We start from the raw sequence: 72,089 nt of genomic DNA, 5'->3' as shown, positions 1-72,089 counted from the left end.
GTCAACTCTTTGACCTCTTCATTGTGTTTTTGAGACCATTCCTAAACAAAGGCAAATTATCCTGTTAAAGAGGCTAATACCATTAGGGAATATATTTGGTCTGCAACAATTGTTCAGGAAGCTAGTGCACGTCATAAGAATATCCACATACCATCCGCATGGTTGCTCAGAGCATCACACTGCCCATGCATGCATGCCTTTTTCTCATAGTTATAATGATGAAATCTCATCATCTATGATGTAAAAAAATGTGATTTATCAGACCATGCAATCTCCTTCCAATGCTCTATGCTCCAGGTTTATCGTTCACAAGCTCATGGTAGGTTCTTTTACCTGTAAAAAGGGGTCAGCATACGCACTCTGACCAGTCTGCAGCCATGCAGTCCTCATGACTTGTGTGTTCTGAGCATTGGGCACCTAAAACCATATCACTAGTATACTGAATGTCCTTTTTTTGTCCCCCTTTTGGGGGTACTAACCACTTTACTGGGAATGCCCCATAAGACCTGTTACTTTGTAAATGCTCTGAACCAGAATCCTCTATCACCATATGGTGCTTGTCAAAGTTGCATTGATCCTGACACTTTACTATTTTTCCTATTTCCAACACATTTTCTTCAACATTATCTGACTGTTCATTTAATGTCTAATATATTTAACCACTTGACAGGAGACATTACTTATAATCACTTTAACACTCTGCTTATAATGTTCTAACTGATCAATGTATTTCTGCTATACTCTTCCCCCTTTTAAAGTGCATATATTGGAGATTACTGTATATACAATCATATAAACACAATTACAGAAGGGGATGGTATGTTGCTAAAATATGGACCCCCATCAATCCTGAAAATAAACCCATACTCTGAGATGCTGATAAAGATGGGGCGCAGTTCTGGTCAAGTGATGCAGCTGTTCTAATTTTTTTCTTAGTCACAGTGGCATGGTGCTTCTGGCCCCCTGCTCTGCAGGTACCTGCAACATTACATTTTAAATGGTCTCAGGAACACCTTACATTACAGAAACACATTAAAGGGGTACTCTGCCCCTAGACATTTTTTCCTCTCTACTAAGCGGAAAAGATGTCTGATTGGTGGGGTCCTGCCGCTGGGACCCCTGCGATCTCTGTGCAGCATCCTTCATTCTAAACAGTATGTTTAGAATGCTGGGTTCCCGAGGCAGGGGTCGTGATGTCACACCATGCCCCTCGTGATGTCACGCCGTGCCCCCTCCATTCATGCCTATGGGAGGGGACGTGACGGCCACCACACCCCCTCCCATAGATATGAATGGAGGGGGCATGGTGTGAAATCACGAGGTTGTTTAAACATACTGTTTAGATCTCCAGAACGGCCATCACTCCCATAGACATAAATGGAGGGGGCGTGATGTGACGTCACAAGGTGGTGTAAACATACTGTTTAGAACGCTGGGTGCTGTGCGAAGATCACAGGGGTCTAGGCGGTGGGACTCCCCCGATCAGAAATCTTATCCTATGGATAGGGGATAAGATGTCAAGGGGCGGAGTACCCCTTTAACCCCTTAACGACAATGGACGTAAATGTACGTCATGGTGACGTGGTACTTAAGGCATCATGACGTACATTTACGCGCCGGCATGATCGCGAGCCCCGGAGCGGTGCTCGCGTCATGCACGGCAGGTCCCGGCTGCTATCAGCAGCCAGGGACCCGCCAGTAATGGCGGACATCTGCGATCGCGTGGATGTCCGCCATTAACCCCTCAGCTGCCGTGATCAAAACAGATCACGGCATCTGCGGCAGTGCGGTACTTTTTAATGGATGATTTTAAAGTCCAAAATTGCTGCTTTTTGGTCACATTTTATTCCAAAATTTTTTAATAAAAAAATTCATAAAAAGTTAAACCTAAGCAAAAGTGGTACTAATAAAAACTACAGATCATGGCACAAAAAAATTAGCTCTCATATCGACTCATATGCAGAAAAATTAGAAAGTTATAGGTGGTCAAAATAGGGCAATTTCAAACACTAATTTTGTTAAAATGGTTTGAGATTTTTTTTAAGCGGTACAGTTATAGAAAAGCATATAACATGAGTATCATTTTAATTGCATTGACCCATAGAATAAAGAAAAAATGTCATTTTTACCGGAAAGTGTACAGCGTGAAAACAAAACCTTCCAAAATTTGCTAAATTGCGGTTTTCTTTTCAATTTTCCCACAAAAATAATATTTATTTGGTTGTGCAGTACATTTTATGGTAAAATAAGTGATGTAATTACAAAGTACAATTGGTGACGCAAAAAACAAGCCCTCATGTGGGTCTCTGGATGGAAATATAAGAGTTATGATTTTTAGAAAGCGAGGAGGAAAAGACGAAAATGCTAAAATAAAATTGGTCTGGTCCTTAAGGCCAAAATGGGCCTGGTCCTTAAAGGGTTAATGTACTAGTGAAGTAAGTAATAGCAGAAACAATGTAGGTAGTGTATGCTGGTCCATGATTATAAGTAGAGATGAGCGAATCGAAGCAGATAAACCTGAATTCGTTACAAATTTCAGGATTTATTCGATTCGCCACAAATGCGAATATCGTCACGATTCTATTGCGCAAATCGCTTCATTAAACTCCATTTTACAGCGTTCCAGGCTCAGGACACCTAAAATTGCTGATCCACATGTAAGTACATTGGGCAGGGGATGCTGGGAAAGTGGGAATGCGAGGCAGGAAGGGAGGTAGGCGGGATGACCCTGAATCACATGCAGGATGCAGCCTACCAGCAGTCATTGATCCCTGTGATGTCACAGCCCTATATAATCGGCAGACATTTTGCGGCTGCTCATTTCATGCCATTCACTGCAAAGAGAGAGAGGACGGCTGTGTGTCTCTGTGTATTACACAGAAACGCTGAATTGATCATACCACAGCGTTCCACTTCCAACTGCTTGTCACATCAACGTTGTGGACAGAGAGCAGTGGAGTGCTTTGCTTGTTCTCACTGAGAAGGATTTTTACACTAGCCATTAACCTCCCAGTCACTTTATTCAGCTTTTTATCAGAGAGGGGCAGATAGCTTTTCGTTGCCTCCTACATATCAACAAGCTTCCTTAACTTCATGAACCATATCACATGAATGATTTTTCAGCGCAATTCTGTGTATTTTTTCCACAAGAAATCATCAGATGCTTATACTAGTCTGTAGACAGTATAAAAACCAGCAGTTCACACCATTCTTAATACTCTGTGACAGAGTGCAATTTATTTATTTTTTGTGATGCTGCACTGTTGTGTACTGCTGCTGTGCAAAAAGAGTTTTTTTTCTTTGGACTGTAGCGCAATTTTCTGCCCTCATATGTGCATAGCACATACCTACATCAAAGCAGTTTACTATTTTGTACCTGTAAATCTGTAACAAGTCCAGATACTGGGAAAGTCGAGGCAAAAGTAAACACCGGCTGGTGTTTTACGAAAATAAGTTTTCCAAGTGTACTGTAGCAAATTTTTTTGCCCTCATACGTGCCTACCACAAAGTAGTGCACTTTTTTGTACCGGTTAATCTGTAACAAGCCTACATACAGTGAAACTCCAGGGAAAACTAATCACTGGCTGTTGTTTCATTAAAATATGCTTTCCAAGTGTACTGTAGCGCATTTTTTTGCCCTCATAAGTGCATACCACATGCCTACATCTCAGTAGGGTACCATATTTTTCCTGTTAATCTGTCAAGGGCCTACATACTGTGAAAGTCTAAGCAATAGTACTCACCGGCTGGTGTTTTACAAAAATACTGAGTTTTTAGGCGCATTGTAGCACATTTTTCTGCCTTCATTAGTGCATACCGCATACGTACATCTAAGTAGTGTACTATATTGTACCTCTTAATTTGTCAAAGGCCTACATACTGTGAAAGGACAGCCAAAAGTAATCACCAGCTGGTGTTTTAAAAAAATTACAGAGTTTTTAGGCTCATTGTAGTCCATTTTTCTGCCCTCATAAGTGCATACAACATACCTACATCAAAGCAGTCTACTATTTTGTATCTATAAATCTGTAACAAGTCTAGATACTGGGAAAGTCCAGGTCGTAATCGAAAAAGTAATCTCCGGCTGTTGTTTTACGAAAATACGTTTTCCAAGTGTACTGTAGCACATTTTTTTCCTCATATGTGCATACCACATGCCTACATCTAAGTAGTGAACTTTTGTGTACCTGTTAATCTGTAACAAGCCTACATACAGTGAAAGGCGAGGGAAAACTAATCACTGGCTGTTGTTTCATAAAAATACGTTTTCCAAGTGTACTGTACCACATTTTTTTTTCCCTCATACGTGCAAACCACATACCTACATCTAATTAGTGCACTTTTTTGTACTTGTTAATCTGTAACAAGCCTACATACAGTGAAAGGTCAGGAAAAACTAATCAATGGCTGTTGTTTTGTGAAAATACGTTTTCCAAGTGTACTGTAGCACACTATTTTTGCCCTCATACGTACATAACAGATAACTACATCTAAGCAGTGTACTATTTTGTACCTGTTAATCTGTCAAAGGCCTACATACTATGAAAGTCCAGCCAAAAGTACTCATCGGCTGGTGTTGTACTCAGATACTTTTTTAAGTGTACTGTAGAGCATTTTTCTGCCCTTATCAGTGCATACCACATAACTACATTTAAGTAGTGTACTATTTGTTCCTGTTAATCTGTCAGGGGCCTACATACTGTGAAAGGACAGCCAAAAGTAATCACCTGCTGCTGTTCTATACAAATACTGTTTTAAGAGAAGTGAAGTGTATTATAATACCCTCATATACACACTAAATATGTCAGGCAGAGAACTGCCAGGACATGCACAGAGGAGTGGCAGAGGCCTAAATCCTTCAGGCAGAGGTCGCAGTAGACTAAGGGCGAGTGGCAGCAGCAGTCGCAGCAAGAGGCCTGAGCTCCCGTCATCAGCTATCGGTCGTGTCTCGACCATCTGCCGTCGTCGATTGGTTAACACGATCATCCACTTCATCACAAGTGACATCTGACACTGCTCAGTTGGCATTGCCCGGGAGCAGTCCCTGTCCTCCCATTGCCTGTGTCCTATGCTGTTCCCTCTCCTACAGAGATATCTTATGCTGTGGTTTCCGCTCCACTATTCCCTGGGGCCGATCTAGTAGAGGACAGTAAGCAGCTACTGCCCAGCCAAGAAGGGGAGGAGACATGCACCGCTTCCTCCACTAGGTGGCCAAGCAGTGATGAGGAGATTGACGTTGGAGGCGGTGTTGCCAGGGTTCAGGGTCCTGAAGCTGACACTGTTGAGGAACCTGAGGAGGACATCATTGACGAGATGACACTTGTTGATGATGATGAAGCTGATCGCAATTGGGAGCCGGGTGCAGAAGGGGCTTCATCATCATCAGGAGAAGAGAGTTGCAGGTTGCCCTTGAGGCAGCAGCTGAGCCAGAAAGGTAGTAGCATGGTTAGCAGTCAGCGTGGTGGCAGAAGAGAAATTCTGGAGCCAAACATGCCTGGGGAGACCACCTGCTTCGCGGCAGCCTACCTTTCTGGGATTTAGTGGAACAGGGGTTCCTGGAGACGGCAGCAGTAGTAGACCATTAGTGCGGACTGTTGGTGGGAAAATCAGCTACTTGGTGGTGTGGCAGTTTTTTTTATCAAGCATCCGGAAGAGGTTCACATAGCCACATGCAGTATGTCGGCAGAAGGTGAAACGTGGCCAGGGCCCCAATGTTTGCACCATGGCCCTGCATCAGCACATGCTTCGCCACCATAAAGTGGCTTGGGAGAACCGTGACTCCGATATAGTGGTCCAGCCTACTGCATCACCCAGTGGCCAGCTGCTTTCTCCTTCAGCCAGCCAATGCTCTACCACCTCAGCCGAAGGGAGCTGTGTCTCATACCCTCCTTCTGTCGCTCCAGATTCTCCTGCTACTCCCACTTTTAGTCAGCCATCCTGCCAACAATCCATCCACAAAGCCATGTCCAAGGGACAACAGTATGTTCCCACTCATCCAATGGCACTGAATGTGCTCCTGTCTAAGTTGTTGGTGCTGCAGTCCCTCCCTTTTCAAATGGTGGACTCTGCACCTTTCAGAGAACTGATTGCTTGTGCCGAGCCGAGGTGGAGAGTACAAAGCCATCATTTCTTTGCAAAGAAGGCATTACCAGCACTGAACAATTTTGTGGAAGAGAAGGTGGGCCAGTTCTTGAGCCTGTCGGTGTGTACCAAAGTGCACGGCAGCGCCGACGTCTGGAGCTGTACCTATGGTCAGGGACTATACATGTCCTTTACGGCTCACTGGGTGAATGTGGTTCCTGCACAGCCACAACCCCAACTTGGACAGGTCACACTACTTTCTCCTCCACGCTGTCAGCCCATTGGTCCTGTGACAGTGTGCGACTCCGCCTCCTCATCCTCCCCCATGTCCTCAGCCTCCACTGCCCAGACAAGACTCAGTGGCCCTTCAGCATAGCATATGTGGAGGGCGCGGCGGTGTCATGCTGTTCTTCACATAGTTTGCCTTGGTGAAAAGATTCACACAGGGGAGGAATTGCTAAAAGTCATTCATAAAGAAATCGGAGCATGGCTTACTCCACGAATTCTGGAAATGGGAACCAAGGTGACCAACAACGGGAAGAACATCTTGGCCAGGCTGCGACAAGGAAGGATGAAACATATGCCCTGCATGGCACACGTGTTAAATCTGCTTGTCAAGCAGTTCCTGAAGTTTTCCCCCCCATTTGCAAGACATCCTAAGAATGGGAAGGAAACTTTGCATGCACTTCAGCCACTCGTATACCGCAAAGCACACCCTCCTTGAGCTGCAGCATCAGAATGTTATCCCCCAACTTAGTCTGATTTGTGACGTTGCCACACGTTGGAATTCAACCCTGCATATGTTGGACTGTCTTTACGAAAAGAGAAAAACCATCACTGATTTCTTGATGATCCAAGCGGATAGGGGTAATCTCGCATGTAACTTCAATGTGAACCAGTGGCAGCTCATTTGTGACACCTGCCGTTTGCTCAGGCCCTTTGAGAAAGCCACAATATACATAAGTCACCAGGATTACGGGATGAACAACATCATTCCACTGCTTCATATCCTACAACAAGTGTTGGAAACAATGGCTGGTCAGGGCAATGGAGACGTTGCACCTACATCTCACGGCCACATGATCCCTGTGGGGGCTGAACTGGAGGAGGAGAAAGAGGATGAGGGGCACAGTGGAGCACAGTTTAGGTTTGAGGAGATGGGCAGTGTTTCTAGTCATCTGACAGGAGAGGAGGAGCATGATGAACTAGAGGAGCTAGAGGGTTATGAGGAAGGCGAGACAGAGGACCCAGACACGCCGTGGCAGTATGCAGTGGAGATGGAGGCAGGGAGTTCCTCTGAGTCACTTGCACAAATGGCACGATGCATGCTCACTTGCTTGCGTAGTGACAGCCGAATTGTCACCATTCTGCAGCAGGATGACTTCTGGGTCTCCCCCCTATTGGACCCTTACTACCGGCACAAAGTTTTACCCCCACTGAGAGGAAGGACAAACTGACCTACTACAAAGAGATCCTATGTAGTCAGTTGGCTGATGACTATCGGTGCCATCGTCCATCCACTTGCAGGTCTTACTTGGGGGGCCCTCTGCGCTCACCTTCCAATGCCATGGCTGCTGGGGAGGGGTGGGGTGGCAGGAGCAGTGCCAGCTCCATCAGCAGCAGCCTAAGTCTACAGTGGTTGATGAGTACCTTTCTTCACCCGCATAGTGAAGCAGCTCATCAGCAGCAGGTAGACATGGAGCAGGACCTGAACCAGCAGGTGGTGGCATACCTTGACATGCCCATGCCAACACACCTTGAACCTTCTGGGCAGCAAAACTTGATTTGTGGCCACAACTTGCAGAGTTTGCACTGGAAAAGCTTTCCTGTACAGCCTGTAGTCTGGAATTAGAGCTGGTGTTTAGTGTGGCGGGGACCATAGTCACCCCAGAGAGAAACATTCCAGCCTCCTTCATCACCGGGTACTGGTATTGCTACCCACCACGCCACTCTGTCACCGGGTCACTTTCAGGACTCCTGATGCTGCTGCTGCTGCCACCTCCAAGCTTTTACATTCAGCCACTATTTTGTCTCCTTATGCTTCTGCCAACTCCAGGCTGTTCCATTCACCCACTATATGTTCTCCTCATGCTTCGGCCAACTCCAAGCTGTACCATCCAGACACTATATGGGCTCCTTAGGCTTACCCCATCTCCAGGCTGTGTCATTCAGACAACATATTGATTTCTGATGCTGCTGGGACTGTCTTGGATATTACAATTTTTTTTATGTTAGCACTAGCAAACATACATGCTCTGTCGAGATTTCAACATTGATCTTTTAATGTTAGGGGTTGTGAAGCCTTCTTATGTATGAATCTTGCTGCCTGCTCCAGGCTGTGTGTTTCAGCAATTATATGGTTTAGTGATGCTGCTGGGCCTGTGCCTACATTTTTTTTTGAGGTTAGCACAAGCTAACATACATCTTGTATACAGATTTCAACATTAATATTTTAATGTTAGGGGTTGTGAAGCCCTCTTGTAAACTTATTCTGATGCCACCTCCAGGCTCTGTCCTTGTGCTTCCATGTAACATGTGACTCCTTGTTAGATTTTGGCCCTTTGTACCCACATGCCGGGGCCCGGGACACTATAACTTGGGAGTTAAAAGTTAAATTTAAACTTAATTAAAATTTCAAAATCTGAAATTTAAATGAAAAAATCATACATTTCAATAGTCTCCTCATGCTTATGCCAACTCTAGGCTGTGTCATTCAGACAATATATGGTTTACTGATACTGCTGCTGGGCCTGGGAATAAAAATTGTTATGGTAGGTAGCCCTAGCTATCCAAAATCTTCTTTTTAAATTTCAAAAATCATGTTTTTTCTTTGGGATTGTGAAGCCCTGGGGTCTCCTCATGCTTCAGCCAACTCCAGGCTGTCATTCAGGCAATATATACTCTCCCAGCATTATTGCCATGTTGAGACCAGACCAGTAATAAAAGGAATATTACTTCCATCAAATTCTCAATTTCAATTTCAAAATCTTACATTTCTATTTAAAATTCTTGTATTTCAATGGTCTCCTCATGCTTCAGCCACCTTCAGGCTGTACCATTCAGACACTACATGGGCTCCTTATACTTTCCCCACCTCCAGGCTGTGCCATTCAGCCAGTATATAGTTTTCTGATGCTACCGGGACTGGGATATTAACTCCAAATATGTTCTGGTAGCACTAGCTAACATAACTGCTTAATTGAGATTTCAAGATTGATCTTTCAATGTAAGGGGTTATGAAACCATCTGGTGTACTGCTGATGCCTGCTCCTGACTGCTTCTGTGTCTTTCAGGAATTACTCTGCTTACTGATGCTTCTGGGCTTGGGCCTTACATTTTTGGATGTTTAGCACGAGCTAAATACATGCTTAATAGAAATTTCAACATATGTGAAGTTCGATTTGTCCCCTATACTTTAACATTGCGGTAAACTTTGACCCTGTGAGTCAGAGTCAGCAGACACATTACAGCCAATCACCAGCAGTCCCTCCCTTCCAGACCCTCCTACCTCCTGCACGGACACTGCATGCTGCAGGCTTAGAAAGTGGAGAGACAGAGAAGCTGCTCCTTCTGTAATAGGGAAAGCGATAGCTAGGTTGCTGCTAGGTGGTGTATTCAGGGTCCACTTTACTCCTAAAGCACTAGTCTAACATCTGCTTTAAGGACAGCACCCATAAAAGCCCTTTTTAGGGCTCAAATATCAGTCCTTGTGCCTTGCAACAGCTGGAGGCACCCTGGTTGGGAGGGAACCGCTGGTTAAAAGGGGTACTCCAGTGTAAAACTTAATTTCCTTCAAGCAACTAACTACAGTATTAAAAGGGCTATAAGTTCAGTTCATGTGTCTTGCAACTGCTGGAGGCACCCTGGTTGGGGACCTCTTAAAAGAGGATTTCTGCTGGCAACTAGTGCAACTTATTGTCACACTAGTGCAAATCACATTTGGTGTGACAGTTGTTCAAATAAAAAAAATACCTTTTTTGGCTGTGAAATAAAACCAGTGCTGCCTAAACGGGGGCTCTAACTATGTGCTGCCTAATATGGGGGAATCTATGTGCTGCCTAAAGGGGGGCTCTATGTGCTGCCTAAAGGGAGGCTCTAACTATGTGCTGCCTAATATGGGGGAATCTATGTGCTGCCTAAAGGGGGCTCTATGTGCTGCCTAAAGGGGGGCTCTAACTATGTGCTGCCTAACATGGGGGAATATATGTGATGCCTAAAGGGGGGATCTAACTATGTGATGCCTAAAAGGTGCTATATGTGCTGCCTAAAGGGAGGCTGTACCTATGTGCTGCCTAAAGGGGGGATCTAACTATGTGATGCCTAAAGGGGGGGGGGGCTCTATGTGCTGCCTAAAGGGGGCTAAAGCACGTTATTCCAAAGAATTTAGGAATAATAGGTGATTTATTCCCTTTATGGATTAAAACCAAACTCTGCATCAACTGTGTAATTTTCCATGGGAGTTTTGCCATGGATCCCCCTCCAGCACGCCACAGTCCAGGTATTAGTCCCCTTGAAACAACTTGTTTCAATTGTAGCTAGAAAGACTCCCTGTGGGTTTTAAAATTCGCCCGCCCATTGAAGTCAATGGCAGTTCGCACGGTTTGCCGAAAATTTTATGTTCGCAACATCACTACTCCTGTGTCTTTCAGGAATTATTTGGCTTACTGATGCTTCTGGGTTTGGGCCTTAAATTTTGGGATGTTTAGCACGAGCTAAATACATGCTGAATAGAAATTTCAACATTGATCTTTCAATGTAAGGGGTTATGAAACCCTCTCATGTACTGCTGATCCCTGCTCCTGACTGTATGTTTCAGGAACTACTTGGCTTATTGATGCTTCTGGGCTTGGGCCTTAAATTTTTGGATGTTTAGCAGAAGCTAAATACATGCTTAATAGAAATTTCAACATTGATCTTTCATGTAAGGGGTTATGAAACCCTCGGGTGTACTACTGGTGTTTGCTCCTGACTGCTCAGGAATTACTTGGCTTACTGATTCTTCTGGGCTTGGTTCTTACATTTTTGGATGGTAGCACTAGCTAACATGCAACTTCAATAGAGATTTCAACATTCACCTTTTAATGTTAGGGGTTGTGAATCCCTCTTGTGTACTCATGCTGCTGCCTGCTCCTGTATGTGTCATATAGCAACTTCATGGTTTAGTGATGCTGCTGAGCCTAGGACATTACCTATATATGTTTATGGTAGCACTAGGTACCATACATCTTCAATTGAAATTTAAAAATTCATATTTTATTATTAGAAATTGTGAGGCCCTATTGTCTCGTCATCTGCCGCCAACTCCAGGCTGTGCCATTCAGACCCTATATGGTCTCCTCATGCTTCAGTCTCATTCAAGCTGTGTCATCCAGCCACTATACGGTCTCCTCATGCTTCCACCACCTCCACGCTGTGTCATTTAGCCACTATATGGTCTTCTCATGCTGCCAACACCTCCATACTGCGTCATTCATCCACTATATGGTCTCCTCATGCTGCCAAAACCTACACGCTGTGTCATTTAGCCACTATATGGTCTCCTTATGCTTCAGCCTCCTCCAAGCTGTGTCATTCAGCCACTATATGGTCTCCTCATGCTGCCAAACCCTCCACACTGTGTCATTCAGCCACTTTATGGTCTCATCATGCTGCCAACACCTCCACGCTGTGTCATTCAGCACCTATATGGTCACCTCATGCTGCAAATACCTCCATGCTGTTCCATTAAGCCACTATATGGTCTCCTCATGCTGCAGCTTCATCCAAGCTGTGTCATTCAGCACTATATGGTCTCCTCATGCTTCCACCACCTCCACTCTGTGTCATTCAGCCACTATATGGTCTCCTCATACTGATGCCACCTCCAGACTCTGTCACTATGCTGCTCTGCGGCAGTGATTCTAAAAGCGATGCTGGTAATCTGCATGTTTTTCTGAATAACAGTATTATTTCACTACCCCAGCGTACTCCATTTGCTTGTTAGAACACAGCAAAATGTTCTACACCCCTATTGAGGCTCTCTGTAGGCCAGAAATAGCCGCTTTTAATATAGATTCACCGCAAATAAATTTGGATCGAAACACATTTTTTCGAAAAATATATTCTATGTAAAAAAAACTGTAAGACAGGACTAGAAATATAGCTATTATCAGAAAGGCAGGCCGAACAATACAATAAGACCATAGCAGTGGACATATCCAGAAGTGTAGCAAGTCTTAGGAGGTCTAAAATACTTGGGATGAATGAATCAGGAACAGGAATCATAGTCCAGTGGCCAAGTAAATTCATTCTACCACACAAAATTTTTATTCTTTAGTAATAGGTAAAACAAATAAGCTTTATTTGTACCTCAAGATACAATGGCTTCACTATTTCTAAAGCATATCCAGCTACTTACACATTATCTAGTAGGCACTGGATCCAGGTATAATAGTAAAAGGGTATAAAGAGATTTAGCAAAGTTAACAACAACAGTCATGGCACAATATACGGATACTGGGGCACACCATATAATTAAAGCAGCCTGTTTTTCTGATAACACCACTAGAATTACACACGGCATCATGCAATTGCAATCCAAGAGTGACTGACAATGAGCAGGCTATAGGTTGTCTGATTATAGAAGAAAACCAATTATGTGAAAATAAAATTCTTTGTCGGCATTGATCTCTACAAACATTTTACATCTTTTATGGTTTTGCTTTAAATATTTAAACTGTGGTTAAAATAAATGTGTATGCAGCAATACTGCATCCCTGAGTCTTTCATCTAGATATTGAACCATGAATATTGCCCTTCCAACAGAAGTAATTCTCCTGTAACCCATAATATTCATGAGGTGTATAACCAGTGGTATCTTGTTTAGTATTGTTAATCTAAAGTTTCTGCCATACTGGATGTTATCTCCATGACAGTTTTACATTTATATGAAGTTCCAGATGAGCCAATTTCCCCTTTTTAAGTCAAATCCTACTGGTCAATTAGTTTCAGTGTGTGGTTTATAAGTTTCAGAATAACAACGTTTTAGTCAGGGTTAAAAAAAATATATATATCTAACCATGGTAGAATTTTTCTCAATGGAATTACGGTAGTCATGGTGACCAATGATGCTTGACTTTAGACTAACTGTACCCTATAGGGACAAGATGATGGAAGCTCTAGTCTGAGATGGTCTCTACGTTATGATGTTAAGGGGTCTTCCAGCGGAAGCAGTGGCAGAAAGTTCCACAGAGGAAATTGAGCCACTAAAAGGATGAACATGTTCATTCTTTTAGCGGAATCCGCTAGCAGAGTCTCTTTGTTTAAATGGATATTGACACTACATATATTGCCCTGCCACTCACAAAAAATATAACGATCTAGCCAAAGTTATTCTATATGCTTACAGTCTATTGGTGCACTGGGGGCAGTGGACCACTCCCATCTCCTCCCAGAGCAAGGTTAGAGCACCATGGGCCTGGTGCTGAAGAGTTTGATGGGCCTAAAAGTGGTGGCGACCCATCAACTGGGTTGCGGCCATTTGTGGGTCACAGTTTAACTCTATGTACTTACATCATGTGTAACAGCACAATACACACAATGGGGGAGATTTATCAAAACCTGTGTAGAGGAAGAGTGGTGCAGTTGCTCATAAAAACCAGATTGAAACCAGGCCTCTTTAAAAATGAAAGAAGTGATCTATTTGGTTTCTATGGGCAACTGCACCCCTCTTTCACTACACAGGTTTTGAGAAGTCTCCCCCAATGTGATGTAGGTTGTTAGCTAGCTATGTAGGTAGATAGGTAGCTAGCTATAAAATTACACCAACCAAAATGTCCCCATAGCCATTATTTTAGAGCATTAAGTGGACTAATTGGGGCCCCGTACAGGAGATCGCTGGGGGTACTTTGAGTAGGAAACAGGTTTTTCAGTGTGATACTTCTACTTTAAGATAATTTTCCATGACCAATGATACCAGTATACAAGGAGAAATATTATTGCCATGCACATTGCCGTTATATTGTTACTGACCAAATCCTGTATACTGAGACCAATATTACCAATAATGCCAGTATACAAAGAGGAATTTTATCACCATACATACAGTGGGGCAAAAAAGCATTTAGTCAGCACCCAATTGTGCACGTTCTCCCAATTAAAAAGATGAGAGGCCTGTAATTTTCATCAAAGGTATGCCTCAACCATGAGACACATAATGAGAAAAAAAAAAAATCCATAAAATCACTGTCTGATTTTTAAAGAATTTATTTGCAACTTATGGTGGAAAATTAGTATTTGGTCAATAACAAAAGTTCATCTCAATACTTTGTTATATATCCTTTGTTGGCAATGACAGAGGTCAAACGTTTTCTGTAAGTCTTCATAAGGTTTTCACATACTGTTGCTGGTATTTTGGACCATTTTTCCATGCAGATCTCCTCTAGAGCAGTGATGTTTTGGGGCTGTAGCTGGGCGACAAGGACTTTCAACTCCCTCCAAAGGTTTTCTATGGGGTTGAGATCTGGAGACTGGCTAGGCCACTCCAAGACCTTGAAATGCTTCTTACGAAGTCACTCCTTCATTGCCCGGTTGGTGTGTTTGGGATCATTGTCAAGCTGAAAGACCCAGCCAATTTTCATCTTCAATGCCCTTGCTGATGGAAGGAGGTTTTCACTCAAAATCTCATGATACATGGCCCCATTCATTCTTTCCTTTACACGGATCAGTCGTCCTGGTCCCTTAGCAGAAATAATATCCCCAAAGCATAATGTTTTCACCCCCATGCTTCACAGTAAGTATGGTGTTCTTTGGATGCAACTCAGCATTCTTTATCCTCCAAACACAAGAAGTTGAGTTTGTACCAAAAAGTTCTACTTTGGTTTCATCTGACCATATGCCATTCTCCCAATCCTCTTCTGGATCATCCAAATGCTCTCTAGCAAACTTCAGACATGCCCGGACATGTACTGGCTTAAGCAGGGGGACACATCTGGCACTGCATGATTTGAATCCCTGGCGGTGTAGTGTGTTACTGATGGTAGCCTTTGTTACTTTGGTCCCAGTTCTCTGCAGGTCATTCACTAGGTCCCCCCGTGTGGTTCTGGGATTTTTGCTCACCATTCTTGTGATCATTTTGACACCACAGGGTGAGATCTTGCATGGAGCCCCAGATTTAGGCGGATTATCAGTGGTTTTGTATGTCTTCCATTTTCAAATTATTGCTCCCACAGTTGATTTCTTCACACCCAGCTGCTTGCGTATTGCAGATTCTGTCTTCTCAGCCTGGTGCAGGTTTACAATTTTGTCTCTGGTGTCCTTCGACAGCTCTTGGTCTTGGCGATAGTGGAGTTTGGAATGTGACTGTTTGAGGTTGTGGACAGGTGTCTTTTATACTGATAACAAGTTTAAACAGGTGCGATTAATATAGGTAACGAGTGGAGGACAGAGGAGACTCTTAAAGAAGAAGTTACAGGTCTGTGAGAGACAGAAATCTTGCTTGTTTGTAGGTGACCAAATACTTATCTTCCACCATAATTTGCAAATAAATTCTTTAACCCCTTAAGGACATAGCATTTTTCCGTTTTTGCACTTTTGTTTTTCCTCCTTAAAAAGAGGCACTGTGATCTGAAGTTTTTATCGGTACCATTTTTGTTTTGCTTTGACTTTTTGATCGCTTTTTATTAATTTTTTTTATGGTATAAAGAGTGACCAAAATACGCTATTTTGGACTTTGTAATTTTTTTGCACGTACGCCATTGACCGTGCGGTTTAATTGCTGTGCCGTTTATAAATACCGTTTTGCAGCAAGGGGATATGAATCAGACAATGTGATTTTATGGATTTTTTCTCTCACAGTTGAGGTATACCTATGATGAAAATTGCAGGCCTCTCTCATTTTTTTAAGTGGGAGAACTTGCACAATTGGTGGCTGACTAAATACTTTTTTTGCTCCACTGTATTACCATCATACTGTTACTGACCAAATCCTGTATACTGAGAACAATAATACCAGCATACAATGAGCAATATTATCACCATACATATTACTAGTATACAGTCACTGACCAAATGCTGTATACTGAGACCAATATTACCAATAACACCAGTATAAAAGGAGGAATATTATCACCATACATACTACCATCTTACTGTTAGGCAGGTTCACACTGCAGAATCTCCAGACAGAAAATTTCTGCCTGGAGATTCCAAGTGCAGCCAGCGCTGACTAAATCAGTCTTCAATAGAATGCAATGTGTTTCGTGAGGATATCTGCTTGAAGAAAGAGCACCACCATTCTTCAGGCGGATATTTTAAAGTGGATTTTCACAAATTCCGCTTACAAAATTCCGAAGTATGAATTGGTAAACGGAAAACTCATTCACATAGGCTTGTGCATTTTAGCATGCAGAATTTCTGCCTACAATTTCAAAGCTGAATTGCAAGCAAAAATTCAGTAGTGTGAACCTAGCCATACTGATCAAATCCAGAGTATCAGGACCACTATTACCAATAGCGGTATACATGGAACAAATTATACAGCCACATACACTAGATAATAACACCATACTGAGTAAAAACCACTATACACAGACTAACAATACCAATAATACCAGTATATAAATAATACAAGGGCCAAATAATATTGATGCATCAGAAACCCACTATTTATCACACAGTGATTGTACTGTTACTTAATAAAACCACTGTACACAGACTATTATCCCTTCATACAGTGACCATATAGAGGTAGATACCAGGATCTATATGCCATATAAGTGATTATATAAAGGACCATGTTGAGGTATATACCGGCTGCACACTGGATCTGTTTACCATAAAAGTGATTATATACAGGACCATATAATGGTAATTACCAGCTGTACACAGGATATGTTTTAATGCTGCAGGGTCACACATGTCGTATTTTGCTGCGTATTTGATGTGCAGATTTAATGCTGTAGATTTCAATATAAACTAAATGATGATTGAATACAGCATCAAATCTGCGCAGGATACTGTATGTGTGAATACACCCTAAGGGTACATTCACACGTACAGTATCCAGCGCAGATTTGATGTGCAGGATTTCATGCGCATGATTTTCTGCTGTAGATTTCAATTTAAACTAAATGACTGAATACAAGTTTAAATCCTGTGCATCACATCCTGCACATCAAATCTGCATCTGATTTCAAGGGGTAGCAAAATCTGCTACAGCAAATCTGCAGCAGAAAATATGCACATGTGAACATACCCTAAGGGCTCGCTCACACGAGCGGATTTTGTTGCGGATTTTCAGCTGCTTATTTACAGATGCTTAGTTTATACAGCTTTTTTTTCTGAAGAAATTAAGCATTTGGAATTAGGCAGCTGAATATAAGCAGCATAAATCCACACAAAAATCTGTTCATGTGAACGAGCCCTTAGGGTACATTCACACATGCATATTTTCTGCAGCAGATCAACTGCAGATTTGCTTCAGCAGATTTTGCTACCCATGGAAGTCAATATGCAGAATAATCTGCAGCAAAAATACGCACATGTGAAAATAACCTTAAGGCTTGTTCACACCAGAGTATTTATTTCAAACTCGCAGTGGATCTCCGCTATTAAACATCCACCGCAGACCCTATTGACTCCAATGGGGTTTGCAGCGGATTTTCAACAACGAAGATTTTGCTGACGAAAATCTGCTGCGGGTAGCAGGTAAAGACTCCCGCCCCTTTTCAAACTCGTTATTAACTACAACTCCAAGAATTCTCTGATAAAGCCTATGGCTTTGCAGCTGTCTCAAACCAAAACTACAACTCCCAGAATCTTGCACTATAACTTATACTATACTACGATATAATGTAATATGCTGGGAGTTGTAGTTTTGGGTTGGGTCAGCTGCAAAGCCATAGGCTGTGTCAGGGTAAACGATGTGGAAAATAGGCGATCCTGGTGTGGCGCTCACCCGTGCGGCAGGAATGAATATCGAAATCCGATGGTAAAAGTAAGTGGAGTTTAATCAGGGATTGGACATGAGGAAGAGGGAAGTGTGTCCCTTCGTAATGCGTAGTCCCTTATCCTGATTAAACTCCACTTACTTTTACCATCGGATTTCGATATTCATTCCTGCCGCACGAGTGAGCTCCACACCGGGATCGCCTATTTTACACATCGTTTACTCTACACAGACCGTCCTGCCAGACGGGAGGATCCAGGCAGCACATCACGACCACTGACCCACACCAGTTGGGCTCCTGAAGCAGCTGTAGATGTTATGCTCTAAGCATAACACTACCAGGTGAGCACATTTCTTCTTTGTGATTGCCTTGTTGGTTGGGAGTAACGGCACATAGACGAGCGCATTGTCCTTTTTTGTTTTACATATTCCATTGATAGGCTGTGTCAGGGCATGCTGGGAGTTGCAGTTAGTTACAAACTACACCTCCCAGCATTCTCTGATATTGCTTATGGCTCTGCAGTTGACCCAAAACAACAACTCTCACCATGGTGCACTTCAACTTTACTAAACTCAACAAGTGTCTAGCAGATACTGAAAACTCCCAACTCGCGCATAGCAAGCCACGCCCCTTCAGTTTAACCACGCTCCTCTCCGAAGCAATGCCCCCTATTTCAACCCTTTTTTTTGGGTGGGGGGGTAGACTGGGCCTATTTTCAGGTAGGGGCCTGGAGCTGCAGCTCCATCAGCCCCTATGTTAATCCGGCACTGTCTCCTCCTGTAGGTCGGGCATAGTATCCTTTGTCCCAGTCAATCAACTATCTACATTCAGGACCTCTACTCCACCATGGGTATTGCACCTCATCATTCTCTGTGAGAAACCCTCTTGGGAAAGACACTTGAACTAGAGGTTCACCAAAAAAGGCTAAAGTAGAGAACATGGAGACCCCCAGTTCTGCATATTCCCAAGAGCAGATCTTTCCTCATCCATTTACAGCTCATTTTCCAGCAGTGTCAAGAGCGGGTCCATAGTGATGATCAGAGTTTGGGGAAAAGCATCCCCTGTTTATACTCCACAGAGGACTCTAAAATATAGTGTCTCAAATGAAATAAGTAAATCATAGAAACAGAGCTGATGCTTTCATTTTATTCGGTTAGAATCACACATCACTCTGGTTGAAACATATCTGGATGTTCACATTTCATTAACATAAAAGACAAAGTCTCCACATCACACATCAATTGATAGATTCTGTATATAAAAGCAATCACTGTTAATTAAACTGGGAATAAATACTTTGTTCTCGTGCTTCTGGAGTTTTCAGCAGTAAATATATATTTATCATTGATATTTCCTGCCCATTGCTGTAATATTCCCCAAAAGGACCGCACTTTGTTCATTATAAAACTAAGTAGATGAAATGGCAGGGTTCCTATTAGATTTGATGATTGGATTAGACTCGGATATGTGAGCTTTAGGTAAAAGATATAAAATGTTTCTAGGCAGTGACTCTAAATCATATTAAGATATAATTAACTTTAAACAGGTTTAAATAGCAATGCACTGGTAAGGTGGAAGAAATGAGGCAGAAAAATGACATTAGCAAATAATTTAACTATTTTGCTTTTAAATTCTGTCTGTGCTGCACAAAGAAGTAGAGCACAGGAAGGAAAAATCACTTGCTGTCCCTTTACAAGCTCTGAATTTTTTTGTTTTTCATTGTATAATAAAGGCATGTGCACAATTATTTGCACGCCTCATTTCACTTTTTGATATCAAAAGGTAAAAAGTGGCTGTAATGTTACTCAGGTTATTTGATCAGTGGCTCCTAACTTCAATGTTGTTTTTAAGCATACATGTAAGGAGATTAGGAGATAATATAAATATATATATATATATATATATATATATATATATATATATATATATATATATATAATCTGCTACAGGCTTATTTTTAAACTAGTGCTGATTCCATCCGTGTGCTTAAATCCTGTTTTTTTTTTTTTTTTTTATCCTGTCATTCTCATGCAGTTCACAATGGAGGAGAGGGCATTCTCTTGGCCAAGCATAATAATTGTCCTTACTTCTCTGTTAAATAAGTTTTTATTAACAAGTCTGTTATATAAAAGGGACTACAAAAGTCCATAGCAAGGGACAAGGCAGAGTATTACAAAACCACACAAAAAGGAAAATAACAAAAAATAAAAATAAAAAAGAATTCAAACAATGGTGGAGCAAAATATTAGTGATATCCAAAAAGAAAATGTGTCCATATGGATCAGTAGTCCAGAGAACTGATAGACTATTAATCTGCATTGCCCAAAGATAGGTGATAGCAGCTTGTTCTCCAAGTTCTAAGGAAGATTTGTAGATGGTCCACAGCCTAAGGGAAAAATATCAGCCATCTAGGAAAGGGGAGGGGTGGGAAGGAGGGAGTAAACCCAATACTAGCCAATCAATTGACATGTGTAACATATTTGGAAGAGGACCACAGGTGCAAGCGAGTGTGACATTTGGGGTAGGACCCAGAACCATAAGTGATTATTCATTCATAATCATAAGTGCTGTTTATTTTCTGAATAACAGTTTCCAATAAGGGCACCTGTTGCGTCTTCCATAGGCTAGTAAGGGACATTTTCCCTATAATCAAAATAATGCAAGCCGAGACCCTGGCTGCTCTGAGAACAATATCTGGGTCAATAAACAATAAGGCCAATTGGAGGGACCAGATTAAATCAACACAAAGAACATATTCTAACAATCTCTTACAGGAAGGCCAATAATAGGGCAACCCCACAGGATATGTAGCAAAGTGCCCATCTAGCCACAACACAGTGTGGAAGTGTTAGAGTATATACAGGACGGTCGGTTTGGGGTGTAGTACCATTGTAAAGTAGATTTCATAGCAGATTCAATGTGAGAAACGCAATGGAAAGCTCTGTGAGAACATTTTAAGGTCTTCCTCCACTGATCCTCCGACAATACGATGCCCAGCTCGTTATCCCAGGTGCTAAATGGGTGTGATTTACGGAAAAGAGTAGTGTGGGAAGCTGCAGAGTGTAAAGGGTGAAGGCCTTTAATGTTACTTGATAGAAATGCGAGAGAAGGTTTGTGAAAAGGCATAGAGGACAAGGGGGTAGTAAGCAGAAAATGTCTGAATTGTAAATATTTGTAGAGGTCAGAGTGTGGGAGAGGAAAATAAGATTGAAGAAAAGAAAAAGGAAGGAAGCCTTCAGGGACATACAGTTGATGGACATGGGTGAGACCACGGGTCAGCCATACACTAATATTGAGATGAGGGACCATAGCTTGTACTAGAGACAAAGGGATACGAGCCTTATCTGTGTGTTCAGGCGTACTAACCATGGAAAGGTACTCATTCCATGCCTTGTAAGAAGCTAATACTATAGGATTGGAGGAGGGGACATTTGCAGAGGACCAATATGGCAGAAGAAGGACACCTTTGATCAGATAAGGGGAGACACTGGAGTTTTCAATATGCACCCAAGGAACTTAAAGATCAACCATTTGCAAGCCACGCAACAAACCCACTAGGGTAGCAATATAGTAGCACCACAAATCAGCTGTGCCCAGTCCACCTAAGTCTCCGGGTTTGGTCAAAATAGAAGAGGCCAATATGGGTTTGTTGCCAGACCACATAAAGCTAGAGAGGAGCGATTGGGCTTAAGAAAAGAAAGATTTAGGAATAGAAATAGTGAGGGTTTGAAAGAGGTATAGAAAACGGGGGAGAAGAAGCATCTTAAAAGCGGCTACTCTACTCACCCAAGATATATCAAATCCAGTCATTCATTCTGCTTCTTTGCTAATATCTTGTGAAAAGGATTCATAATTATCAGAATAAAGGAGCTTATGAGCATATGATAGGTTAATGCCTAGGTATTTGAGACTTGAGGTTTGCCAGTCAAAGGGGTGAACAGTTCGAAGGTCAGCAACAGTAGATGGATTAAGATTTAAGGGAAGTGCTTGCGTTTTCGTAGCGTTGAGAAGGTAATGTGAGAGTGAACCAAAGTGGTGAATGATATTCATAGCAGCAGGCACGGAGACAGAAGGATCAGTGAGTGACAAAATAATGTCATCTGCATAAAGAGATATGAGATGCTGTCTCCCCACATTAGAGATACCTGATATCCGACCCTCCAGTCTCAGCGCCTGTGCCAGTGGTTCTAGACATAAAATAAAAATGAGGGATGATAAGGGGCACCCCTGCCCTTGTACCATTGCTTATATTGAAGTCCTCTGAAAGGGTGCCATTGGCAAAAACCTCAGCAGAGTGCATGGAGTAAAGTGAAGTGATTGCACTATAAATAGCGCTGTCAAACCCCAAGTGTTTGAGGACCAAGAAGGCGTACCACCAGTGGAGCCTATCTAATGCCTTCTCGGCGTCGAGAGCCAGGACTAAGGCAGGGGTGTTATGGACCTCAATGTGGTAAAAAAAATGTTCAGAAGGCATTGCGTATTGTCCGAGGCCTGATGACCGGGGACAAAACCGGCCTGATCAGCATGAACTAAGCTAGGAAGAAGTTTTGCAATCCCGGAAGCGATCAGCTTTGCAAAAATCTGCAGGTTCTGATTCAATAGGGAAATTGGCCTGCAATTTTGAGGAGCTGTCGGGGACTTGCTCGGCTTAGGCAGGGTAACTATCAGTGCCTGAAGATTCTCTTTTGGAAAGGCCCCCTTAAGGATGGGCAAGTTATAAAAATTTAGCAAGTGAGGCAACAGGACATATAAATAGGTTTTAAAGTAGAGGTTAATAAACCCATTAACCTCTGTGAGGGGATAGAACGGATAACTTTCGTTATCTCAGATAGAGATTAGAGATAAACAGGAGTCAGAGGGAAATTGTCATATAAAGAGAGACTAATAGTCCCATGATATGATAATTTGATAGGCTCTATAGTAGAATCAGATATCTAGATAGGGAAGCTCAACCAAAAACATGTCCAGCCTCGAGTACGTGTTGTGAGTGGTGGAATGATGGGTGTAATCTCTCTCATTGGAATGCAGTATGCACCAGACATCACATTAAGTTAGTAAGGGAGGTAGAAGAGGTACAATGTGAAGTAGTGGTATCTAAAGTAGAATCTAGCACTATTAAAATCTCCAGACTACCATAGGGCCTACTTTATTTTGGGAGGCTACTTTTAGTGCACGACATATAAAACACATTTTACCCTGGTTAGGTGTGTACAAAGATAGAATGGTATAAGGTGTATCATTAATAGGACATACCAGGAGGACAAAACGACCTCCAGAGTGAGAGACCATTTTATACATAGAAATAGCAACAGTGTTCCTGACTGCTTTTAAAATCCTCCTAGACTTAGAGGAAAAATGAGACTGAAAGATATGAGTGTAAGCCTGATGTTTAACACGGTAGACATCAGTGATAAGCAAATGTGTCATATCCCCCTAGGGACATAGCTTTCCAGAAGAAGGCTCTCTTATGCAGGCTGTTAAGACTGTTTACATTTTGGCTTATTAGTTTGATAACCATAGAAACAGTTGTAGTTAAAATAATACAGAAAAGCAAGATATCATGAAAAAAGGGGACCCAGTGTGCCTCCCAGCCAGCACACACAGGTCACAATAGTATGGGCAACGCATTAAAGACCCATAGAGATATATCCACCAATAATAAATGTGAACAATACAAACAATAGAAAGCAAACAATCATCAACTAAAAAGAAGCATTGGAAAAGGGTAAGAAACTATGGCAAAAGCCAATACACAGGAAGGGCGAGTGTCCATGCTGAAGCCAAAGACTAGTAGAACACATCAGCTTAGGTATAAACAGAGAGCATAAAGGAGAACAAAAGTCTCCTTACAGTGGACCAGTCATCCTGGAGTTTGCGGGTTGAAGTAGATTGAGGATCTCGAGGAAGCTCAATTGGAATATACCAAAGGTGCAGTAGATCTTGACCTTCTTCTAGGGACTGGGCAACTGATATTTGGTTATCCCTGCGAATGAAGAGGCGGACAGAAAAGCCCCATCTTTATTGGATTTTCGCCGCACCAAGAGCACTGGTGACAGGATGAAGATTCCCACGGAGTTGCAACATGGCAGCAGACAGATCCACATACATGGATAACTGATGGCAAGGAGCAGCTAGGCCATTGTTTTTATGAGACAGTTCCACGAGGCGCTCTTTAGTGGTGGAGAAATTAATCTGTGCCAGAACGTCTCGAGGCACAGAGTCATCCAAATTTCGAGGTCTGGGGACACGGTGGGCACGGTTGACTTCCTGCTCTTGATGTGAGCAAGATGGTAGGACAGTTTCCAAGAGTGTGCGGGCTTACTGCATCATGTCTGCCCCCCCCCCAGTGTTTATAGGAGTAATCATGGCCATGAATGTTCTTTCTAAAGGAACACTGAGGGATCAGTAACATGTCTCTCATAGGGGTGTCTGTGAGAGATCTGTAATAAACAGACAGTGACCCCAAGCCTTCACTTGGTAGCATCCAGACCCCAATCTTGTATTCTGGAGCCAGCAACAGGAGAGGAGTATCTGGCCTGTTGTTTCTGCAGGCTGCTAGATGGTGACAGAGGTAGGCTGGAGGAGAGGGGATCGCAGGGAAGAGAAATGGCTTCACGGTTCCTCTGGCAGGCAGAGGTGGTTGCAGCAAGAGATGCTTACTTGGTCCGGTGGTAGGCAGGTTTCATGTAATGCTGGGTCTGAGGAGGAGCATCTCCATAGAGAGGTAGAGTCCATTGCGGCTAGTTGAGAGAGCGCGGGCTTTGAATCACAGGTGTCGTAGGCACCTTCTTGGAAGGTGGTCGGCGCATGAGAAAAATAGAATTTAGCGAGTTTTCCCTGGAGCATCTGCTTCTTCTTTCATCCCTGCATGTTCTCCAGATGATCCCACGTCCGTGGGTATAAAATAGGTGACAGTGCGTGCTGTGTAGTCCTTGTAAAGAGCTGGGGTTAGCGGAGCACAGCTAACATGCAACCATTCAGTCAGGCAGCCAGGCCACGCCCCCTTGCCCTCACATCTCATGTGTGAACGTCATTCCTTACTCCTCAGAGCTGCCAACTGCCTGTTGTGTGCATTGTGGATCTGTAACTTGACTCAAGGAGCGGACTGATTGACAGGATTAACCTGCTAAGCCCTGCTTGTACTGCCCACACTTGATGTATTTTGTGACTGCACAGCTGCCGGACAAGACACACAGGCTGCCAGGATGACCATTCACCCAATTAGGGTAGCATGAAAGGGAAGTTGTCAAGGACTTGCACCAAGGAACTGGATGATGATTGCCTCAAGTACCTATTCCAATTAGCAAACCAGCCTACAAGTTGTTGAATACCCATCTGGCTGTATCTTAGCAGGGCCATGTAAAATTGGTGGGAAATCTTGTGCCATTCTACAGAAATTTATCTCAGTGAGTACTATTTGGGTTTGCACATATGCTCCAGGGAACACTCGCTAAATCCATAGTCATATCCTATAGTATAAAGGATACTGTACTTAGGGACAAAGAAAAGTCCTGGGATAGACCCAATTGCTAGTCAAACGCTCATGAACAAGAATGTATATTTCTAAGCTAAATTATCCTATACTGGCACACTGAAGCAGCAGCTTCTCTGGATGCACCTACATGTAACATTTGGGGGAGGGGGGATATATCAAAACCTGTGCAGAAAAAAACTTGCCCAGTTGCCCATAGCAACCAATCAGATCGCTTCTTTCATTTTTAGGAAGGCCAGTGAAAAATTAAGCAAGCGATCTGATTGGTTGCTATGGGCAACTGGACAACTTTCCCTCTGCACAGGTTTTGATTATTGTTTGCACCCCCTGAAGATAAGTAAAATTCTGTTGCACCATTTACTCATATGCTGCTTTTGGTTATCCTTTGCATGCAGGCCCTCCATTGCAAAAGGCTCCGTGTATGTTGGAGTTTACATTATACTATAAAACCCATTGTACTACCACTTACATAATCAACAATGACATCTCTTCAGTCAGACAAGTGCCAAAACATCACCTTGACTTATGCTGCAAGATTGATCATAGAGAAAAATATTTACGGTAGGTTGAAACTAATTTTAATGCCATACAAACAGTAACTGTAGATTCAGGCTATGTGCATACATACTATTTTGGTCCTCATTTTATGAAATTACTTTTACCAAAAACGGGGTTGTTACTGGCACAGAGAATAATTATGGAGGAAAGATATTCACCATTTTATGTGTTTTGGTCCCACTGCTGATTTTGGTAAAAATACTGAACAAGATAAGGACTAACATTGAGGGAGATTTATCAAAACATGTACAGAGGAAAAGTTGACCAGTTGCCCATAGCAACCAATTAGCTTTTTATTTTTTATTTTTTAGAGACCTTTTCAAAAATAAAATAACCAATTTGATTGGTTGCTATGGGCAACTGGTCAACTTTTCCTCTGCACAGCTTTTGATAAATCTCCCCCATTGTGACATTGGGAGGAATGAAAGAGACAACAATTCTATATAAGAATATATTTATTTTAGTGCTAACAGTCAGGCCAAAGATAAATTTATAAATAGGAGAATAAAATAATGGATTATTGAATATACTGTATATATATAAATATAACAAAAAATACCTAAATATATCAGAAAACTAACAAACTATCACATGGAATAAAACTGGGTGTTTTTTTAATGTAAAGATAATAAAATACTTGAAAAATACAGAAATGTGTGGAACAACATAAAAATAAGTGACGAGCTCCTATAAATAAGTTTCACTAAATCATAAAAATAACATGTAAGAACATGTTAAGAAATACACGGTGTGCTTAGTAAAGTAAAAATTATTAAGATTATAATACTCACCGAAAGAAACACAATATAGTTATGACTATTCCTTGACTTTGAGGGAATATGTTCACACACAGAAAAAAATGTCTCTATTTTATTTTTGTGTCTTAACCCCTTAACGACCTTGAACGTGTATACACGTCCAGGCAGGATGCACGTTCCCACACCAGAACAAGTATACAAGTCCATGGTTCTCATGGGTGCTGCCCAGTGCACCCACAAGATCAAGGCAGGGACTCGGCTGTAACACACAGCCAGGACCCTGCCGCACTGCCGGGACTGAAGTAAACTTTGGTCCCAGCAGTTTAACCCTTACAGCCGTAAGTGTTTTGACAGAGGGAGAGAGCTCCCTCAGTCCCCCCTGCAGCACCCTGCAGCTAGATCGCGTGGTGCTGTGTGTGATCCCCGGCAGGCAGGGGCCTGCCACACTGCCGGGACCAAATTAAACTTCTGTCCCGGCAGTTTAACCCTTACAGCCACCATCGGAAGCGACCACGAGCTGTAAGGAGTTGTGACAGAGGGAGGGGGCTCCCTCTGTCTTTCTTCTGTAGCACCCCACAATGATCGTGTGGTGCTGCTAGTTTCCTGGGCAGCCGGGGGCCTTACAAGGAAGAGAGGCACATCCTGATATGCTGCCTGCTAGTGTAAAACGGCTAGTGTAAAACCTGCCTGCAGTCATGAGCGGGCACACTGAGCTACCCAGCCGCAGCAGTGATCTTGCTCTTGTGACTGCTGGGGGGCAATCGCAGTGTGAAATACGCTGTGGATGCGCTCTATGTGACCCTACACTGCGTCCCGTTCATACTGCCTTTTAGCAGTATGTTAGAGGAATCCATCAGCATCACGACAAAAAAAGTGATGCTGATTTATACTGTAGCAACTCCATTCATTTCTGAATGAGACTGCTACAGTATACATTGGCATCCCTTTTTTGACATGACAACAGACACCTATGCTGCAGAAATGCAGTATTAAATGCCAAAGGGGGCTTCTCTCCTTCTTGGTCCTTCCAGGTGGTCAGGCAACCAGATATGGCCTAAGTAGGGGTACTGCCCAGCCTGGGACGAACAGGGTGATAAAATATGGACGTATTTCCTCCATTTCAAAAGCGGCTTACCAAAATTATGTCCCACAAATAAAGAATCTGAAAGTATAAGTTTCATAAACTATTTGGTCAGAAAGTATAAATATATGCAACCTATCTATCTATAGTGTGTGTGTGTATGTATGTATGTATGTATGTATGTATGTTCCACAAAAACGTCCAAACGGCTAAAGATATTAACATGAAACTTGGCACACATGTTACTTATCTGACAACAACAAACATAGGATAGGTAATTTAACCCTTACTCACCCCCATTTGCCAGGGGCGGGGTTTATGTTTAAATTCCCATACAAGTCTATGGGAAATATATGTTACTGCATAACTTCCAAACGGCTGGATAGGATATTTAACCGTTAACTACCCCCATTTGTGAGGGTTGGGGTTTTGTTTAACATCCCATGCAAATCAATGGGAAATGTATGTTCCCACATAACTTCCGTACAGTTGGAGATATTTCAATACCTGGTGCACAAATTACAGGTCGGGATATGAGGACGGGATGGGAGGTCGGGATGGGAGGTCGGGATAGGAGGACGGGATAGGAGGACGGGATAGGAGGACGGGATAGGAGGACGGGATAGGAGGACGGGATAGGAGGACGGGATAGGAGGACGGGATAGGAGGACGGGATAGCAGGACGGGATAGCAGGACGGGATAGCAGGACGGGATAGGAGGATGGGATAGGAGGACTGGATGAGGATGGGATAGGAGGTCGGAATAGGAGGACGGGATAGGAGGACGGGATAGGAGGACGGGATAGGAGGTCGGGATAGGAGGTCGGGATAGGAGGATGGGATAGGAGGACGGGATAGGAGGACGGGATATGGGGTTGGGATATGACAACAATATATGAGAACGGGATATGAAGTCAAAAGCTTCCTCCTTTGTTGAACCAACGCCGGATATTCAGCTAGTATCTATCTATCTATCTAATATATATATATATATATCTCAACGTGTGTGTGTATGTATGTATGTGTATGTTCCACAAAAACTTTCAAACGGCTAAAGATATTAACATGAAACTTGGCACACATGTTACTTATATGTCAACAACAAACATAGGATAGGTAATTTAACCCTTACTCACCCCCATTTGCCAGGGACGGGACTTATGTTTAAAGTCCCATGCAAGTCAATGGGAAATATATGTTACTGCATAACTTCCAAACGGCTGGAGATATTTCGATAATACTTGGTCACATGTAACTTATATGTCCACTTAAAATAAAGGATAGTTAATTTAACCCTTAACTACCCCCCATTTGTGAGGGTCAGGTTTTTTTTTTTTAAAGTCCCATGCAAATCAATGGGAAATGTATGTTCCCATATAATTTCCGTTAGGCTGGAGCTATTTCATTACCTGGTACACATATTATGAGTCAGGATATGAGGATGGGATGGGAGGACAAGATAGGAGGACGGGATAGGAGGTCTGGATAGGAGGTTGGGATAGGAGGTCGAGATAGGAGGACGGGATAGGAGGTCAAGATAGGAGGTCGAGATATGAGGATGGGATAGGAGGTCAAGATAGGAGGTCGAGATATGAGGACATGAAAGGAGGTGGGGATAGGAGGTTGTGATAGGAGGTTTAGATAGGAGGTCGAGATAGGATGTCAGGATAGGAGGTCGGGATAGGAGGACGGGATATGAGGACGGGATAGGAGGTCTGGATAGGAAGTTGGGATAGGAGGTCGAGATAGGAGGACGGGATAGGAGGTCAAGATAAGAGGTCGAGATATGAGGACGGGAAAGGAGGTCGGGATAGGAGGATGGGATAGGAGGTCTGGATAGGAGGTCAGGATAGGAGGTCGAGATAGGAGAATGGTATAGGAGTTCAAGATAGGAGGTCGAGATATGAGGACGGGATAGGAGGTCGAGATAGGAGGATGGGATAGGAGGTCGAGGACAGGATAGCAGGACGGGATAGGAGGACGGAATAGGAGGACGGGGTAGGAGGTCAGGATAGGATGTCGAGATAGGAGGATGGGATAGGAGGTCAAGATAGGAGGTCGAGATATGAGGACGTGAAAGGAGGTGGGGATAGGAGGTCATGATAGGAGGTTTAGATAGGAGGTCGAGATAGGATGTCGGGATAGGAGGACAAGATAGGAGGACGGGATATGAAGACAGGATAGGAGGTTGGGATAGGAGGTCGAGATAGGAGGACGGGATAGGAGGTCGAGGACGGGATAGCAGGATGGGATAGGAGGATGGGATAGGAGGACGGGATAGGAGGTCAGGATAGGAGGACGGGATAGGAGGTCGGGACAGGAGGTCGAGATGTGGGGTTGGGATATGGCAACAATTTATGAGGACTGCATATGAAGTCAAAAGCTTCCTCCTTTGTTTATTTTCCTCCCCAAAAAGGATTAGGAAGGAAAAACCGGGCAACGCCGGGTACTCAGCTAGTATATATACAAAACTTAAAGTGTGTGTGTGTATGTATGTGTGTATTCTTATAACAATAGAATAAGAAAGAAGTCGGCGACTCACCGGAGCTGATTTTCAAGCAGTTTCTTCTTTATTGGTACTTACATGCATGGGGAGAGAAAAGACGTACAGGGGGTACAGCTGTCTGGTATGTATGTATGTGTGTATGTTCCACAAAAACTTCCAAACAGCTAAAGATATTAACATGAAACTTGGCACACATGTTACTTATATGTCAACAACAAACATAGGATAGGTGATTTAACCCTTACTCACCCCCATTTGCCAGGGGCTGGGTTTATGTTTAAAGTCCTATACAAGTCTATGGAAAATATGTGTTACTTCATAACTTCCAAAAGGCTGGAGATATTTCGATAATACTTGGTTACATGTTACTTATATGTCCACTTAAAATATAGGATAGTTAATTTAACCCTTAACTACCCCCATTTGTGAGTGTCAGGGTTTTTGTTTGAAGTCCCATGCAAATCAATGGGAAATGTATGTTCTCACATAACTTCTGTACGGCTGGAGATATTTCAATACCTGGTACACATATTACAGGTCGGGATATGAGGACGGGATGGGAGGTCGAGATAGGAGGTCGAGATAGGAGGACGGGATGGTCGTGATAGGAGGTCGAGTTAGGAGGTCGGGATATGAGGACGGGATAGGAGGTGGCGATAGGAGCACGGGATAGGAGGTCGAGATAGGAGGTCGAGATAGGAGGCCGGGATAGGAGGTCGGGATAAGAGGTCAGGATAAGAGGTCAGGATAAGAGGACAGGATAGGGGTTGAGATAGGAGGTCGGGATAGGAGGTGGGGATAAGAGGGAGAGATACGAGGACCGGATAGGGGGTTGAGATAGGTGGTCGGGATAGGGGGTCAAGATAGGAGGACGGGATAGGAGGACGGGATAGGAGGACGGGATAGGAGGACGGGATAGGAGGACGGGATAGGAGGACGGGATAGGAGGACGGGGTATGAGGACAGGATATGACAACAATATATGGGGATGGGATTTGAAGTCAAAAGCTTCCTCCTTTGTTGATTTTCCTCCCCAACAAGGATGAGGAAGGAAAAACCGGGTAACGCCGGGTATTCAGCTAGGACGGGATTGTCGGGATAGGAGGTCGAGTTAGGAGGTCGGGATATGAGGTCGGGATAGGAGGTCGAGATAGGAAGTGGAGAAAAAAGGACAGGATAGAAGGACGGGATAGGAGATTGGGGTATGAGGTCGGGGTATGAGGACGGGATAGGAGGTCGGGGTATGAGGACGGTATAGGAAGTCGGAGTATGAGGACGGGATAGGAGGTCGGGGTATGAGGACGGGATAGGAGGTTGGGGTATGAGGACTGAATAGGAGGTCTGGGTAGGAGGACAGGATAGGAGGTCGGGTATGAGGACAGGATAGGAGGTCGGGGTATGAGGACGGGATATGGGGTTGGGATATGACAACAATATATGGGGATGGGATATGAAGTCAAAAGCTGCCTACTTTGTTGATTTTCCTCCCCAAAAAGGATAAGGAAGTAAATATCAGGCAACACTGGGTACTCAGCTAGTTAGTGTTAAAATAGCAAAAAAAATCCTGTTTTTTTTTTTACCCCCTTAAGGACGCAGGACGTAAATGTACGTCCTGGTGAGGTGGTACTTAACGCACCAGGACATACATTTACGTCCTGTGCATAACCTGATCGCAGCCAGGGACCCGCCGACAATGGCCGACGCCTAAAATCTCGCGGGCGTCCATCATTAACCCCTCAGGTGCCGGGATCAATACAGATCCCGGTATCTGCGGCAGTGCGCGATTTGAATGAATGATCGGATCGCCCGCAGCGCTGCTGAGGGGATCCGATCATTCAGAACGCCGCACGGAGGTCCCCTCACCTTCCTCCTTCCGGCTCCCGGCGTCTCCTGCTCTGGTCTGAGATCGAGCAGACCAGAGCAGAAGATCGCCGATAACACTGTCCTATACATAGAACAGATCAGTATTAGCAATCATGGTATTGCTATGAATAGTCCCCTATGGGGACTATTCAAGTGTTAAAAAAAAATTAAAAAATGTAAAAGTAAATGTAAAAAAAAAGTGAAAAATCCCCTCCCCCAATAAAAAAGTAAAACGTCCGTTTTTTCCTATTTTACCCCCAAAAAGCGTAAAAAATAAATTGTATAGACATATTTGATATCGCCACGTGCGTAAATGTCCAAACTATTAAAATAAAATGGTAATGATCCCGTACGGTGAACGGCGTGAACGAAAAAAAAAAAGTCCAAAATTGCTACTTTTTTAATACATTTTATAAAAAAAAATATTATAAAAAATGTATTAAGTTTTTTAAATGCAAATGTGGTATAAAAAAAAAGTACAGATCATGGCTCAAAAAATGAGCCCCCATACCGCCGCTTATACGGAAAAATAAAAAAGTTAGAGGTCATCAAAATAAAGGGATTATAAACATACTAATTTGGTTTAAAAGTTTGTGATTTTTTTTAAGCACAACAATAATAGAAATGTATGTAATAATGGGTTTCATATTAATCGTATTGACCCTCAGAATAAAGAACACATGTCATTTTTACCATAAATTGTACGGCGTGAAAACGAAACCTTCCAAAATTAGCAAAATTGCGTTTTTCTTTTTAATTTCCCCACAAAAAGTGTTTTTTGGTTGCGCCATACATTTTATGATATAATGAGTTATGTCATTACAAAGGACAACTGATCGCGCAAAAAACAAGCCCTCATACTAGTCTGTCGATGAAAACATAAGAGTTATGATTTTTAGAAGGCGAGGAGGAAAGAATGAAAACGTAAAAATTAAATTGTCTGAGTCCTTAAGGGGTTAAGGACCGAGGTTTTTTTTTGTCTTTAGATTTTTAGTTTTTTCCTCCTTGCCTTTAAAAAATCATAACTCTTTCAATTTTGCACCTAAAAATCCCTATGATTGCTTATTTTTTGCGCAACCAATTCTACTTTGTAATGACATTAGTCCTTTTGCCCAAAAATCTATGGCAAAAGGGAAAAAAAAAATCATTGTGAGACAAAATTGAAAAAAACAAAACGCTGTTTTGTAACTTTTGGGGGCTTCCGTTTCTACGTAGTACATTTTTCGGTAGAAATTACACATTATCTTTATTCTGTAGGTCTATACAATTAAAATGTGAATTCGGGTAGAAAAACAGACATGGTGCACATCTACAATCTTGTATAATGATCTGATTGCTTCTCAGCATAATATCAAAAACTAACAGGTTGTTAGTATACATTTTTGATCAAAAAGTACAAGCCCACTCGCCACGTCAAGGCCACCTATCCAGAGTGGGTCCCTAACGTCCCTAGCATAAAATGGCGCAGCACCGGGCGGCGACCACCACCGCCGCGACGCCAATGCCCAGAGGGGGGAACGACCCACCGGCAGAGCGGCCCCAATGCCACTCAAACCAGTCCATGGGCCGCACCCCCCCGCAGACACGGCGCCACGGCAGCAACGGACACCGCACAGCACCACACCAGTGTGAACAGGGATGTAATAGCTCACTTACCATACTCTCCCAGTCTATACAATTAAAATGATACCCTACTTATATAGGTTTGATTTTGTCGTACTTCTGGAAAAAATCATAACTACATGCTGGAAAATTAATACGTTAAAAATTGTCATCTTCTGACCCCTATAACTTTTTTATTTTTGCACATATGGGGCGGTATGAGGGCTCATTTTTTGCACCGTGATCTTAAGTTTTTAGCAGTGCCATTTTTGCATTGATAGGAATTATTGATCGCTTTTTATTAATTTTTTCATGATATAAAAAGTGACCAAAAATGCACTATTTTGGACTTTGGATTTTTTTTGCGCATACGCCATTGACCGTGCAATTTAATTAACGATATATCTTTATAATTCCGCACACGGCGATACCATTTATGTTTATTTTTATTTACACTGTTTGTTTTTTTTATGGGAAAAGGGGGGTGATTCAAGCTTTTAATAGGGAAGGGGTTTAATGATCTTTATTCACTTTTTTTTCACTTTTTTTTTTGCAGTTTTATAGCTCCCATAGGGACCTATGACACTGCACACACTGATCTTTCACATTGATCACTGGTTTCTCATAGGAAACCAGTGATCAATGATTCTGCCGCTTTACTGCTCATGCCTGGATCTCAGGCACTGAGCAGTCATTCGGCGATCGGACAGCGAGAAGGCAGGTAGGGACCCTCTTTCTGTCCTGTAAGCTGTTCGGAATGCCGCGATTTCGCAGCGGCTATCCCGAACAGCCCACTGGCATACTTACACTTTCACTTTAGATGCGGCGTTCAACTTTGAACGCCACGTCTAAAGGGTTAATAGCGTGCGGCACCGCGATCAATGCCGTGCGCTATTAACCACGGGTCCCAGCCGTTGTTAGAGGCTGGGCCCGACTCAGGAGCGGACACATGACGTTCCAGTACGTTAAATGTCTTGATTTTTTGCATTGTTAAAGCATTGTTAAAAAAAAAAAAAAAAAACTACAAATTATATCGGCTTACTTTTACAATGTACATGAAGGACAACTTGTGACAAAAAAACAATGAAAGAATTATCCTGATTGGCAAAACTTTACCAGAGTTATTCTCTAATAAAGTCAGACATCCCCGATTTGAAAAAACAGGCCTGGTCTTTCAGGGACATACAGGTTTACTTGTATTGGTCCTTAAGGGGTTAACATATTCCAAAGCTTGGTCCTCACATCACATGAAGAATACAGTCTTAAAATAGGGGAAAAGTGTCTGATTGCAGGGGGTCTGACAGTTAGGACCCCTGTGATCTCCTGCTTGGGCCCTGGCTCTCGTGCTGTACTCGGGCATCTCCTGCACTTCCCATAGAAATGAATGAAATGTGTGCCTTGCAGGAGATTATGGGGTCCCAGCTGAGATTATGGGGTCCCAGCTGAATAAGCTGACACTTATTCCCTATCCTGTGTATAGGAGATAAGTTACTTTTCACTGCAGTATACCTTTAAATGTAGTCATGTGTTCTATTAAAGCCTATGGAAATGCAGCCGTCAGCGCACATATAGGGGGAGATTTATCATAACCTGTCTAGAAGAAAAGTTGCTGAGTTGCCCATAGCAACCAATCAGATCGCTTTTTTTCATTTTACAGAGGCCTTTTCAGAAATGAAAGCAGCAATCTGATTGGTTGCTATGGGCAACTAAGCAACTTTTTCTGTGGACAGGATGTGATAAATCTCCCCCAGTTTGTTCACAAAAATGGCAGTAGTTCCAACATTAGAATTTATCATAACTTCATTTCCATAGACTTTCATTGAGCATACTATTATATGAAAAATATGGCCCACGCTTTTTTAAATGGCCAACCTTTTTGTTATTTTACGACGTGTGAACCCAGTGTCCGCGAGGCAAATTTTTTAAATGTCTTTGTGATGAAAAATCTGCTACATGTTACATTACTGTGTTTGCTGTCTGTGATGACTCTGTAAATCATTTGTCACACTCTTTCATTTTCCTATTCTTCATATGGAAATGGTGTCTTTATTGTTGCATTAATCCTTAAAAGTGCCTGTCTTTGGCCCTTCAAATACTATCTTATCTGAGAGCAGTGTGATTATTTATGCTTACTGTCCATGAAATTTTGTGTCACTATAGAAATGTATTGTTCCTGCAGTAAAACAAAGAAGATTATCCCCGTATTTATCTGGAGATCCAAGTGCCAAGGGGAGCAGTGTATCCCAACAGACTACTGGACTGGCTGAGACAGCCCCCTTACTAACTATGGGAACAAGCTAAAAATGATCTTTGCCCTCAGATCTCTAATCCTGAGTCAAGGGCTTCTGCTCCCCCTTCAACTTAAACAAATCCACTCAAATGCCCTTCTTGGCAAGTTTGGTGGTCCTGTAAATCAATATCTCTGCTAGCTCCATTCTCATTACCAGTGTTACAGGTTAGAGACATGCTAGAGAACCATTCTCTTAGCCACGAGGTCCAACTCATGTTCACTCACATTTAACCCCGTAAGGAAACAGCCCATTTTGGCATTAAAGGGGTTATCCAGGAAAAAAACTTTTTTTATATATCAACTGGCTCCAGAAAGTTACAGATTTGTAAATTACTTCTATCAAAAAATCTTAATCCTTTCAGTACTTATGAGCTTCTGAAGTTAAGGTTGTTCTTTTCTGTCTAAGTGCTCTCTGATGACACGTGTCTTGGGAAATGCCCAGTTTAGAAGCAAACTCCCATAGCAAACATCTTCTAAACTGGACATGAACACCACTCCTGCTTCCTTAAGGGGTTAAAGGGATATGATCAATTTATTTATGTAAGTAAATGACCCATAGAAAAAAATTATGGGGTAAAATTGTTCCAGGTAAAACCTTCTTAAGACAAGGGGGCTCTCCCCCTGTCTGGTGTAAAAGCGGTTTAGTCTCAAGGGGCGACAAGCTGTCTTTACCATAAGAACTGTGAATTTATGGAACAGTCTACCTCAGGAACTGGTCACAACAGGATCAGTTGAGAGTTTCAAAACAGGGTTAGATACATTTCTTGTACAAAATAGCATTAATGCATATTCAGAAATATAGATGGCTAAGGGTGACCAAATGTACAAAATAAAGGCTCTGGCATACTAAGAGAATGAAAATTCCAAAGAAATTTGAGGTCTGCGGACCTTGAACTCATAAATCCTTGCACCTGCCCTTGTGTCATCACTTATCATGGTGACCTAAGTCCTCGTCACTGTAGTACCAAGGGTTTTTATTAGTTTTCTGTCAAACTTTGTCAGACAATTGTGTTTGATTGACTGTTGCTACAGCATTATACAGTGTGATTGTCACTCTATTAATACAGCCTAGTTAAGTCAGGCTGCATTATTGGATCCTAGATCCAGCGGCCAAAAGCAGGTAAGGGGACCCTCTACTTCCATTTTAGCTCATTTGAGTTAACCAGTCATTTGTGGTGAGATACCGGCAACTGATAGTAGCCGTCCCTCAGTATGAGTATAAAGCAAACACAGCATAGTCACTTAATGCTCCAGAGTATACAGGTGCTTTAGGTTTTAGACAGCAAAGGCTTACAGATAGTACTGATGTCATCTAGGGATAAACACTGTAAGGATTCTGGGTGTGCATCTACACCCTGCAGCATCTCTTGGTCTATAAAGCATGCTCAGGAGAACGGGTTATAGTGGGGTGCGGGTTATAGTGGGATGCTCTCAGCTGCTTTTAGCAGCCGTGGCCCGTGGCTAATGAAAGACATCACAGATCAGGGTGATGTCCAGCATTAACTTTTTACATTCCACAATGTCTCACAATGTCTAAAATGCTACAAATCTAATCTCAACAGCTCAGTGGAGCTGATAGGAAATCTTGCAGGGTCTCAAACATCTGAAAGGTCAGGCAGAGGGTCCTTTCCTGCCTCTGTCCCATCTGATCTGTGCTCCAGTCCTGCAGGCAGCCTCAGCAGTATATAGCAATGGAGCACTTCATATACCATAAAAAAAATTAAGAAACGATCATGAGCCCCCATACATCCCCATATACAGAAAAAAGAAAAAAGATTATAGGGGTCAGAGGGGAAAATTTTAGGCATACTAATATTCGCACAAAAAGTTAAAAAGCTATCACATTGCAAGTTGAGAAAAGCATTGAGTAGTGGCTGCACTACAAATTCCAGCCAGCAATATCACTGCAGAATGAGGACATAAAAGCTTTCACATTGCAATACCAAGCAAGCTGTGCAAATCAGTGGAATATGCATTAAAATTGTTTTGAATGGGGAATATGAATAATATTTTAGGCCACGTTATGTGTATTCTATGGGTTTAATTAAATGTGTAGAATTTCATCTGGGTTGAACATAAATATGCAGATGGTTATGGAAGGTGGAGATGGAAGCTATGGCTGAGCTACTGGAGATACTGTAAGGGATCATGGTGGATATGCTGAGGGGGAGCAAACAGTCCATGATCAGACATCAGAAGTTCATTCTGATAGGAGTGGGGGAGACAATGAGGAGGAGTTTGATGATGATGATGATGATGAAGTAGTTTTGGACTAGACATGGGATCCTTGGGTAATGCAACTGTCAGCGAAAAAGAGTGTAGAGGAAGTAGGGCCAAAATCAAACTTACAGACATAGACCTGCTGGCATGATAAGTTCCAAAAAATGTTTTCAAAGTTTTAAAGAACTTCTCAGCCCAGACTCACCTCTTGAGTCATTTCATAAATGAGACTTTCCCAGGTGTTACCTAGTTGCCATTATTTTGCTAAAAAAGCTGCACCTGCTTTGCATAGTCGTGTGGCGAAGAGGGTTGGCCACTCCATGCAGTTGTGGGTGTGCAGCTCAGTGCATGGCATGGTAGATACTTGGAGTAGTAGCTATGTCCATGGTCAATACATGTCTTTTATGGACCACTGGGTCAACATCTTGCAGGACAAGGCTCCCACGATAATGAGGCAAGGAAATAGTAGTGAAACCTCCACAGCTGCACAAATCCAATTCAATGTCTGCCATCTGCCACCTATCCTACTGCTTCTCTTCATCCAAGTCCTCCTCCACAGACATCTTACATTTCCCTACAGGAAAGAGCTTATATTACCCACCTCTTCCTTTCAACGGTGCAATGTCAAGCACTGTCATGCTATTGTACATCTGCTAAACCTAGGCGGAAAAAGCAAAATGGCAGAGGACTTGCTGCCCTGCCTGTAGCAAAAAGTTTCACATTGGTTATCTGGTCATAATCTGAGATGGGGAAATGTGGCACAAATATTGTGGCTGCTCTGGGTCTGGATTGCATGACACTCTCCCTGTATGGCACATATGCTAAATCTTTTTATCAAATGTTTCCTGAAAAATTGTAGTGGTCTCAGTGGAAAGCCACTGAGTTATGCTTTTAAATATGCCCTCCATGACCTTCAATGCCAAAACGGCATTTCTCAACACTGCCTCATTTGCAGTGTTCCAACACTGTGGAACTTTGCATTGCACATGTTGGACTACCTGTCCCAGCAGTGCAAAGAGGTGACGGACTTTCAAATGCAGCAGTTTTTGTAGCCAGTGTGACTTTCAACTGAGGCACTGAAAGCTAAACAAAGACACCTGTCACATGATCAGGCCTTTTAAAGAGGAAACAAGATTTGTCAGCAAGGACATCAGTAAAATTAGTGATGTAATGCTGCTGATATTTCTTTTGGAAGAAACGCTTAGGGTAGTGATTGAGCAAGAAAGGATGGAGGAAGGTTGAAATCCGACTGGCAGCAGTATGGATGTCTTTTTTGATGAGTTAGATGAAGAGGACGAGGAAGTGGAAACTGAGAAGGATCTGAAGATGGACTCTGTTTGGCTACTTGTGAAAAAGAAGAAAATAAGAGACCGGGGGGGGGGGGGGGGGTCTCGCGTGATACCGTTTACGTAGTGAAAAGGAAGAGGATGCGGGGCATGTGAACAACTAGGTAGTGGCTGCTCACCTTATTCAGGTTCGACTACATCATCACAAAGTTTTTACATCTAGTATTTCACCCTGACATAAATTGTCACCAAAGGGATGTACGCCGCCACCTGAACAACCAGATTAACGCATACCTCAGTGGTGTCCTTTCTCTGACAGACAACATAAGCCCAGACCCCGTGGACATCTAGGCCACTTAATTAGAACATTTTCCAGAACTTGCCCAGCTTGCCATATGTGTTCTGTCTTGTCAATTCTCAAGTGTAGCAACAGAGAAAGTGTTCAGCACAGCAGCCGACATCACCCGCAAATGAACAAGATTGTCTGCCATTATGAAAAACTCATGAGTGTTAAAATAAATCAGGCATGGATCAGTGAGGAATTTAAAACTCCTGTGCAAGACTACTATAACTTCCACCAGTCCACCACTACCCATTGTCCTGTCTGTTGACTACTACACTTCCCCCCAGTCCACCACTACCTGCTGTCCTGTCTGCTGGCTACTACAACTACACCCAGGCCACCATTACCTGCTGTCTGCTGGATACAACTACCACCAGTCGACTACCCTTGCTGCTGCTACTACCAGCCAGGCATACATATACAAAAACCATGACCCCGTACAAAAGCTATTTCTTCACTATTTTGGGAACCAATGCTTCTGCAACTCTAAAAAGGGATAAAATTAAAAATCCATGGTGTCTTCACTTGCCAGACTCAAAACCTGTTGCTACTCCCAAAATAGATGAATTTTTGGAAGCCTTGTAAAACGCTATTTGAGGGGATATTCAAATATTAGCACCACTTTTTTTGCTTTAGCTGCACCAAAAACTTCAGCTTCTAATAAGCAAATGGAAAGTTTGCTTATAACATTTTCAAAAATGTTATGTTACGCTATAACAGTCAAATATCAAAAATAAGTGAGGGAACATTACAAAATGTTCTAAAATATAATGCAGACCTGATACCTCATAGAAAATTAGTAATGTTTGGCTTAAGGGGATTTCAGTAAATATACTTTTTATTGAAACTCATGTCAAGAAAATCTAATTATTGAAAAGCAGTATATTTGCCATTGTAAACTGATTTCTGCAAGGGATCCCATGTTTTCATTGCAGAAAATATTGTATCAAAAAGCAGCTGTGAAAAGAGAAAATTAAACTGAATACGTTATCAGCAATTCTGTAAAGGTTTTAACTTAATAAATAAAAATACAATGTGAAGAGAAGACATAGGCTGAATAATTTTTTATGTCTCAAAGCAAAATTGTTTCAGAATTTAACACTGGTTAGACAGAATTTAGAATAAATATACTTATCTTTCCTGTTCTCTGTCTTTAGGCTGTGTTCACACACAGGTTTTTAATTGCAATTACTGAATACATAGATAGGAACAAATTATAAATGGAGAACACTTGTAGGAAAGACAGATGGGGAGATTTAACAAAACCTGTACAGGAAAAAGGTGGCCATTTGCCCATAACAGCCAATCAGATTGCTTCTTTTATTTTTAAAAATAATAAAAGGGGGGATGAAATTCTACAATGTTTTGTTTTTAACTTTTTTATTACATTTCATTAAGTAGTGAGATGAACACAGAACATGGTTTTTTTTAAGGGGTTATCAGTGCTTTAGTGTGTGTGTGTATGTGTGTATATATATATATATATATATATATAAAGCTCAAGAAACAAAGTACCCGCACTCACCACTAGATTAGCGACAGCCGGCTCCTAGGAATATATCATGGTTAGACCAACAGAACAGGGACCATGCTGTAACGGACCTCACACCTGAGCGCCCGTTACAGCATGGTCCCTGTTCTGTTGGTCTAACCATGATATATTCCTAGGAGCCGGCTGTCACTAATCTAATGGTGAGTGCGGGTATTTTGTATTTGAGCTTATCTTCTATGCACATTGATTTTCTCCTATGTTTGGATCTTCCCAGCACCACCATAGCTGATGGCTTTTTCAGACCTGCCTCCGTGTGAGCTGTTCGATTGAAGTTTAACCCTGTCGTTTCTGAATTAATCGCAAGTAGTGCTATTCCTTTCTTCCTCACTCACCCAAAATATATATATATATATATATATATATATATATATATATATATATTTATTTTTTTTTTTCAAAGAGCCAAAAAATGCTAGCGCTTACTTACCTTTCTAATCCTGTGCTGAACTCCATTCTGACTCCTGTCAGCACCCTGGTCTAACTTTCGGAGCAGTTGTCACATGATCGTCTCAGCTGATCAGCAGTCTCGGTGGTCAAGAGCTATACTCTGTTATTGCAGTATTATTCCTGGCCATTTTACACAGCCAGCCCACTAGACAGGTAATCAGTGCTATATGCTTTTGTAGCATGTTCATGCTTTTTTTTTTTTTACCAGACATTGAAGTAAATCTGGCTCCTCTAGTTCTAATAGACAGCCATTACTTTCTATTTCCCCAATGCCCAAAACAGTACAAAGCTGGTGTCATCTTGAGTTTGGGGAAATCATTTAACCATAAGAATAAATAGCAGCTGGTGGAAAGTATCAGCACATATGTGGGTCCACTAATGTCTTCTCTTGTTTTGTTGTCCTGCTGTCTTCAGTCTGCCAGACTGGGATTCTCATCCGTATAGGGGTCGCTGGTAAATTCTGAACATCTAATATTCTGGTAATTTCTTGAACGTCTTCTGGAAGCTCAGGTTGGCAGCTTTTCTGATTACATTATTTACCAGTTGTCTGAAAGAAAATAAATCTGGCCTCCTCCCCCCCTTAATAGTTGGCCAACACACACCTTTTTTCCCGATCCCGATGACAGACCTGTCATAAGATGAGGAAATATTACCGGTAATTGTTGAATGATCATAGGCATTTGAGAGATGTTAAAGGTGTTCTCCTCCAGCCCTTAAATGGGTACTCCGACAAAAACATCTTATCCCCTATCCAAAGGACAGGAGTAAGATGACTACTCTCACAATCTCCGCTGTGGCACCATAGTCATCCATGCACGGAGCGAACTCCGCTCTATGCCAGATGACTGGTGCCTACAGCCGCCACGACCTTTCCATTTATGTCTATGGGAGGAGGCTTAACGGCTTTCTGCTACCCATCATACCCCCTCCCATAGACATGAATGGAGGGGGCGTGGCATGACGTTGAAGCTTGGAGCTTCCGTGTTCCGGACTCCAACTCTGCCGGCCTCGAGATTGTGGGGGTCCCCAGTGGTGTACCCCTTTAATAGCCAGTAGTTAGTATTTCCCCAATGTCCAAGAAAGTACATAGCTGGTGTCGTCTTGAGCTTGGGAAAATCCATTTATCGGTAAGAATAAAATGTGTTATACATGCCTATGATTTGTAATGCAGATGTTACAGTGCTTATACTTACAGCCCACTGCTGTGGGGATCTGCCGTTTTTTGCTCTTGTCCTCTTCAGGTGTCTTTGTGTCAGTCTGATGTTTTCACAATTATTGGTTCCCAATCCTTTCTAGAGTCCTTGGTTAAAGGGGTTATCCATGTTTTAAGTAAAATTGTAAATAGCCCAAAAACCTATTAAAACAGCAAACTAGCTGATATATACCTCTGGGATCCTGCACTGAGCCCCCATTCACCATCCGGTCAGGACTCCTGTCTTGCTTTAGAAGCAGGGGTCATGTGACCGCCTCCGCCAATCAGCGACCTCTGTGGTCACACTCCATACTCTTGGTATCACTGCTTAGTGATGGGAGCCATGACGTCAGCAGAACGGAGCATGACCATGGAGACGATTCATTAGTTGTGGCGATCACGTGACCTCTGCTTCTCAAGAAAGACTGGAGTACTGACTGGAGGTGAGTTAGGAGGACGGGATGGTCAGGATAGGAGGTCGGGAAAGGAGGTCGGGAAAGGAGGTCGGGAAAGGAGGTCGGGAAAGGAGGTCGAGAAAGGAGGTCAAGATAGGATGTTGAAAAGGGAGGTTGAGATAGGAGGACGGGATAGGAGGACGGGATAGGAGGTCGGGATAGGAGGACGGGATAGGAGGTCGGGATAGGAGGATGAGACATGAGGTCGAGACATGAGGTTGGGATAGGAGGTTGGGATAGGAGGATGGGATAGGAGGACAGGATAGGAGGTCGAGATAGGAGAACAGGATAGAAGGTCGGGTTAAGAGGTCGAGATAGGAGTATGGTATAGGAGGATGGGATAGGAGAACTGGATAGGAGGATGAAATAGGAGATCAGGATAGGAGGTAGGGGTATGAGGACGAGATATGGGGTTGGGATATGACAACAATATATTTTATCTATGATAAAACAGTGATTTATACATGACTAAATAGCAGCTTATGTATTCCAGGTCAATTAGAACACGCGTCTGTACCATAGAACAGTTACAAAACATCATCTACATGTACAGGGTGGGCCATTTATATGGATACACCTTAATAAAGTAGGAATGGTTGGTGATATTAACTTCCTGTTTGTGGCACATTAGTATATGTGAGGGGGGAAAGTTTTCAAGATGGGTGGTGACAATGGTGGACATTTTTAAGTCTGACATTTTGAATCCAACTTTTGTTTTTTCAATAGGAAGAGGGTCATGTGACACATCAAACTTATTGAGAATTTCACAAGAAAAACTATGATGTGCTTGGTTTTAACGTAACTTTATTCTTTCATGAGTTATTTTCGAGTTTCTGACCACTTATAAAATGTGTTCAATGTGCTGCCCATTGTGTTGGATTGTCAATGCAACCCTCTTCTCCCACTCTTCACACACTGATAGCAACACTGCAGGAGAAATGCTAGCACAGGCTTCCAGTATCTGTAGTTTCAGGTGCTGCACATCTCGTATCTTCACAGCAAAGACAATTGCCTTCAGATGACCCCAAAGATAAAAGTCTAATCGAGTCAGATCGGGAGACCTCGTGGGCCATTCAACTGGCACACGACAACCACTTTCCAGGAAACTGTTAATCTAGGAATGCTCGGACCTGACACCCATAATGTGGTGGTGCACCATCTTGCTGGAAAAACTCAGGGAACGTGCCAGCTTCAGTGCATAAGGAGGGAAACAGATCATCATGTAGCAATTTCGCATACCCAGTGGCCTTGAGTTTTCCATTGATGAAAAATGACCCCACTATCTTTGTGATCTATCCAATGTGAATTGGTGTCAGACCAATAGAAGTGGTTTTGTTTGTTATCTTCACCATTCACATAAAAGTTTGCCTCATCCCTGAACAAAATCTTCTGCGTAAACTGAGGGTCCTGTTCCAATTTTTGTTTTGCCCATTCTGCAGCACCTGAAACTATGGATACTGGAAGCCTGTGCTAGCATTTCTCCTGCGGTGTTGCTATCAGAGTGTGAAGAGTGGGAGAAGAGGGTTGCCTCTTCAAAATCCAACAAAATGGGCAGCACATTGAACACATTGTACAAGTGGTCAGAAACTTGTAAAAATCTCATGAAAGAATAAAGTTACATTAAAACCAAGCACATCGTTGTTTTTCTTGTGAAATTCCCAATAAGTTTGATGTGTCACATGACCTCTTCCTATTGAAAAAAAACAAAAGTTGGATTCAAAGTGGCCGACTTCAAAATGTCCGACTTCAAAATGTCCGACTTCAAAATGGCAGCCCAGTCCACACCCATCTTGAAATGCCCCCCCCCCTCACATATACTAATGTGCCACAAACAGGAAGTTAATATTACTAACCATTCCCATTTTATTAAGGTGTATCCATATAAATGTCCCACCATGTATATAACACAGGCACGGGTATTTAATGCTACTACTTGAACACTTAAAGAGTAGCTCCTACCATCTCTTATTTTTTTCTGTCCCTGACATCTTTTTTTTTCCTGTCCCTGCCTATTTTCTGTCCCTGCCTATAAAAAAAATTAAAAGCAGGGAGGGGGTTAGGGAGAGATGGACAATTACTCCCTAACCCCCTCCCTGCTTTTATTTTTTTTTTTTTACTATATAAAAAATGACTTTTTGTCTGCCTGGTAGTGTGCTCACTACCTGGCAGACTTCCCCAGCAGGCATGACGTCACTGATGCCTGCTGGGGGGGCCAATTTCCGCCCTTAGTTCATCTACACAGGGTGCCTCCAGCTGTTTTACCACTACAACTCCCAGCTTGTCCTGACATCTATTGGCTGTCAGGGCATGCTGGGAGTTGTAGTTGTGCAGCTGGAGGCACCATTTGTTGAAAACGAAAGGTCAATAAGTTAGGGCATCGCTATCCCATACCACCCCTTGTTAAAACCCCGAACCCCGCTCTTCCCCAACCCCCATTTGAAACCATGATCCCCGCTCTCCCCCAACCCCCGTTTAAAACCACAATCCCCGCTCTGCCCTAAACATACATACATACTGCAGAGTCCAGCAGCGGCGTGCAGGGCCAGAAGCAGCGGCGACATGCGCGGGAGGAGTTGCCGTGGTGTGAGCCCAGGGAGCCAATGGGCTCGCTCCCGCCTTTCTGATTGACAGGCAGTGAGCGAGCGCAGGCTGAATGAACTCAGACTGATTGCCCGGACAGCCTGCAGCCGGCCACTAGGAGGGAGACCCCCTAGTGGCCGGTTTTCAAATGTAATTTAAAACATTTTAATAAAAATAAAAAAAATTATAAAAATATATTAGAGATATGTCGTAGTACATATGTACTACAATATATAAAAAAAAAAATTAAAAAAAAAAAGAAAGTTGATTACAGTGCCCATTTAACCATTAAGGCTGTTTCCTGATTTTTCCCTGTACAGCACCCTTTCTGTCTATGCACCATGCAGTTATGGTATTCTTCAAAAGTGCAGAGAACATGTAAACAGGGCCTCAACTTTTTTATTGTTTTATTTGCTGGGTATTCATGTGTTTAGACTACTACTGTTCAACAACTGGTGGCATACCCAATAATATGCCATCACTTGTTAAAAGAGGAAGCATTTTATTCTGACTAAATGATTTAGAAAATAAGATTTCTGCTTCATGGATATCAGACTTCAGACTCAAAAGAAAAAAATGATCAAAAGTGTGAAAAACACACACACACTAGAACACAGTGTACTCTGAGTTGCAAACAATGCTCTGGGCTGCAAGTGTCATTCAATAAACTACAACAGTAGTCCAACAAATAGGTTCTGAGTAATCCAGGACTAATAGACAACTGGGTATTACCATTCCCTTTGACAATAGGACAGAACGGTTTTACAAGGGTAAAAGTCAATGGTCAGTGTCCCGGTTATTAAAAAGAACTTTTCACAAGTTACAGAGAAATATCAATAATTTTAATCGGCCTTGGTCTCAGTGATAAGACCCCCACCACTCATTAGAATGAGCAGGGAGAAGCACATGGTTATGTACATAACTCCATGGCTTGCAACAATCTATATCCATCTACACTTGATGGAATGAAGTGATCATGTGGGTCGCATCCCTAAGACCCTGAAGACAGGTACACTTTTTTCAATTCATTTATTGGCGGAATAATCAAGGAACTGTGAAGTGCACAAAATCAGAGATACTATGCAAACTGTCTATGTAGAACTGGTGTCTATATGATGCCTATATGGAGGTGGTATTGGTTTTATGAGGGGATATTGTATGTGGGCTGGTGATGTTTGTGTCCAACCCTGATTATACCTTCATCTTGAATGTGAAGTCTGCATGGACAAGGAAGGGTCTTCCAGATGTCAGCTGTAGCACACGTCGCTCCACCATCATATACTCTTTGCTGTTCCCGGGTACCAGGGCACACTTGTTGATGGCCTTCACGGCAATCTGTTGATGGGATGCAGTATCCTCCCCCAGGAATGCCATCCCATAACTTCCCTGGCCCAGCAGTTAGTGGAATAATAATCTCTCTTAATGGTATTGGAGATTGTGCTGAGGCAGGTGGCCGATCACTGCTGGGTCCTAGCAAGGGGAGATAAATGCATTATATTACAATTACTACAAGTATATTTTAATAACATATATGTTTATATATTTTTTTAAGTCCATCAGTGGTACGTTTATAAGTAATCATTCATTGCTTATACAGTTTAATGCAATAGATATGTATTGCATTGATTTGTAAAATAATTGGTGTACTAGTACAGGTAACATGGCAGGCATGGCCTTCAGGAGCCCTCTAGTTTCCATGATAACTAATGGGCAGGCCCCAATTGCATTATAAGGTTGCTGATTAGAAACCCTAACAGTGTGGGCATCCTCTTTAGTGCCATGTTCACAGCACTAAGAGGTTTTAATGACAGATATCAGAGTGATAACTGATGCCGGTCAGTAATAGTGAGTGTTGGCTGAGCAGTTGGCACCCGCTGTGTACGAAGCAAGCTCAGCTCCTGACTCTTGACCTCATACACCCTGAGCGCATACTCACAGTATAAATACAGAAAAAGATGCCAAGGCGACAACTGCATAGATGTCATGGTCAATTGTCACTGTGGCATCTAGTTGATAAGATAGAGGAACCCCCCACCCACCCCCGATCGCCCTATTGCCTTCCCCTTAAAAATTTGAGTGTAGGGTGCTATTTGGTTGTCAAAAAACATCCTGGGGCCTAGTGAAGCCTCCAGGCCTTCCATGATTGTACTGAGCATATCTGGAGTGTTGGAGGAAGGTAAGAATAGGCGCTAAAATGCCACAATACCGTAATTCATTAGTATGAATACTAAATAGCACTGTAGTATTGCTATTGAAGACTTTTTTAAGTTTCCTAGTGCAGACTAAAAGTATAAAAAAACTAAACAAACTAAAATGTTGTACGTATCTTAAGGGAATGTTCACATTTAGACACTTTGTTGTGCATGCAGAAAGCATTATGATTTTTTGCTCCAAAACATAGTGGTGTCACTGCCCTAAATCCGGCTCTCATGGACTTCAATAGGAGTGGGGGGAACATTTCTGAAAAGAAGTCACATGTCATTACTTTTCAGTACTGAAGCTCCTATTTAAGTCAGTAGAAGCTTCTAGGCCACCACCCCCCAGGCCCCTCCTGCACTGCTGGCAGCTTAAAGAGAGCTACAACACATCACAAGGTCTATGCTAATGTGATCCCACCATTAAATGGTAACACTATAGACTATAACTAAATAAAATAACATAAAAATAAAATGTTACAGGGGCCAGAATAATGATGCAAAGCTATTTTCTTTTAACTTTATTGTTTAAAAGTAGAGAAACATAACAAAAACTATTTGATTGTGGCATCATTCTTATTTAACTGAGGTCAAGAATAAGGTTAAATGGGGTTACCGGTCTGTCTGGACAAGCAAGTGACACATGACTGCTGCAGCTAATCAGTGGCCACAATGGACTTGTTCCATATTTCTGGCACTGCTCAGTGATAGGAGCCATGATGCCAGGTGTATGGAACCGCCGAGGCCATTGATTGACCACAGTGGTCACATGTGGGGAGATTTCTCAAAACCTGTCCAGAGTAAAAGTTGCTGAGTTGCCCATAACAACCAATCAGATCGCTTCTTTCTTTTTTCAGAGGCATTTCAAAAATGAAAGAAGCAAGCTGATTGGTTGCTATGGGCAACTCAGCAACTTTTCCTCTGGACAAGTTTTGAGAAATGTCCCCAATGATGTCCTCTTGTCAAGAGAGACCCTGGAACCAAGCAAAGCTTGTAAGATGAATGCTGCTAGATTGGACGAGTTAATAACTGTTACGCCGAGCGCTCCGGGTCCCCGCTCCTCCCCGGAGCGCTCGCTTCACTCTCTCCGCTGCAGCGCTCCGGTCACGTCCTCTGACCCGGGGCGCTGCGATCCCGCTGCCAGCCGGGATGCGATTCGCGATGCGGGTAGCGCCCGCTCGCGATGCGCACCCCGGCTCCCCTACCTGACTCGCTCCCCGTCTGTTCTGTCCCGGCGCGCGCGGCCCCGCTCCCTAGGGCGCGCGCGCGCCGGGTCTCTGCGATTTAAAGGGCCACTGCGCCGCTGATTGGCGCAGTGGTTCCAATTAGGGTAATCACCTGTGCACTTCCCTATATTACCTCACTTCCCTTGCACTCCCTTGCCGGATCTTGTTGCCTTAGTGCCAGTGAAAGCGTTCCTTGTGTGTTCCTTGCCTGTGTTTCCAGACCTTCTGCCGTTGCCCCTGACTACGATCCTTGCTGCCTGCCCCGACCTTCTGCTACGTCCGACCTTGCTTCTGCCTACTCCCTTGTACCGCGCCTATCTTCAGCAGCCAGAGAGGTGAGCCGTTGCTAGTGGATACGACCTGGTCACTACCGCCGCAGCAAGACCATCCCGCTTTGCGGCGGGCTCTGGTGAAAACCAGTAGTGGCTTAGAACCGGTCCACTAGCACGGTCCACGCCAATCCCTCTCTGGCACAGAGGATCCACTACCTGCCAGCCGGCATCGTGACAGTAGATCCGGCCATGGATCCCGCTGAAGTTCCTCTGCCAGTTGTCGCTGACCTCACCACGGTGGTCGCCCAGCAGTCACAACAGATAGCGCAACAAGGCCAACAGCTGTCTCAACTGACCGTTATGCTACAACAGTTACTACCACAGCTTCAGCAGTCATCTCCGCCGCCAGCTCCTGCACCTCCTCCGCAGCGAGTGGCCGCTCCTGGGCTACGCCTATCCTTGCCGGATAAATTTGATGGGGACTCTAAGTTTTGCTGTGGCTTTCTTTCCCAATGTTCCCTGCATCTGGAGATGATGTCGGACCTGTTTCCCACTGAAAGGTCTAAGGTGGCTTTCGTAGTCAGCCTTCTGTCCGGAAAAGCCCTGTCATGGGCCACACCGCTCTGGGACCGCAATGACCCCGTCACTGCCTCTGTACACTCCTTCTTCTCGGAAATCCGAAGTGTCTTTGAGGAACCTGCCCGAGCCTCTTCTGCTGAGACTGCCCTGTTGAACCTGGTCCAGGGTAATTCTTCCGTTGGCGAGTATGCCGTACAATTCCGTACTCTTGCTTCAGAATTGTCCTGGAATAATGAGGCCCTCTGCGCGACCTTCAAAAAAGGCCTATCCAGCAACATTAAAGATGTTCTGGCCGCACGAGAAATTCCTGCTAATCTACATGAACTTATTCACCTAGCCACTCGCATTGACATGCGTTTTTCCGAAAGGCGTCAGGAACTCCGCCAAGATATGGACTCTGTTCGCACGAGGCGTTTCTCCTCCTCGGCTCCTCTCTCCTCTGGTCCCCTGCAATCTGTTCTTGTGCCTTCCGCCGTGGAGGCTATGCAGGTCGACCGGTCTCGCCTGACACCTCAAGAGAGGACACGACGCCGTATGGAGAACCTCTGCCTGTACTGTGCTAGTACCGAACACTTCCTGAGGGATTGTCCTATCCGTCCTCCCCGCCTGGAAAGACGTACGCTGACTCCGCACAAAGGTGAGACAGTCCTTGATGTCTACTCTGCTTCTCCACGTCTTACAGTGCCTGTGCGGATGTCTGCCTCTGCCTTCTCCTTCCCTGCTGTGGCCTTCTTGGACTCTGGATCTGCAGGAAATTTTATTTTGGCCTCTCTCGTCAACAGGTTCAACATCCCGGTGACCAGTCTCGCCAGACCCCTCTACATCAATTGTGTAAATAATGAAAGATTGGACTGTACCATACGTTTCCGCACGGAGCCCCTTCTTATGAGCATCGGATCTCATCATGAGAGGATTGAACTTTTGGTCCTCCCCAATTGCACCTCAGAAATTCTCCTTGGACTTCCCTGGCTTCAACTTCATTCCCCAACCCTGGATTGGTCCACTGGGGAGATCAAGAGTTGGGGGTCCTCTTGTTCCAAGAACTGTCTAAAACCGGTTCCCAGTAACCCTTGCCGTAACTCTGTGGTTCCTCCAGTAACCGGTCTCCCTAAGGCCTATATGGACTTCGCGGATGTTTTCTGCAAAAAACAAGCTGAGACTCTACCTCCTCACAGGCCTTATGATTGCCCTATCGACCTCCTCCCGGGCACTACTCCACCCCGGGGCAGAATTTATCCTCTCTCTGCCCCAGAGACTCTTGCCATGTCCGAATACGTCCAGGAGAATCTAAAAAAGGGCTTTATCCGTAAATCCTCCTCTCCTGCCGGAGCCGGATTTTTCTTTGTGTCCAAAAAAGATGGCTCCCTACGTCCTTGCATTGACTACCGCGGTCTTAATAAAATCACGGTTAAGAACCGCTACCCCTTACCCCTCATCTCTGAACTCTTTGATCGCCTCCAAGGTGCCCACATCTTCACTAAATTGGACTTAAGAGGCGCCTATAACCTCATCCGCATCAGAGAGGGGGACGAGTGGAAAACGGCATTTAACACCAGAGATGGACACTTTGAGTATCTGGCCATGCCCTTTGGACTGTGCAATGCCCCTGCCGTCTTCCAAGACTTTGTCAATGAAATTTTTCGTGATCTGTTATACTCCTGTGTTGTTGTATATCTGGACGATATCCTAATTTTTTCTGCCAATCTAGAAGAACACCGCCAGCATGTCCGTATGGTTCTTCAGAGACTTCGTGACAACCAACTCTATGCCAAAATTGAGAAATGTCTGTTTGAATGCCAATCTCTTCCTTTTCTAGGATATTTGGTCTCTGGCCAGGGACTACAGATGGATCCAGACAAACTCTCTGCCGTCTTAGATTGGCCACGCCCCTCCGGACTCCGTGCTATCCAACGCTTTTTGGGGTTCGCCAATTATTACAGGCAATTTATTCCACATTTTTCTACCATTGTGGCTCCTATCGTGGCTTTAACCAAAAAAAATGCTGATCCCAAGTCCTGGCCTCCTCAAGCAGAAGACGCCTTTAAACGACTCAAGTCTGCCTTTTCTTCGGCTCCCGTGCTCTCCAGACCTGACCCTTCCAAACCCTTCCTATTGGAGGTTGATGCCTCCTCAGTGGGAGCTGGAGCTGTTCTTCTACAAAAAAATTCTTCCGGGCATGCTGTCTCTTGTGGTTTTTTCTCTAGGACCTTCTCTCCAGCGGAGAGGAACTACTCCATCGGGGATCGAGAGCTTCTAGCCATTAAATTAGCACTTGAGGAATGGAGGCATCTGCTGGAGGGATCAAGATTTCCTGTTATTATCTACACCGACCACAAGAACCTCTCCTACCTCCAGTCTGCCCAACGGCTGAATCCTCGCCAGGCCCGGTGGTCTCTGTTCTTTGCCCGATTTAATTTTGAGATTCACTTTCGTCCTGCCGATAAGAACATTAGGGCCGATGCTCTCTCTCGTTCCTCGGATGCCTCAGAAGTTGATCTCCCTCCGCAACACATCATTCCACCTGACTGCCTGATCTCCACTTCTCCTGCCTCCATCAGGCAGACTCCTCCAGGAAAGACCTTTGTTTCTCCACGCCAACGCCTCGGAATCCTCAAATGGGGTCACTCCTCCCATCTCGCAGGTCATGCGGGCATCAAGAAATCTGTGCAACTCATCTCCCGCTTCTATTGGTGGCCAACTCTGGAGACGGATGTTGGGGACTTTGTGCGAGCCTGCACTATCTGTGCCCGGGATAAGACTCCTCGCCAGAAGCCCGCTGGTTTTCTTCATCCTCTGCCTGTCCCCGAACAGCCTTGGTCTCTGATTGGTATGGATTTTATTACTGATTTACCCCCTTCCCGTGGCAACACTGTTATTTGGGTGGTCGTTGATCGATTCTCCAAAATGGCACATTTCATCCCTCTTCCTGGTCTTCCTTCTGCGCCTCAGTTGGCTAAACAATTTTTTGTACACATTTTTCGTCTTCACGGGTTGCCTACGCAGATTGTCTCGGATAGAGGTGTCCAATTTGTGTCTAAATTCTGGAGGGCTCTCTGTAAACAACTCAAGATTAAATTAAATTTTTCCTCTGCATATCATCCCCAGTCCAATGGACAAGTAGAAAGAATTAACCAGATCTTGGGTGATTATTTGCGACATTTTGTTTCCTCCCGCCAGGATGACTGGGCAGATCTCCTTCCATGGGCCGAATTCTCGTATAACTTCAGGGTCTCTGAATCTTCCTCCAAATCCCCATTTTTCGTGGTGTACGGCCGTCACCCTCTTCCCCCCCTCCCTACCCCCTTGCCCTCTGGTCTGCCCGCTGTGGATGAAATTTCTCGTGACCTTTCCATTATATGGAGAGAGACCCAAAATTCTCTCTTACAGGCTTCTTCACGCATGAAGAGGTTCGCGGATAAGAAAAGAAGAGCTCCCCCCGTTTTTTCCCCTGGAGACAAGGTATGGCTCTCCGCTAAATATGTCCGCTTCCGTGTCCCTAGCTACAAGTTGGGACCACGCTATCTTGGTCCTTTCAAAATTTTGTGTCAAATTAATCCTGTCTCTTATAAACTTCTTCTTCCTCCTTCTCTTCGTATCCCTAATGCCTTTCACGTCTCTCTTCTCAAACCACTCATCCTCAACCGTTTTTCTCCCAAATCTGTTCCTCCCACTCCTGTTTCCGGCTCCTCGGACGTCTTCTCGGTCAAGGAAATTTTGGCTGCCAAAAAGGTCAGAGGGAAAAATTTTTTTTTAGTAGACTGGGAGGGTTGTGGTCCTGAAGAGAGATCCTGGGAACCTGAGGACAACATCCTTGACAAAAGTCTGCTCCTCAGGTTCTCAGGCTCCAAGAAGAGGGGGAGACCCAAGGGGGGGGGTACTGTTACGCCGAGCGCTCCGGGTCCCCGCTCCTCCCCGGAGCGCTCGCTTCACTCTCTCCGCTGCAGCGCTCCGGTCACGTCCTCTGACCCGGGGCGCTGCGATCCCGCTGCCAGCCGGGATGCGATTCGCGATGCGGGTAGCGCCCGCTCGCGATGCGCACCCCGGCTCCCCTACCTGACTCGCTCCCCGTCTGTTCTGTCCCGGCGCGCGCGGCCCCGCTCCCTAGGGCGCGCGCGCGCCGGGTCTCTGCGATTTAAAGGGCCACTGCGCCGCTGATTGGCGCAGTGGTTCCAATTAGGGTAATCACCTGTGCACTTCCCTATATTACCTCACTTCCCTTGCACTCCCTTGCCGGATCTTGTTGCCTTAGTGCCAGTGAAAGCGTTCCTTGTGTGTTCCTTGCCTGTGTTTCCAGACCTTCTGCCGTTGCCCCTGACTACGATCCTTGCTGCCTGCCCCGACCTTCTGCTACGTCCGACCTTGCTTCTGCCTACTCCCTTGTACCGCGCCTATCTTCAGCAGCCAGAGAGGTGAGCCGTTGCTAGTGGATACGACCTGGTCACTACCGCCGCAGCAAGACCATCCCGCTTTGCGGCGGGCTCTGGTGAAAACCAGTAGTGGCTTAGAACCGGTCCACTAGCACGGTCCACGCCAATCCCTCTCTGGCACAGAGGATCCACTACCTGCCAGCCGGCATCGTGACAATAACCTTTACTTGTTTTACAGCATTTTGAGCCCTTAAAAGCTGGATATCCCTTAAAGCTAAGTTCACATCTGTGTGGAGGCTCCTTTTGATTTTAGGTTCAGCTGCTCCATCTGAAAAATAAAAATAAAAACAGACATGGAGTCCGATGGACCCTATTGACTTAAAGGGGTATTCTGGCCTAGACATATTATCCCCTATCCCTTGGATAAGATGTCTGATTGCGGGGGACCCACTGCTGGGACCCCTCGCGATCTCCGTGCAGCACCCTCATTTTATGCCAGGCTGCTGCTCCAAACCCCTGTGTTTCTGGGACTGGAGATGTGACGTCATGCCACGTCCCCTCCATTCATGTCTATGGGAGGGATCGTGATAACCATAGAATGTGGGTGCTGCACGAAGATCGCGGAGGTCCCAGTGGTGGGGCCCCGCGATCAGACATCTTATCCCCTATCCTTTGGATAGGAGATAAGATGTCTATGGCCGGAATACCCCTTTAACTCCATAAGAACATGCCCCATTTTCAGCCTCCTTCAGGCTTCCTGCCAGTGTCCGTTATTTAACTGGATTTTAATAGAAAAAAAATAGTTCTAGCTTCAGTTTATTTTTCTCTTTGAATAGATTCTGAGTCCATGAACCTTAGCCTAATGTAATATTCACTGCACAAAATTTGACCATTTGACCACACAGATACTGTATTTTTCTGGCTATTTGATACTCATGACTATAGGAAGAATACAGAAAAATGGGGAAATATTCATACAAATAAAACTTCCCCAGTGCTGTAAGGAAGTGAAAGGGTCAATGCCGCTAACATTGGTGGTCTAGAGTTAAAGAGGAGTCCAATATTGTTAGGCTCAATATGTCATCCCCTTCTGAGCACATAAACTGGGGAGATGCAGGTAGTTCCCTCATTCCATTATGTTATACAGTAGAGGATGGTGTCACAAAAGTGTAATATGTGGCACTTCTTGCCTGTGTTAGGGCATAACCGGCTGCTGCATGTCTTCCCTGCTTGATTGATAGAGAGCTAATGTGTGCAGAGCTGAGGACCTGCCTGTATTTCCTAATTTTAGTTACCCATACAGTGGTCCCTCAAGTTACAATATTAACTTCAGGATAACTATTGTATGTTGAAACCATTGTATCTGGACGCTATAACTTTATGGAAACTGGGTAATTGGTTCTTAAGCCCCAACATGTTATCCAAAAATAGGAAAATGTGAGAATTAAATTAATATAAGTAAATAATGAATACAAATAAAGCAAGTTCATAAATATATAAGTAAGAAAGAGCTGCTGAAAGCTGTAAATCACAGCCTATGTAGAGGACAGGAGCTTCATTAGGGTACTATACAGTACACACAGTGTCCCAAAAAATGGAGCGGCACCCACCTAGTATCCAAAAGAGCAGATAACCCTGGCAGGTAAATAGTAGTACAGGACATGTAGTACCTCCCTGTCCAGCAGGGCGGCACTACCAGACAACCAGTCAGTTCATGCACTTCAGTAATACAGGTGTTTTACCAGTGAAATGCCCATCACAGCCCCTATCTCTGTTGTCTCTGAACTAGTGGTAGAGGCTAGTTGCTATGATGTTTCTTAAACACTGCATACACAGAGAGAAAGGGAATGCTGCTTCCCTATAACCATATGACACACCCTCAGAAGCAGTATGGAGGACATTATAAAGCAGTATTGAGCGATGTTAGCTGTAAATCCAGCACTGGGGTTAAATATAATTGTGGAAAGCTCCTGCCTCTGTCTCACTTTGCAGCTAACTCCCTCTGCCTCTTATCATCTTCATAAACCTTCATGGACAGCATGTAACTTAAAGGGGTTATCCAGGAAAAAAAAAACTTTTTTTTATATGTCAACTGGCTCCAGAAAGTTAAACAGATTTGTAAATTATACAAAATATATTGAAAAATTGGGGCTCAGAGTCATGAATATTAGATACAAATTACTTAATTGATAATAAGATATTTGTAATATTTGTGTCTTTTGACCCACAGGGCCCTCGTGGGTCAACAGAAATATATTAAGTAGTCTATACATAAAATATTCAATGCATAAAATATGGCAAATAATTATTTAAAACTAATAAAATACATAAAATGAAAAAACTTTAAAATTATTCCCTAAGTGTCCATAAAGTTTCATTTTATGTATTTTATTAGTTTTAAATAATTATTTGCCATATTTTATGCATTGAATATTTTATGTATAGACTATTTAATATATCAGTGTATTTCTGCTTACCCACAAGGGCCCTGTGGGTCAAAAGACACAAATATTACGAATATCTTATTATCAATAAATTAATTTGTATCTAATATTCATGACTCTGAACCCCAATTTTTCTATATATTTTGTATCATTTTTGGCGCCTTCGGTACAGGTGTTATTTGGGCAGCCCGAGTCACAGGTTGTCTGGGAGATAAGAGCCTCTCTAATATTTCTAGATTTGTAAATAATTTCATTAAAAAATCTTAATCCTTTCAGTACTTATGAGCTGCTGAAGTTGATTTGTTCTTTTCTGTCAGAGATGTCAGCAGAGAGCACTGTTGCCAGACAGAAAAGACCAACTCAACTTCAGCAGCTAATAATTATTGGAAGGATTAAGATTTTTTTTATAGTAAGTAATTTACAAATCTGTTAAACTTTCTGGAGTCATTTGATTTATAAAACAAAGTTTTTTTCTGGAATACCTCTTAATCCCTCAGTGACCTAATTGTCCATCTTGTCTATCAAAATAGAGTTAACAGTTTTTTAACTGGCCTTTGCAGAATTAGGCATTTTTCTCTAATAGGAGTTAATACAAAGTTGTCTGTACTGTAATTTATGCAGAGCATGTTGAGAGTGTGGTTAACATTTAAAGAGTATCTCTCATGATCTTGTTAAATTTTATTCCTCCCAGTTCACTGCCCCCATCATGATAAACCACACCCTGCCTTTATTTTTATTATTTTTTAGTTTTCTATCTTGATATTGCTCTGTATTTTCTGCTCAGTCTCAGTCAGATTCATAGACTGGGAAGGGGCGTTCCCCAGCAGGCGTGGCATCATCTGAAGCCATACAGAGGAGAACTTCCTCCCTCACTCTGCTACACACAGCCCAGAGCATTTCAGTGTTAGATGAGATATGATTGGCTAAGGCTGCACACACACCCCTCAGCACTCCAGACTGCATTTCCTGATTTTGGATTTCTGACAGGGCAGCAGGAGTCCAAAGTTTGTGCAAGAGATAGGGGACAATGTGCTCTGGACCAGTAGGGAGACACCTATTGTCAACTTTTTTAAATACAAATAGATTGGTGACCTAAGCTTATTAGAGTAGTTCAATAGTGGCATTCTTGGAACTATGATATGTACAAAATTTGGATAAACTGTTATTTGACATAAATATTAACCAACCAAAGCATAACACAAGGTAGATCTTTATGGAAAATGTCTTAGATTTTTCATCAATCTGGACAGCCATCATGCAACAACTGACGATCTATTTAGCAAATGTATTTTAATTTAGTCGTGTTATGGTCAAAATGTTCTGCTAGCTCCGTTAAGTATTCTCTCTGGGCTTTTCAACTTCATTAATTAGCATCTTTTAAATGGTCGGGTAATATTCCTGACTACTTTTCTAAGCTATCTCCCTAGGCCCTAATTTTAATAAAATTTTGAATGAACATTTGAATTTTTAAGATCTTTCCATAACATGCATAAAGTGATGGTCATAGAACCATATTTATCAGTGTGATTAATCTGTATTTTGTGAATGATGACAGTTTTTTCTTTTCTGTAAGTGGGTTAAACAATGGATAATAAGTTGCAAATTGTATTTTTTAACTTATTAATTGTGATTAAAACAGAGATAAGGATGATGTAGGTCAAAATGTAGAAGAGTTCTCTATTCCTCATCATGAAAACGTAGTGCTGACTTTAGCATGTACATAAATAATACAGTGTTAAGATGCTAATTACTCATTATTGAGCACTACAAGGGATTTTATGGAAGAGGATACATTTATCTTAAACATTTATTTCCTGCCCTGTAGAGAATTCCCATTATACAAGAACAAATTCAGTTTGTTAATTGGACTATTACTTTATTTCAGCCTTTTTTTTCCATACAGAATGGAGGAGATAGCCCAAAGCTTCAATGTATGGTGACCTTAAGGTCTTTATGGAGATGAGGAAGTCCAAGAGCACATAAATCAGAAGAGATTTAGTAAAACACATAAAATAAAAGTCATCATTTTTGTCTTGATTATTTAGAGTCTTAGAAGATATTTCTCCTATACAAAGATATACAAAGCTTTCATTTTAAGCATATTACCGCATATATTCTTTATTGTAAAAGAGATTGGACAACCTCATTATTCTTTCTTTTTTTTTTTCTCTTACAAAATCATGTGGTTTTCCTATAATTTTGCATATTAAAGGAGTTATATGGGTTTTCAAAAAATTTTCATTTTATATCATTTAGTAAGAAAAAATCTCCTGCGTCATCTGGCGCATGTGCAGTGAAGGGAGTTGTACTGGACTCATCTTCATTTGCTCACTGTGCATGGCTTGTAATGACATGGCCAGTTTTGTGTGATGTCAGTCAGGCTAGGACTGAATGCCTCCTCAGGAAACTAGATGTGTCCCCCCTCACCCATGACTCCCGTCCAGTAATTTGCACTCTGCGCTATCCTCTGTATAAGTTCCTTTCATACATAATAATGCTGACAGTGATATGTATAAAAAGCCAAGATATGTAGAAGAAATCGAATGGTCTGGCACAGATGCGCATTAACAAATGCAGATGGGAACACAAACACATTTTAGAGACCTATGTCAATGATTTTATTCTGGTTTAAAAATAATCAGGGATGTTAAAATTCAACATGTTTAAAGTGTACCTGTCAAAGCCCACAACAAAATTGATATGTTACATGAGTTCCTAATCATGACCTTGTGCATCAAATTTTTATACCTCTAAAATCTATGTTTATTATTAAAATACCTCTTTTCATTAGCTCACAGTGTTAGAAATCCTCTTAGGGGAAGGAGGTGTCTCCCTCATTTGTGGTGGTGGGAGGAGATTGGTGTGTGATAGAATGGGGCGTGTCCCTCTCTTGTGGTGGTGGGAGGTGTGTCATCTCTTGTCCATGAATCATGGACAAGCTGATGCTGCTGCAGGACTGGTTAGTTTCCCAGTAGGTATGGGGACTCCTAGTGGTGGGATTTTCAGGAGGCATCTTCTTTATTAAATATTCAAACATTTTTAAACAACCATATTACAAAAGGTCTTTAATTTTTATCAGTAACAACATATCAAAAGTTTTTTGGAACTGACAGTGCCTGTTTAACCTTGTTTCTCAGACATCAGAGGACATTTGGGCTGCATTATATACATAAGATCATAATTAGATCATGTTCACATCAGAAGGATCTGCTGACCACACAATGTTTTATGTTTAGCATAAGCTATATGGCACTACTACTGGGAAGAGAAGTTCCAACAAATGTTTTGACCAGTGGACTCTGGCCTCAGAATAAAACATAGTCTTTGGTTCTTATAAAATCCTCTGGTGCAAAGTTTTTTTGGCAGGCTGTAGGCTATGCTAAAACATTACTGTCACTTAGAGTACAATTGTTGCCTACAATAGGCTTTTGAAGCTGCACACACAGTGCAGTGGGGCTTCTCAAGCCTATTGTAGCCATACCTATGTTAATAAAGCAGGCTGCTATGTAGGCACAAAAAAAAAATGCCTTTGCAATCCCTCGAGGGAGTCTGCACCTCTTCTCTTCAGCTATGTCATGCTGTCGATTGACAGACTGAGCACATGCACTTGGAGTATTGTGCACAGTACTGGAGACTGTATTTCCAGAAGGATAGAGATATTTTGGATTGAGGTTAGAGAAGAGCTACTAAAATAGTACATGGATTGCAGAATAAAACTTATCAGGAAAGGTTAAAGGACCTTAACATGTAAAGAAGAAAGAAGAGACAGAGGGGATAGATACTTTATAATACATAAAAGGAATGGACATGGTAAAGGTGGAGAGGATATTTAACCCTTTAACGACGCAGGACGTATATTTACGGACTGCGCCGGCTCCCGCGATATGAAGCGGGGTCACGCTGCAACCCCGCATCACATCGCGTCGGTCCCGGCGCTCATCAACGGCCGGGACCCGCGGCTAATACCACAAATCGACGATCGCGGTGATGTGCGGTATTAACACTTTAGAAGCGGTGGTCAAAGCTGACCGCTGCTTCTAAAGCGAAAGTGAAAGTATCCCGGCTAGTCAGTCGGGCTGTTCGGGACCGCCGCGGTGAAATCGCGGCGTCCCGAACAGCTTGAAGGACACCGGGAGGGCCCTTACCTGCCTCCTCGGTGTCCGATCGACGAATGACTGCTCCATGCCTGAGATCCAGGAAGGAGCAGTCAAGCGCCGATAACACTGATCACAGGCGTGTTAATACACGCCTGTGATCAGGATGAGAGATCAGTGTGTGCAGTGTTATAGGTCCCTATGGGACCTATAACACTGCAAGAAAAAATGTAATAAAAAAGTGTTAATAAAGGTAATTTAACCCCTTCCCTAATAAAAGTTTGAATCACCCATAATTTCCCATAAAAAAAATAAAACTGTAAATAAAAATAAACATATGTGGTATCACCGCGTGCTTAAATGTCCGAACTATAAAAATATATCATTAATTAAACCGCACGGTCAATGGCGTACGCGCAAAAAAATTCAAAAGTCCAAAAAAGCGTATTTTGGTCACTTTTTATACCATTAAAGTCCGATCAAAACAAAAATTGTACTGATAAAAACTTCAGATCCCGGTGCAAAAAATGAGCCCTCATACCACCCTGTACGTGGAAAAATAGAAAAGTTATAGGGGTCAGAAGAGGACATTTTTAAACGTATAAATTTTCCTGCATGTAGTTATGAGTTTTTCCAGAAGTACGACAAAATCAAACCTATATAAGTAGGGTATCATTTTAACCGCATGGACCTACAGAATAATGATAAGATGTCATTTTTACCAAAATATGCACTGCGTAGAAACAGAAGCCCCCAAAAGTTACAAAATGGCGTTTTTTTCTTTTGTCGCACAATAATTTTTTTTCCCGTTTCGTCGTGAATTTTTGGGTAAAATGACTGATGTCACTGCAAAGTAGAATTGGAAAATTGAAAGGGTTATGATTTTTAAAAGGTAAGGAGGAAAAAACAAAAATGGAAAAACCCTGAGTCCTTAAGGGGTTAAAAGAAGAAAAACTAACACAAGAGGACATAGTTTTTTATAAGAGGGACAAAAGTTTATGCAGTAACATCAGGAAGTGTTACTTTACTGAGAGAGTATTGGATGCATGGAATAGCCTTCCTGTAGAAGTGGTAGCTGCAAACACAGTGATGAGTTTAAGCATGCATGCGATAAGTATAAGGCTATCCTTCATATAAGATAGGGCCAGGGACTATTGATAGGATTCAAATTATTGGACAGACTAGATGGGCCAAATGGTTCTTATCTGCCAATATGTTCTATGTTTCTATGTTTAAGTTCACCAGGCTGTTGTGGGCAGACGAGCCCTATGTCAGTGTGATGTAGCCAAAAAGAGGGAGTGGACCTCAGGTCCCGACTCTCCGACTGATAAGCTGATTCCTGGGGGGATAAGGCTAGGATTCAATTTAGGGTTTTTTCCCCACCTGTAAAAAAGCCAGGAATTAAAAAAAAAAAAAAAAAAACCTGCCACAGCTTTTTCCTGCATTTTGGCAGTTTTTCTGGTGTTTTATCTGGCATTTCTGCTGGTGTGTGGAAACAGCCAATTTTGTACCCTGTAGCAGTGCCTTCAGGGTACTACTCTGTGGGTCAGATGTAGAGTGCCTTGCCCACAAAGTTTAAGGAGGTGAGAAGTGATGAAAAGCATCACTACTCACCTCTGCTGACCGTATACAGGGGTGCATAGTATACCCGTGTATACTATACAGGAGACGGGAATCCCATCACTAGACTGATGGGACTTGGTGCTCCTATTGCCCCTTAGGTGGCTATGCATTATATACAGTCATCTATAGATGTCTGTATATAGTGCATAAGGAAGCCAACATCCATTTACCTCCTTGGCTCCTGTCGTGGCTGAGTCCGTGTAGCTCCTCCCCCAGTGATAAACAGTGTAAACAGACCCTTCTGGCAATGTCTTTCCAAACAGGAACACTCCAGCTGTTGCTAAACTACAACTCCCAACATGCCTGGACAGTCAAAGGCCAAAGGAGGAGGCTCCCTGTTTGGGAAGACAATGCATTATGTACTAACTCAATTTTTGCGTTTTTTTCTTCTTGTTTCAGATTTTTATATCCTGTGGATTACGGAAGATTCTTCAGATTATGTCGATAATCTGCATTTATTTTTTCTTTTAATAAAATGGCTAGTGAGGGCTGTGGGGGAGTGTTTTAAAAATAATAATAATTCTTCCAATGTGTCGTGTTTTTTTTATTTATTAGAATTTTCAGGAATAGTAGTTGAAGATGTTTTATAGACGGAATCCATTACTAATCCGGGGCTTAGCGTTAGCCCCAAAAACAGCTAGCGCTAACCGCCAAATATTACCCTGGTACCCACCGCCACAGGGGTGCAGGGAAGAGCCAATACAAAGCAATACAAAGAGCCAATACAACGAATTCTAGTCTTACAAAGCTTTTTTTTTTTTGTGAACACTGCCTTCGCAGCTTAAAGGGGTTATCCACCATAAGGGGATTTTAGTACGTACCTGGCAGACAATAATGGACATGCTTAGGAAGGATCTGCACTTGTCTTGTGGCTAAATGGCTATGTTGTGGGATTACCATAATACTGTGGCTAGCTTTTTGTGAACTTGTATTTCCTGTTTGACTTTAAATTTTTTGACTACAAACCCCACAATTCCATTTTCCTCCCTCCCACACATCAGCCACCTCACTCATTGAAACATAAATGAGCTGCATCCATTCATAAGACCTTTGTTTTCAATCAGGGTGCCTACAGCTGTTGCATTAGTTGCAGATTGATCTCTCTCCCACCAAGCGATCGCTCCACCCATTGAAGCAGACAGGCTCCCTGTCCTCAGCTGACTAGTGAGTCAGGTCTCGGCTGCATTGCAAGCTGGGAAAAATCTGAGACCAACAGTCTCTGACAACAGTCATTTTGTATGCTGGAAAAATAAATATTTGGGTGAAAATCACAGAAGAATTGTGAGAAAACCATCACACACAGGTACAGACACTATATTATGAACTACACTAACTTTACAGCCCCTGTTGCATAGTCAAATAAAAAAAAATCCTGAATACCCCTTTTAAGAAGCCTATGCTAGAAAACACAGTTGCACGTTAAACAAAACTCTTTGTTATGTGACACAGACATATCAGGATCTTAATGCAGAGATCTCCACCAATTGCTAGATATAACTAGGAGAATTGTTTGGCTGTGCGCTTTACTTTACAGTCTTACTGCTCAATCTGACTTTACTGCTCCATTGTAAATCTATTCAGCCCATCCCCTGCAACAAGTCAAACTGAGCAATGAGATGGGGAGGTAAGTCTTTGTAATGTGATTAAATAAAAAAATGTATGACAGTAATACTTTAACCCCTTAATGACCTCGGACATAAATGTACATCCTGGTTTGGTGGGACTTCCCGCACCAAGACATAGATTTGCGTCCTGTGTATGACCGCGAGCATCGGAACAGTGCTCGCCTCATACACGGCAGATCCCGGCTGCTTCTAGGACCAGCCTGTAAAGGCCGACATCCGCGATTGCCGGGCGGAGATGGGAAGCGAATGCCTGCTGAAATCTTTCAACAGGCATCGAAGGCAAACGCTGAGGGGGGCCATGTCTGCCCCCCATGTCGGCGATCGCCTAAAATTGCAAGGGAAATCTCCCATGCTATCTGCGGCGATACCGGGCTGTTCGGGTCTCCTGGACCTGACCGCCCGGTAATTTTGCATGATCCCGGTTGTCACATACAGCCAGGACCATGCTGAAGTATAGGAGCGAGGTGGTAAGCCTGCCACCTCCTCCTATCCCCTGCGATTCCTCGGTTAGCTAACCGACCAATCGCAGGGGGGGGGGGGGTTACTTCGGGAGGAACGGGAGGAAGACCGGAGGACGCGGCGGGGGACGGGGGAGTGCTGGGGCCCGGCCCCGTTACTTACCTCGTTCCCTGAAGACCCGGATCCCGGCGGCGGAGGCGACAGGTGAGTGGATCTTTGGCAGCATTGTTGGACCTTTGCAGCAGTCCAGACCCCCGTAAAGCGATCTGGACTGCTCCATCTGGTCCCCTTACAGTTTGGAGACCACTGTGCCCTTCCAGATGTTGCAAAACTACACATCCTCAGCATGCCCTTACTGTCCAGGCATGCTGGGAGTTGTAGTTCTGTAACATCTGGCCCTTCAGATGTTGCAGAACTACAACTCCCAGCATGCCTGGACAGTTTGGGCATACTGGGAGTTGGAGTTCTGTAACATCTGGAAGGGCACAGATTGGGAACCACTGTATTAGTGGTCTGCAAACTGTAGTCCTCCAGATGTTGCAAAACTACAACTCCAAGCATGCTGGGAGTTGTAGTTCGGCAACATCTGGCTCTAAAGATGTTGCCGAACTACTACTTCCAGCATGCCTGAGAATGTTTGGGAGTAGTGGTTTTTTAGTGACTGGAGGCACACTGGTTGGGAAACATTGTCTGTTTCCTTACTCAGTGTTTCCCAACCCGTGTGCCTCCAGCTGTTGCAAAACTATAACTACCAGCATGCACTGATAGACTGTGCATGCTGGGAGTTGTAGTTTTGCAACAGCTGGAGGCCCCCCCTGTGAATGTACAGGGTACATTCACATGGGCAGGGTACTTACAGTGAGTATCAGGCTGCAAGTTTACGGGAAACTCGCTGTAAACCCCCGCCCGTGTGACTGTACCCTAAAAACACTACACTACACTAACACAAAATAAAATAAAAAGTAAAAAACACTACATATACACATACCCCTACACAGCCCCCCTCTCCTCCCCAATACAAATTAAAAACGTATTGTACACCACTGTTTCCAAAATGGAGCCTCCAGCTGTTGCAAAACAACAACTCCCAGTATTGCCGGACAGCCGTTGACTGTCCAAGCATGCTGGGAGTTTTGCAACAGCTGGAGGCACCCTGTTTGGGAATCACTGGCGTGTTGAAAACCCCTATGTCCACCCCTATGCAAATCCCTAATTCAGGCCTCAAATGCACATGGCGCTCTCTCATTTCGGAGCCCTGTCGTATTTCAAGGCAACAGTTTAGGGCCACATATGGGGTATCGCCGTACTCGGGAGAAATTGCCTAACAAATTTTGGGGGGCTTTTTCTCCTTTAACCCCTTATGAAAAGGTGAAGTTGGGGTATTCACCAGCATGTTGGTGTAATTTTTTTTTTTTTTACACTAACATGCTGGTGTTGCCCTATACTTTTCATTTTGACAAGAGGTAAAAGGGAAAAAAGCCCCCCAAAATTTGTAATGCAGTTTCTCCTGACTACGGAGATACCTGGGGGCTCTGGGGGCGCGCAACAAGGCCCAGAAGGGAGAGTGCACCATGTACATTTAAGGTGATTTGCACAGGGGTGGCTGATTGTTACAGCGGTTTTGACAAACGCAAAAAAATAAAATAAAACACATGTGGCCACATTTCCAAAACTACACCCCTCACGGAATGTAATGAGGGGTGCAGTGAGAATTTACCCCCCACTGGTGTCTGACAGATCTTTGGAACAGTGGGCTGTGCAAATTAAAAATGTTGTACAGCCCACTGTTCCAAAGATCTGACAGACACCAGTGGGGGGTAAATGCTCACTGTACCCCTTGTTACGTTCTTCAAGGATTCTAGTTTCCAAAATGGTATGCCATGTCGGGGTTATTTTGCTGTCCTGGCACCATAGGGGCTTCTTAAATGTGACATGCCCCCCGAGCAAAATTTGCTTTAAAAAGCCAAATATGACTCCTTCTCTTCTGAGCATTGTAGTTCGCCCGTAGTGCACTTCAGGTCCACTTATGGGGTACCTCCATACTCAGCAGAAAATACCCCCCAAAATTTGTAACCCCATCTCTTCTATGAACCCTTGCATAAATGTGAAATTTGGGGGAAAACACACATTTTAGTAACATTTTCTTTTTCTTTTTTTTTTACGTATGCAAAAGTCGTGAAACCCCTGTGGGGTATTAAGGCTCACTTTATTCCTTGTTACGTTCCTCAAGGGGTCTAGTTTCCAAAATGGTATGCCACGTGTTTTTTTTTTTTGCTGTCCTGGCACCATAGGGGCTTCCTAAATGCGACATGCCCCCGAGCAAAATTTGCCCTCAAAAAGCCAAATATGACTCCTTCTCTTCTGAGCATTGTAGTTCGCCCGTAGTGCACTTCAGGTCAACTTATGGGGTACCTCCATACTCAGATGAGATGGGTTACAAATATTGGGGGGGTATTTTCTGCTATTAACCCTTGCAAAAATGTGAAATTTGGGGGGAAACACATTTTAGTGAAACATTTTTATTTTTTTTTACATATGCAAAAGTTGTGAAACCCCTGTGGGGTACTAAGGCTCACTTAATTCCTTGTTACGTTCCCCAAGGGGTCTAGTTTCCAAAATGGTATGCCATGTTTTTTTTTTTTTTTTTTGCTGTTCTGGCACCATAGGGGCTTTCTAAATGCAACATGCCCCCCAAAAACCATTTCAGAAAAACATACTCTTCAAAATCCCCTTGTCGCTCCTTCGCTTCTGAGCCCTCTACTGCGCCTGCCGAACACTTTACATAGACATATGAGGTATGTGCTTACTCAATAGAAATTGGGCTACAAATATGAGTATACATTTTCTCCTTTTACCCCTTGTAAAAATTCAAAAATTGGGTCCCCAAGAACATGCGAGTGTAAAAAATGAAGATTGTAAATTTTCTTCTTCACTTTGCTACTATTCCTGTGACACATCTTAAGGGTTAAAATGCTGACTGAATGTCATTTTGAATACTTCGGGGGGTGTATTTCTTTTAATGGGGTCATTTGTGGGGTATTTCTAATATGAAGACCCTTCAAATCCACTTCAAACCTGAACTGGTTCCTGAAAGATAGTGAGTTTTAAAATTTTGTGAAAAATTGCAAAATTGCTGCTAAACTTTGAAGCCCTCTGGTGTCTTCCAAAAGTAAAAACACGTCAATTTTATGATGCAAACATAAAGTAGACATATTGGAGATGTGAATAAAAAAAATGTATTTGGAATATCCATTTTACTTACAAGCAGAGAGCTTCAAAGTTAGAAAAATGCAAAATGTTCAAATTTTTCATCAAATTTTGGGACTTTTCACCAAGAAAGGATGCAAGTTACCATAAAATGTTACCACTATGTTAAAGTAGAATATGTCATGAAAAAACAGTCTCAGAATCAGAATGATAACTAAAAGCATTCCAGAGTTATTAATGTTTAAAGCGACAGTGGTCAGATGTGCAAAAAACGCTCTGGTCCTAAGGTGTAAAATGGCCTGGTCCTTAAGGGGTTAAGGAGTTAAAAATGCAGTGTTAGTCATTTGGAAAGTATATATTGATACAGATCGGTATGTTATTGAATTATACAGAAAAACAACTGCCGATCATTATATTTTATAAAAAATATTAACCCCTTAAGGACCAGGCCATTTTACATCTTAGGACCAGAGCGTTTTTTGAACATCTGACCACTGTCACTTTAAACATTAATAACTCTGGAATGCTTTTACCTATCATTCTGATTCCGAGATTGTTTTTTCGTGACATATTCTACTTTATGTTATTGGTAAAATTTTGTCGATACTTGCATCGTTTCTTAGTAAAAAATTCCAAAATTTGATGAAAAAATTGAAAATTTTGCATTTTTCTAACTTTGAAGCTCTCTGCTTGTAAGGAAAATGGATATTCCAAATCATTTTTTTTTTATTCACATAAACAATACGTCAACTTTATGTTTGCATCATAAAATTGACATGTTTTTACTTTTGGAAGACACCAGAGGGCTTCAAAGTTCATCAGCAATTTTCCAATTTTTCACAAAATTTCCAAAATCACAATTTTTCAGGGACCAGTTCAGGTTTGAAGTGGATTTTAAGGGTCTTCATATTAGAAATACCCCACAAATTACCCCATTATTAAAACTGCAGCCCCCAAAGTATTCAAAATGACATTCAGTCAGCATTTTAACCCTTTAGGTGTTTCACAGGAATAGCAGCAAAGTGAAGGAGAAAATTCACAATCTTCATTTTTTACACTCGCATGTTCTTGTAGACCCAATTTTTGAATTTTTACAAGGGGTAAAAGGAGAAAATGTATACTTATATTTGTAGCCCAATTTCTCTCGAGTAAGCACATACCTCATATGTCTATGTAAAGTGTTCGGCGGGCGCAGAAGAAGGCTCAGAAGCGAAGGAGCGACAAGGGGATTTTGGAGAGTATGTTTTTCTGAAATGGTTTTTGGGGGGCATGTTGCATTTAGGAAGCCCCTATGGTGCCAGAACAGAGAAAAAAAACACATGGCATACCATTTTGGAAACTAGACCCCTTGAGGAACATAACAAGGAATAAAGTGAGCCTTAATACCCGACAGGTGTTTCATGACTTTTGCATATGTAAAAAATGTTTACAAAAATTTCACAAAAATGTGTGTTTCCCCCCAAATTTCACATTTATGCAAGGGTTAATAGCAGAAAATACCCCCCAAAATTTGTAACCCCATCTCTTCTGAGTATCGAGGTACCCCATAAGTTGACCTGAAGTGTACTATGGGCGAACTACAATGCTCGGAAGAGAAGGAGTCATATTTGGCTTTTTGAGAGCAAATTTTGCTCGGGGGGGCATGTCACATTTAGGAAGCCCCCTATGGTGCCAGAACAGCAAAATAACCCGTACATGGCATACCATTTTGGAAACTAGACCCCTTGAGGAACGTAACAAGGGGTACAGTGAGCATTTACCCCCCACTGGTGTCTGTCAGATCTTTGGAACAGTGGGCTGTACAAAATTTTTTATTTGCACAGCCCACTGTTCCAAAGATCTGTCAGACACCAGTGGGGTGTAAATTCTCACTGCACCCCTCATTACATTCCATGAGGGGTGTAGTTTCCGAAATGGGGTCACATGTGGGGTTTTGTTTTTTTTGTGTTTGTCAAAACCGCTGTAACAATCAGCCACCCCTGTGCAAATCACCTTAAATGTACATGGCGCACTCTCCCTTCTGGGCCTTGTTGTGCGCCCCCAGAGCACTTTGCGCCCACATATGGGGTATCTCCGTAGTCAGGAGAAAGTGCATTACAAATTTTGAGGGGCTTTTTTCCCTTTTACCTCTTGTCAAAATGAAAAGTATGGGACAACGCCAGCATGTTAGTGTAAAAAATTTATTTTTTTACACTAACATGCTGGTGTAGATCCCAACTTCACCTTTTCATAAGGGGTGAAAGGAGAAAAAGCCCCCCAAAATGTGTTAGGCTATTTCTCCCAAGTACGGCGATACCCCATATGTGGCCCTAACCTGTTGCCTTGAAATACGACAGGGCTCCAAAGTGAGAACGCCATGTGCATTTGAGGCCTGAATTAGGGATTTGCATAGGGGTATTCTACGCCAGTGATTCCCAAACAGGGTGCCTCCAGCTGTTGCAAAACTCCCAGCATGCCTGGACAGTCAACGGCTGTCCGGCAATACTGGGAGTTGTTGTTTTGCAACAGCTGGAGGCTCCATTTTGAAAACAGTGGCGTACCAGACGCTTTTCATTTTTATTGGGGAGGGGGGCAGTGTAGAGGTATGTGTATATGTAGTGTTTTTTACTTTTTATTTTGTGTTAGTGTAGTGTAGTGTTTTTAGGGTACAGTCACACGGGCGGGGGATTACAGCAAGTTTCCCGCTGCGAGTTTGAGCTGCCGCGCAAAATTTGCTGCATTGCAAACTTGCAGCCTGATACTCACTGCAAGCCCCCTGCCCATGTGAATGTATCCTGTACATTCACAGGGGGGGACCTCCAGCTGTTGCAAAACTACAACTCCCAGCATGCACAGTCTCAGTGCATGCTGGTAGTTATAGTTTTGCAACAGCTGGAGGCACACGGGTTGGGAAACACTGAGTTAGGAAACAGACAATGTTTCCCAACCAGTGTGCCTCCTGTTTTTGCAAAACTGCAACTCCCAGCATTCTCAGGCATGCTGGAAGTAGTAGTTCGGCAACATCTTTAGAGCCAGATGTTGCCGAACTACAACTCCCAGCATGCTTGGAGTTGTAGTTTTGCAACATCTGGAGGACTACAGTTTGCAGACCACTAATACAGTGGTTCCCAATCTGTGCCCTTCCAGATGTTGCAAAACTCCAACTCCCAGTATGCCCAAACTGTCCAGGCATGCTGGGAGTTGTAGTTCTGCAACATCTGAAGGGCCAGATGTTACAGAACTACAACTCCCAGCATGCCTGGACAGTAAGGGCATGCTGAGAATGTGTAGTTTTGCAACATCTGGAAGGGCACAGTGGTCTCCAAACTGTGGACCTCCAGATGTTGCAAAACTACAACTCCCAGCATGCCCAGACGCCAAGGGCTGTCTGGGCATGCTGGGAGTTGTAGCTTACAGGGTCCCATTACAGCAATGCATGTCGCTTTACGGCAACGTGCATTGCTGTAAAGGGCCCGACCGCGGCTGAAGATCTACTCGCCTGTCGCCGCCGCCGCCATCTTCATCGCCGGGATCCGGGTCTTCAGGGACGAGGTAAGTACCGGGGCCGGGCCCCAGCACTCCCCCATCCCCCGCCGTGTCCTCCGGTCTTCCTCCCGTCCTCTCTGGACTTTCAGGGGCCGGGCAGGGCGGGAGGAAGTAACCGCCCCCCCCTCCTGCGATTGGTCGGTTAACTAACCGACGGATCGCAGGGTATAGGAGGAGGTGGCAGGCTTGCCACCTCGCTCCTATACATTAGCATGGTCCTGGCTGTCTGTGACAGCCGGG

General features: G+C 43.2%; 1 long non-coding RNA gene across 1 annotated transcript; it reads left to right on the top strand.

Annotated features, from left to right (window-relative positions):
- The first annotated feature begins 25,102 nt into the window (after window positions 1–25,102).
- LOC130366890 (uncharacterized) lies at window positions 25,103–59,335 on the top strand. The gene is made up of 3 exons (XR_008891983.1): window positions 25,103–25,414; window positions 25,896–26,061; window positions 59,220–59,335. It is a non-coding gene; the product is annotated as an uncharacterized LOC130366890 (long non-coding RNA).
- Window positions 59,336–72,089: the final 12,754 nt, after the last annotated feature.

Source organism: Hyla sarda, chromosome 4 (genome assembly GCF_029499605.1).
Source record: "Hyla sarda isolate aHylSar1 chromosome 4, aHylSar1.hap1, whole genome shotgun sequence".
In the NCBI taxonomy this organism is placed as follows: domain Eukaryota; kingdom Metazoa; phylum Chordata; class Amphibia; order Anura; family Hylidae; genus Hyla; species Hyla sarda.
The sequence above is the reverse complement of the archived record's forward strand: the minus strand, read 5'-3'. Positions and strand labels throughout refer to the sequence as shown.